The 72,089-nt window shown below is 42.4% G+C and overlaps 1 protein-coding gene and 1 long non-coding RNA gene across 3 annotated transcripts; one reads left to right on the top strand and one right to left on the bottom strand.

Annotated features, from left to right (window-relative positions):
- Positions 1-26,586: 26,586 nt before the first annotated feature.
- Positions 26,587-42,520, bottom strand: arhgef37 (Rho guanine nucleotide exchange factor (GEF) 37). Of its 2 annotated transcripts, XM_031789879.1 has the most exons (15): positions 42,434-42,520; positions 41,862-41,939; positions 40,942-41,013; positions 39,978-40,327; positions 39,487-39,616; positions 38,707-38,854; positions 38,329-38,528; positions 38,046-38,176; positions 37,273-37,377; positions 36,710-36,823; positions 36,198-36,515; positions 35,842-35,970; positions 34,430-34,625; positions 33,858-34,072; positions 26,587-31,167 (listed from the first exon to the last, which is right to left on the bottom strand). In XM_031789879.1, the coding sequence occupies exons 4-15, from the start codon at positions 40,314-40,316 to the stop codon at positions 30,961-30,963; spliced, it is 2,232 nt and encodes a 743-aa protein (XP_031645739.1). In that variant the 5' UTR covers positions 40,317-40,327; positions 40,942-41,013; positions 41,862-41,939; positions 42,434-42,520; the 3' UTR covers positions 26,587-30,960. The 2 variants fall into 2 exon arrangements, with proteins under 2 accessions (XP_031645739.1, XP_020359180.2); XM_020503591.2 differs by lacking the exons at positions 41,862-41,939; positions 42,434-42,520 and having other exon boundaries at positions 40,942-41,803.
- Positions 31,203-69,096, top strand: LOC116353580 (uncharacterized). The gene is made up of 3 exons (XR_004202998.1): positions 31,203-31,926; positions 55,057-55,221; positions 69,045-69,096. It is a non-coding gene; the product is annotated as an uncharacterized LOC116353580 (long non-coding RNA).
- The last annotated feature ends 2,993 nt before the right edge of the window (positions 69,097-72,089 follow it).

Raw genomic sequence — 72,089 nt, 5'->3', positions numbered from 1 at the left:
CTCCCCAACAACACAAACACGGCCTGTGGCTCTCTCTACAAGATGGATGACACCACCGAGTTTAACAAGGGCCACCTTTATTATATAACATCATGAATGTGGTTTGCATTTATTTTGCATAGTGGGTTCTCATGGAAGGCCCCAAAAGTGTAACCCTTTACATACATTCTGAGTATGAATTGGACAAACTTGTCAAAGTTAGGCAGTGCTACCACTATATTGTTATGGCCATGAGAGGTTGGGAGGAAATGGACAGCTGAGGAAGTAGGAGAGACAAACCCCCTGCAGCTAGTTGGCCTTGATTGCTTGCGATCATGATGTAATCAAATCAGGCTTAAGGCTCTTAATGGACGCTTTATCAGGTGTGTGGGAGTCTCCTCCATTCCCTCTTCTGACTGAAAGGAGACTGGGCAGCAAACCTGACTGACAGGAGACAGAACAGCCTACCTAACTGACAGCAGACTGGGCAGCCTACCTGACTGACAGGAGACTGGGCAGCCTACCTGACTGACAGGAGACTGGGCAGCCTACCTGACTGACAGGAGACTGGGCAGCCTACCTGACTGACAGGAGACTGGGCAGCCTACCTGACTAACAGGAGACAGGACAGCCTACCTAACTGACAGCAGACTGGGCAGCCTACCTGACTGACAGGAGACAGGGCAGCCTACCTGACTAACAGGAGACAGGACAGCCAACCTGACTGACAGGAGACTGAACAGCCTACCTGACTGACAGGAGACAGGACAGCCTACCTGACTGACAGGAGACAGGACAGCCTACCAGACTAACAGGAGACAGGACAGCCTACCAGACAAACAGGAGACAGGGCAGCCTACCAGACTGACAGGAGACAAGACAGCCTACCTGACTGACAGGAGACAGGACAGCCTACCTGACTGACAGGAGACTCAACAGCCTACCTAACTAACAGGAGACAGGACAGCCTACCTGACTGACAGGAGACTGGTCAGCTTACCAGACTAACAGGAGACAGGGCAGCCAACCTGACTGACAGGAGACAGGGCAGCCTACCTGACTAACAGGAGACAGCGCAGCCTACCTGACTGACAGGAGACAGGACAGCCAACCTGACTGACAGGAGACAGGACAGCCTACCTGAATGACAGGAGACAGGACAGTCTACCTGACTAACAGGAGACAGGACAGCCTACGTGACTGACAGGAGACTGGACAGCCAACCTGACTGACAGGAGACAGGGCTGCCTACCTGACTGACAGGAGACAGGGCAGCCTACCTGACTGACAGGAGACAGGACAGCCTACCTGACTGACAGGAGACAGGACAGCCTACCAGACTAACAGGAGATAGGACAGCCTACCTAACTGACAGCAGACTGGGCAGCCTACCTGACTGACAGGAGACTGGGCAGTCTACCTGACTGACAGGAGACTGGGCAGCCTACCTGACTAACAGGAGACTGGACAGCCTATCTAACTGACAGCAGACTGGGCAGCCTACCTGACTGACAGGAGACTGGGCAGCCTACCTGACTAACAGGAGACAGGACAGCCAACCTGACTGACAGGAGACAGGACAGCCTACCTGACTGACAGGAGACAGGACAGCCTACCAGACTAACAGGAGACAGGACAGCCTACCAGACTAACAGGAGACAGGGCAGCCTACCAGACTGACAGGAGACAGGACAGCCTACCTGACTGACAGGAGACAGGACAGCCTAACTGACTGACAGGAGACTGAACAGCCTACCTGACTAACAGGAGACAGGACAGCCTACCTGACTGACAGGAGACTGGTCAGCCTACCAGGCTAACAGGAGACAGGGCAGCCAACCTGACTGACAGGAGACAGGGCAGCCTACCAGACTAACAGGAGACAGGGCAGTCTACCTGACTGACAGGAGACAGGACAGCCTACCAGACTAACAGGAGACAGGACAGCCAACATGACTGACAGGAAACAGGACAGGCTACCTGACTGACAGGAGACAGGACAGCCTACCTGACTGACAGGAGACAGGGCAGCCTACCTGACTGACATGAGACAGGACAGCCAACCTGACTGACAGGAGACAGGACAGCCTACCTGACTGACAGGAGACAGGACAGCCTACCTGACTGACAGGAGACAGGACAGTCTACCTGACTGACAGGAGACAGGACAGCCTACCTGACTAACAGGAGACAGGACAGCCTACCTGACTGACAGGAGACAGGGCAGCCTACCTGACTGACAGGAGACAGGACAGCCTACCAGACTGACAGGAGACAGGACAGCCTACCTGACTGACAGGAGACAGGACAGCCTACCAGACTAACATGAGACAGGGCAGCCTACCTGACTGACAGGAGACAGGACAGCCTACCTGACTGACAGGAGACAGGACAGTCTACCAGACTAACAGGAGACTGGACAGCTTACCAGACTAACAGGAGACAGGACAGCCAACATGACTGACAGGAGACAGGACAGGCTACCTGACTGACAGGAGACAGGCCAGCCTACCTGACTGACAGGAGACAGGACAGCCTACCAGACTGACAGGAGACAGGACAGCCTACCTGACTGACAGGAGACAGGACAGCCTACCTGACTGACAGGAGACAGGACAGCCTACCAGACTAACAGGAGACAGCCAGCCTACCAGACTGACAGGAGACAGGACAGCCTACCTGACTGACAGGAGACAGGACAGCCTACCTGACTAACAGGAGACAGGACAGCCTACCTGACTAACAGGAGACAGGACAGCCTACCTGACTGACAGGAGACTGGTCAGCCTACCAGACTAACAGGAGACAGGGCAGCCAACCTGACTGACAGGAAACAGGGCAGCCTACCTGACTAACAGGAGACAGGGCAGTCTACCTGACTGACAGGAGACAGGACAGCCTACCAGACTAACAGGAGACTGGACAGCCTACCTGACTAACAGGAGACAGGACAGCCAACATGACTGACAGGAGACAGGACAGTCTACCTGACTGACAGGAGACAGGACAGCCTACCTGACTGACAGGAGACAGGGCAGCCTACCTGACTGACAGGAGACAGGACAGCCTACCAGACTGACAGGAGACAGGACAGCCTACCTGACTGACAGGAGACAGGGCAGCCTACCTGACTGACAGGAGACAGGACAGCCTACCTGACTGACAGGAGACTGGACAGCCTACCAGACTAACAGGAGATAGGACAGCCTACCAGACTAACAGGAGACAGGGCAGCCTACCAGACTGACAGGAGACTGGACAGCCTACCTGACTGACAGGAGACTGGGCAGCCTACCAGACTGGCAGGAGACAGGGCAGCCTACCTGACTGACAGGAGACTGGACAGCCTACCAGACTGACAGGAGACTGGACAGCCTACCTGACTAACAAGAGACTGGGCAGCCTACCTGACTGACAGGAGACTGGACAGCCTCCATACCTGACTGACAGAAGACAGGACAGCCTACCAGACTAACAGGGGACAGGGCAGCCTACCTGACTGACAGGAGACAGGACAGCCTACCTGACTGACAGGAGACAGGACAGCCTACCAGACTAACAGGAAATAGGACAGCCTACCAGACTAACAGGAGACAGGGCAGCCTACCTGACTGACAGGAGACTGGACAGCCTCCATACCTGACTGACAGGAGACAGGAGAGCCTTCCTACCTGACTGACAGGAGACAGGAGAGCCTTCCTACCTGACTGACAGGAGACAGGAGAGCCTTCCTACATGACTGACAGGAGACTACAATCTGGCCAGTGTTTTGGGAGGGGGGGAGTGACCAAAGTGCACACACAAGGCGGTAATCCACACAAACCACCGGTCCAGTTGGTCCACAGGGAAGACAACCAGGTCAACTTTAAAATGTCATTGAGATTACACAGACAGCCCATAGTCCATCAGAATGGGATTGTGCTGCTGCTTCACACCTGCTTGATATCTTGTTTCTCTCCATCCTTTTGAAATGACAGAAGTAATAAAAGTGGTGAGATATGGGGGTGTCGTCTGTTGGAGAAAACACAATGAAGTGACAGTGGAGGAGCTTGGGGACAAACTATCCTGTTTGGTTTTTACATTTCAAAACTGCTCTCTAATATTCTGAGACCATTTGTTAATAGAATGGAACCAGACAGAGGTTGTAGTGTAAATCAAGTTGTATTGGTCACATACACGTGACCAGCAGATGTTATTGCGAGTGTAGCGAAGTGCTTGTGCTTCTAGTTCTGAAAGTGCACCAATATCTAACAAGTAATATCTAACAAACTCACAACAAATACCTAATACACACAAATCTAAGTAAAGGAATAGAATAAGAATATACAGTTGAAGTCAGATATTTATATACACCTTAGCTAAATACATTCCTGACCATTAATCCAAGTAAAAATTCCCTGTCTTAGGTCAGTTAGGATCACCACTTTATTTTAAGAATGTGAAATGTCAGAATAATAGTAAAGATAATGATTTATTTCAGCTTTTATTTCTTTCATCACATTCCCAGTGGGTCATAAATTTACATACACTCAATTAGTATATGGTAGCAATGCTTTTAAATTGTTTAACTTGGGTCAAACATTTTGGGTAGCCTTCCACAAGCTTCCCACAATAAGATGGGTGAATTTTGGCCCATTCCTCGCACACGCTTTTTTAGTTCTTCAATTTTCTACACGTTTGAGGTCAGGGCTTTGTGATGGCCACTCCAATACCTTGACTTCGTTGTCCTTAAGCAATTTTGCCACAACTTTGGAAGTATGCTTGGGGTCATTGTCCATTTGGAAGACACACTTGCGACCAAGCTTTAACTTCCTGACTGATGTCTTGAGATGTTGCTTCAATATATCCACATCATTTTCTTCCCTCATGATGCCATCTTTTTTGTGAAATTCACCAGTCCCTCCTGCAGCAAAGCACCCCCACAACATGATGCTGCCACCCCGTGCTTCACGGTTGGGATGGTGTTCTTTGGCTTGCAAGCCTCCCCCTTTTTCCTCCAAACATAACGATGGTCATTATGGCTAAACAGTTCTATTTTTGTTTCATCAGACCAGATGGCATTTCTCCAAAAAGTACGATCTTTGTCCCCATGTGCAGTGGCAAAACGTAGTCTGGCTTTTTTAATGGCGGTTTTGGAGCAGTGGCTTCTTCCTTGCTGAGCGGCCTTTATGTTAATATAGGACTCATTTTACTGTGGCTATAGATACATTGTACCTGTTTCCTCCAGCATCTTCACAAGGATCTTTGCTGTTGTTCTGGGATTGATTTGCACTTTTCGCACCAAAGTACGTTCATCTCTAGGAGACAGAACGCATCTCCTTCCTGAGTGGTATGATGGCTGCATGGTCCCATGGTGTTTATACTTGTGTACTATTGTTTGTACAGATGAACGTGGTACCTTCAGGCATTTGGAAATTGCTCCCAAGGATGAACCAGTGGAGGTCTACAATTTTTTTCTGAGGTCTTGTCTGATTTCTTTTGAATTTCCCATGATGTCAAGAAAAGAGGCACTGAGTTTGAAGGTAGGCCTTGAAATACATCCACAGGTACACCTCCAATTGACTCAAATTATGTAAATTAGCCTATCAGAAGCTTCTAAAGCCATGACATTTTCTGGAATTTTCCAAGCTGTTTAAAGGCACAGTCAACTTAGTGTATGTAAACGTCTGACCCACTGGAATTGTGATACAGTGAATTATAAGTGAAATTATCTGTCTGTAAACAATTGTTGGAAAAACGATTTGTCATGCACAAAGTATATGTCCTAACTGACTTGCCAAAACTATAGTTTGTTACAAGAAATTTGTGGAGTGGTTGAAAAACGAGTTTTAAAGACTCCAACCTAAGTCTATGTAAACTTCCCACTTCAACTGTATAAATATGTGGTCCTTGGGTTGTAGCTGTGTGCTGTTACTATTATAGTAAGGCATGTATTGATGCAATCCTAAGGACCAGAAATGTCTTTCCATATGAAGACTGATGGACTGCTTAACACAAAATAGTTTTTTGACGTTCCTGTCTCTCTCCAGGAGGCAATTGGAATTCATTTTAAAGGTTGTCAGACAGTAACACTAACCTTAATTGACAGCAGGCTCCCGGGCCAGGGAGTGTTGTTTCCTCAGTCAACTCTGTACATCGTCCTTGGTTGGCCACTAACTTTTGACTCGTCACATACGCTGCTGCTACTGTTTATTATCTATCCTGTTGCCTAGTCATTTTACCCCTACCTATATGTACATAGCTACCTCCATGACCTTGTACCCCTGCACATGGACTCGGTACTGGCACCCTGTGTATATACACACGTTATTTCCTCATTGTGGTTGTATTCCTTGTGTTTGACATGATTTCTATCTTTCTCTGTCTACGTTGTATATAAGCATTTAAACCTTATTCTACACCTGTTATTTACAAAGCATGTGACAAATAACATTTTAATGTGAGAAGCATGAGCACACACACACACACACACACACACACACACACACTTTACAACTAAGGCTGAGCTCACAAGCCAAGCAAGGAAATGTTTTCGGTTCCACCAAATCATGAAGAGGTATTTGGACTTGAATGGTCTTGTTTACATGCTATTTCACAACGGTGGGTGTTAAAAAGGTATTGTTTACATGCTATTTCACAACAGTGATTGTTAAAAAGGTATTGTTTAGGTGCTATTTCACAACAGTGATTGTTAAAAAGGGATTGTTTGCATGCTATTTCACAACAGTGATTGTTAAAAAGGTATTGTTTACATGCTATTTCACAATAGTGATTGTTAAAAAGGTATTGTTTACATGCTATTTCACAACAGTGATTGTTAAAAAGGTATTGTTTAGGTGCTATTTCACAACAGTGATTGTTAAAAAGGTATTGTTTACATGCTATTTCACAACAGTGATTGTTAAAAGGGTATTGTTTACATGCTATTTCACAACAGTGGGTGTTAAAAAGGTATTGTTTACATGCTATTTGACAACAGTGATTGTTAAAAAGGTATTGTTTACATGCTATTTCACAACAGTGATTGTTAAAAAGGTATTGTTTAGGTGCTATTTCACAACAGTGATTGTTAAAAAGGTATTGTTTACATGCTATTTCACAACAGTGATTGTTAAAAAGGTATTGTTTACATGCTATTTCACAACAGTGATTGTTAAAAAGGTATTGTTTACATGCTATTTCACAACAGTGATTGTTAAAAAGGTATTGTTTACATGCTATTTCACAACAGTGATTGTTAAAAGGGTATTGTTTAGGTGCTATTTCACAACAGTGATTGTTAAAAGGGTATTGTTTAGGTGCTATTTCACAACAGTGATTGTTAAAAGGGTATTGTTTAGGTGCTATTTCACAACAGTGATTGTTAAAAGGGTATTGTTTAGGTGCTATTTCACAACAGTGATTGTTAAAAGGGTATTGTTTAGGTGCTATTTCACAACAGTGGTTGTTAAAAGGGTATTGTTTAGGTGCTATTTCACAACAGTGATTGTTAAAAGGGTATTGTTTAGGTGCTATTTCACAACAGTGGTTGTTAAAAAGGCATTGTTTAGGTGCTATTTCACAACAGTGGTTGTTAAAAAGGTATTGTTTACATGCTATTTCACAACAGTGATTGTTAAAAGGGTATTGTTTAGGTGCTATTTCACAACAGTGATTGTTAAAAGGGTATTGTTTAGGTGCTATTTCACAACAGTGATTGTTAAAAAGGTATTGTTTACATGCTATTTCACAACAGTGATTGTTAAAAGGGTATTGTTTACATGCTATTTCACAACAGTGATTGTTAAAAAGGTATTGTTTACATGCTATTTCACAACGGTGATTGTTAAAAAGGTATTGTTTACATGCTATTTCACAACAGTGATTGTTAAAAGGGTATTGTTTACATGCTATTTCACAACAGTGGGTGTTAAAAAGGTATTGTTTACATGCTATTTGACAACAGTGATTGTTAAAAAGGTATTGTTTACATGCTATTTCACAACAGTGATTGTTAAAGGGTATTGTTTACATGCTATTTCACAACAGTGATTGTTAAAAAGGTATTGTTTACATGCTATTTCACAACAGTGATTGTTAAAAAGGTATTGTTTACATGCTATTTCACAACAGTGATTGTTAAAAAGGTATTGTTTACATGCTATTTCACAACAGTGATTGTTAAAAAGGTATTGTTTACATGCTATTTCACAACAGTGATTGTTAAAAAGGTATTGTTTACATGCTATTTCACAACAGTGATTGTTAAAAAGGTATTGTTTAGGTGCTATTTCACAACAGTGATTGTTAAAAAGGTATTGTTTACATGCTATTTCACAACAGTGATTGTTAAAAGGGTATTGTTTACATGCTATTTCACAACAGTGGGTGTTAAAAAGGTATTGTTTACATGCTATTTGACAACAGTGATTGTTAAAAAGGTATTGTTTACATGCTATTTCACAACAGTGATTGTTAAAAAGGTATTGTTTAGGTGCTATTTCACAACAGTGATTGTTAAAAAGGTATTGTTTACATGCTATTTCACAACAGTGATTGTTAAAAAGGTATTGTTTACATGCTATTTCACAACAGTGATTGTTAAAAAGGTATTGTTTACATGCTATTTCACAACAGTGATTGTTAAAAAGGTATTGTTTACATGCTATTTCACAACAGTGATTGTTAAAAGGGTATTGTTTAGGTGCTATTTCACAACAGTGATTGTTAAAAGGGTATTGTTTAGGTGCTATTTCACAACAGTGATTGTTAAAAGGGTATTGTTTAGGTGCTATTTCACAACAGTGATTGTTAAAAGGGTATTGTTTAGGTGCTATTTCACAACAGTGATTGTTAAAAGGGTATTGTTTAGGTGCTATTTCACAACAGTGGTTGTTAAAAGGGTATTGTTTAGGTGCTATTTCACAACAGTGATTGTTAAAAGGGTATTGTTTAGGTGCTATTTCACAACAGTGGTTGTTAAAAAGGCATTGTTTAGGTGCTATTTCACAACAGTGGTTGTTAAAAAGGTATTGTTTACATGCTATTTCACAACAGTGATTGTTAAAAGGGTATTGTTTAGGTGCTATTTCACAACAGTGATTGTTAAAAGGGTATTGTTTAGGTGCTATTTCACAACAGTGATTGTTAAAAAGGTATTGTTTACATGCTATTTCACAACAGTGATTGTTAAAAGGGTATTGTTTACATGCTATTTCACAACAGTGATTGTTAAAAAGGTATTGTTTACATGCTATTTCACAACGGTGATTGTTAAAAAGGTATTGTTTACATGCTATTTCACAACAGTGATTGTTAAAAGGGTATTGTTTACATGCTATTTCACAACAGTGGGTGTTAAAAAGGTATTGTTTACATGCTATTTGACAACAGTGATTGTTAAAAGGTATTGTTTACATGCTATTTCACAACAGTGATTGTTAAAAGGGTATTGTTTACATGCTATTTCACAACAGTGATTGTTAAAAAGGTATTGTTTACATGCTATTTCACAACAGTGATTGTTAAAAAGGTATTGTTTACATGCTATTTCACAACAGTGATTGTTAAAAGGTATTGTTTACATGCTATTTCACAACAGTGATTGTTAAAAAGGTATTGTTTACATGCTATTTCACAACAGTGATTGTTAAAAAGGTATTGTTTACATGCTATTTCACAACAGTGATTGTTAAAAGGGTATTGTTTACATGCTATTTCACAACAGTGATTGTTAAAAAGGTATTGTTTACATGCTATTTCACAACAGTGATTGTTAAAAGGGTATTGTTTAGGTGCTATTTCACAACAGTGATTGTTAAAAGGGTATTGTTTAGGTGCTATTTCACAACAGTGATTGTTAAAAGGGTATTGTTTAGGTGCTATTTCACAACAGTGATTGTTAAAAGGGTATTGTTTAGGTGCTATTTCACAACAGTGATTGTTAAAAGGGTATTGTTTAGGTGCTATTTCACAACAGTGGTTGTTAAAAGGGTATTGTTTAGGTGCTATTTCACAACAGTGATTGTTAAAAGGGTATTGTTTAGGTGCTATTTCACAACAGTGGTTGTTAAAAAGGCATTGTTTAGGTGCTATTTCACAACAGTGGTTGTTAAAAAGGTATTGTTTACATGCTATTTCACAACAGTGATTGTTAAAAGGGTATTGTTTAGGTGCTATTTCACAACAGTGATTGTTAAAAGGGTATTGTTTAGGTGCTATTTCACAACAGTGATTGTTAAAAAGGTATTGTTTACATGCTATTTCACAACAGTGATTGTTAAAAGGGTATTGTTTACATGCTATTTCACAACAGTGATTGTTAAAAAGGTATTGTTTACATGCTATTTCACAACGGTGATTGTTAAAAAGGTATTGTTTACATGCTATTTCACAACAGTGATTGTTAAAAGGGTATTGTTTACATGCTATTTCACAACAGTGGGTGTTAAAAAGGTATTGTTTACATGCTATTTGACAACAGTGATTGTTAAAAAGGTATTGTTTACATGCTATTTCACAACAGTGATTGTTAAAAGGGTATTGTTTACATGCTATTTCACAACAGTGATTGTTAAAAAGGTATTGTTTACATGCTATTTCACAACAGTGATTGTTAAAAAGGTATTGTTTACATGCTATTTCACAACAGTGATTGTTAAAAGGGTATTGTTTACATGCTATTTCACAACAGTGGTTGTTAAAAAGGTATTGTTTACATGCTATTTCACAACAGTGATTGTTAAAAAGGTATTGTTTACATGCTATTTCACAACAGTGATTGTTAAAAAGGTATTGTTTACATGCTATTTCACAACAGTGATTGTTAAAAATGTATTGTTTACATGCTATTTCACAACAGTGATTGTTAAAAGGGTATTGTTTACATGCTATTTCACAACAGTGATTGTTAAAAAGGTATTGTTTACATGCTATTTCACAACAGTGATTGTTAAAAGGGTATTGTTTAGGTGCTATTTCACAACAGTGATTGTTAAAAGGGTATTGTTTAGGTGCTATTTCACAACAGTGATTGTTAAAAGGGTATTATTTAGGTGCTATTTCACAACAGTGGTTGTTAAAAGGGTATTGTTTAGGTGCTATTTCACAACAGTGATTGTTAAAAGGGTATTGTTTAGGTGCTATTTCACAACAGTGGTTGTTAAAAAGGCATTGTTTAGGTGCTATTTCACAACAGTGGTTGTTAAAAAGGTATTGTTTACATGCTATTTCACAACAGTGATTGTTAAAAGGGTATTGTTTAGGTGCTATTTCACAACAGTGATTGTTAAAAGGGTATTGTTTAGGTGCTATTTCACAACAGTGATTGTTAAAAAGGTATTGTTTACATGCTATTTCACAACAGTGATTGTTAAAAGGGTATTGTTTACATGCTATTTCACAACAGTGATTGTTAAAAAGGTATTGTTTACATGCTATTTCACAACAGTGATTGTTAAAAAGGTATTGTTTACATGCTATTTCACAACAGTGATTGTTAAAAAGGTATTGTTTACATGCTATTTCACAACAGTGGTTGTTAAAAAGGTATTGTTTACATGCTATTTCACAACAGTGATTGTTAAAAAGGTATTGTTTACATGCTATTTCACAACAGTGATTGTTAAAAGGGTATTGTTTAGGTGCTATTTCACAACAGTGATTGTTAAAAGGGTATTGTTTAGGTGCTATTTCACAACAGTGATTGTTAAAAGGGTATTATTTAGGTGCTATTTCACAACAGTGGTTGTTAAAAGGGTATTGTTTAGGTGCTATTTCACAACAGTGATTGTTAAAAGGGTATTGTTTAGGTGCTATTTCACAACAGTGGTTGTTAAAAAGGCATTGTTTAGGTGCTATTTCACAACAGTGGTTGTTAAAAAGGTATTGTTTACATGCTATTTCACAACAGTGATTGTTAAAAGGGTATTGTTTAGGTGCTATTTCACAACAGTGATTGTTAAAAGGGTATTGTTTAGGTGCTATTTCACAACAGTGATTGTTAAAAAGGTATTGTTTACATGCTATTTCACAACAGTGATTGTTAAAAGGGTATTGTTTACATGCTATTTCACAACAGTGATTGTTAAAAAGGTATTGTTTACATGCTATTTCACAACAGTGATTGTTAAAAAGGTATTGTTTACATGCTATTTCACAACAGTGATTGTTAAAAAGGTATTGTTTACATGCTATTTCACAACAGTGGTTGTTAAAAAGGTATTGTTTACATGCTATTTCACAACAGTGATTGTTAAAAAGGTATTGTTTACATGCTATTTCACAACAGTGATTGTTAAAAAGGTATTGTTTACATGCTATTTCACAACAGTGATTGTTAAAAAGGTATTGTTTACATGCTATTTCACAACAGTTATTGTTAAAAAGGTATTGTTTACATGCTATTTCACAACTGTGATTGTTAAAAAGGTATTGTTTCAATGCTATTTCACAACAGTGATTGTTAAAAGGGTATTGTTTACATGCTATTTCACAACAGTGATTGTTAAAAAGGTATTGTTTACATGCTATTTCACCATGGTGGTTGTTAAAAAGGTATTGTTTACATGCTATTTCACAACAGTGATTGTTAAAAGGGTATTGTTTAGGTGCTATTTCACAACAGTGATTGTTAAAAGGGTATTGTTTAGGTGCAATTTCACAACGGTGATTGTTAAAAAGGTATTGTTTACATGCTATTTCACATCAGTGATTGTTAAAAAGGTATTGTTTACATGCTATTTCACAACAGTGATTGTTAAAAAGGTATTGTTTACATGCTATTTCACAACAGTGGTTGTTAAAAAGGTATTGTTTACATGCTATTTCACAACAGTGATTGTTAAAAAGGTATTGTTTACATGCTATTTCACAACAGTGATTGTTAAAAAGGTATTGTTTACATGCTATTTCACAACAGTGATTGTTAAAAAGGTATTGTTTACATGCTATTTCACAACAGTGATTGTTAAAAGGGTATTGTTTACATGCTATTTCACAACAGTGATTGTTAAAAAGGTATTGTTTACATGCTATTTCACCATGGTGGTTGTTAAAAAGGTATTGTTTACATGCTATTTCACAACAGTGATTGTTAAAAGGGTATTGTTTACATGCTATTTCACAACAGTGGTTGTTAAAAAGGTATTGTTTACATGCTATTTCACAACAGTGATTGTTAAAAGGGTATTGTTTACCTGTTTTATTTTTTTATTTTTATTTCACCTTTATTTAACCAGGTAGGCTAGTTGAGAACAAGTTCTCATTTGCAACTGCGACCTGGCCAAGATAAAGCATAGCAGTGTGAGCATACAACAAAGAGTTACACATGGAGTAAACAATTAACAAGTCAATAACACAGTAGAAAACAAAGGGGGGGTCTATATACAATGTGTGCAAAAGGCATGAGGAGGTAGGCAAATAATTACAATTTTGCAGATTAACACTGGAGTGATAAATGATCAGATGGTCATGTACAGGTAGAGATATTGGTGTGCAGAAGAGCAGAAAAGTAAATAAATAAAAACAGTATGGGGATGGGGTAGGTGAAAAGGGTGGGCTATTTACCAATAGACTATGTACAGCTGCAGCGATCGGTTAGCTGCTCAGATAGCTGATGTTTGAAGTTGGTGAGGGAGATAAAAGTCTCCAACTTCAGCGATTTTTGAAATTCGTTCCAGTCACAGGCAGCAGAGTACTGGAACGAAAGGCGGCCAAATGAGGTGTTGGCTTTAGGGATGATCAGTGAGATACACCTGCTGGAGCGCGTGCTACGGATGGGTGTTGCCATCGTGACCAGTGAGCTGAGATAAGGCGGAGCTTTACCTAGCATAGACTTGTAGATGACCTGGAGCCAGTGGGTCTGGCGACGAATATGTAGCGAGGGCCAGCCGACTAGAGCATACAAGTCGCAGTGGTGGGTGGTATAAGGTGCTTTAGTGACAAAACGGATGGCACTGTGATAGACTGCATCCAGTTTGCTGAGTAGAGTGTTGGAAGCCATTTTGTAGATGACATCGCCGAAGTCGAGGATCGGTAGGATAGTCAGTTTTACTAGGGTAAGCTTGGCGGCGTGAGTGAAGGAGGCTTTGTTGCGGAATAGAAAGCCGACTCTTGATTTGATTTTCGATTGGAGATGTTTGATATGAGTCTGGAAGGAGAGTTTGCAGTCTAGCCAGACACCTAGGTACTTGTAGACGTCCACATATTCTAGGTCGGAACCATCCAGGGTGGTGATGCTAGTCGGGCATGCAGGTGCAGGCAGCGACCGGTTGAAAAGCATGCATTTGGTTTTACTAGCGTTTAAGAGCAGTTGGAGGCCACGGAAGGAGTGTTGTATGGCATTGAAGCTTGTTTGGAGGTTAGATAGCACAGTGTCCAGAGACGGGCCGAAAGTATATAGAATGGTGTCGTCTGCGTAGAGGTGGATCAGGGAATCGCCCGCAGCAAGAGCAACATCATTGATATACACAGAGAAAAGAGTCGGCCCGAGAATTGAACCCTGTGGCACCCCCATAGAGACTGCCAGAGGACCGGACAGCATGCCCTCCGATTTGACACACTGAACTCTGTCTGCAAAGTAATTGGTGAACCAGGCAAGGCAGTCATCCGAAAAACCGAGGCTACTGAGTCTGCCGATAAGAATATGGTGATTGACAGAGTCGAAAGCCTTGGCAAGGTCGATGAAGACGGCTGCACAGTACTGTCTTTTATCGATGGCGGTTATGATATCGTTTAGTACCTTGAGTGTGGCTGAGGTGCACCCATGACCGGCTCGGAAACCAGATTGCACAGCGGAGAAGGTACGGTGGGATTCGAGATGGTCAGTGACCTGTTTGTTGACTTGGCTTTCGAAGACCTTAGATAGGCAGGGCAGAATGGATATAGGTCTGTAACAGTTTGGGTCCAGGGTGTCTCACCCTTTGAAGAGGGGGAGATGACTGCGGCAGCTTTCCAATCCTTGGGGATCTCAGACGAGATGAAAGAGAGGTTGAACAGGCTGGTAATAGGGGTTGCGACAATGGTGGCAGATAGTTTCAGAAATAGAGGGTCCAGATTGTCAAGCCCAGCTGATTTGTACGGGTCCAGGTTTTGCAGCTCTTTCAGAACATCTGCTATCTGGATTTGGGTAAAGGAGAACCTGGAGAGGCTTGGGCGAGGAGCTGCGGGGGGGGCGGAGCTGTTGGCCGAGGTTGAAGTAGCCAGGCGGAAGGCATGGCCAGCCGTTGAGAAATGCTTATTGAAGTTTTCGATAATCATGGATTTATCAGTGGTGACCGTGTTACCTAGCCTCAGTGCAGTGGGCAGCTGGGAGGAGGTGCTCTTGTTCTCCATGGACTTCACAGTGTCCCAGAACTTTTTGGAGTTGGAGCTACAGGATGCAAACTTCTGCCTGAAGAAGCTGGCCTTAGCTTTCCTGACTGACTGCGTGTATTGGTTCCGGACTTCCCTGAACAGTTGCATATCACGGGGACTATTCGATGCTATTGCAGTCCGCCACAGGATGTTTTTGTGCTGGTCGAGGGCAGTCAGGTCTGGGGTGAACCAAGGGCTGTATCTGTTCTTAGTTCTGCATTTTTTGAACGGAGCATGCTTATCTAAAATGGTGAGGAAGTTACTTTTAAAGAATGACCAGGCATCCTCAACTGACGGGATGAGGTCAATGTCCTTCCAGGATACCCGGGCCAGGTCGATTAGAAAGGCCTGCTCACAGAAGTGTCTTAGGGAGCGTTTGACAGTGATGAGGGGTGGTCGTTTGACTGCGGCTCCGTAGCGGATACAGGCAATGAGGCAGTGATCGCTGAGATCCTGGTTGAAGACAGCGGAGGTGTATTTGGAGGGCCAGTTGGTCAGGATGACGTCTATGAGGGTGCCCTTGTTTACAGAGTTAGGGTTGTACCTGGTGGGTTCCTTGATGATTTGTGTGAGATTGAGGGCATCTAGCTTAGATTGTAGGACTGGCGGGGTGTTAAGCATATCCCAGTTTAGGTCACCTAACAGAACAAACTCTGAAGCTAGATGGGGGGCGATCAATTCACAAATGGTGTCCAGGGCACAGCTGGGAGCTGAGGGGGGTCGGTAGCAGGCGGCAACCGTGAGAGACTTATTTCTGGAGAGAGTAATTTTCAAAATTAGTAGTTCGAACTGTTTGGGTATGGACCTGGAAAGTATGACATTACTTTGCAGGCTATCTCTGCAGTAAACTGCAACTCCTCCCCCTTTGGCAGTTCTATCTTGACGGAAGATGTTATAGTTGGGTATGGAAATCTCTGAATTTTTGGTGGCCTTCCTGAGCCAGGATTCAGACACAGCAAGGACATCAGGGTTAGCAGAGTGTGCTAAAGCAGTGAGTAAGACAAACTTAGGGAGGAGGCTTCTGATGTTGACATGCATGAAACCAAGGCTTTTTCGATCACAGAAGTCAACAAATGAGGGTGCCTGGGGACATGCAGGGCCTGGGTTTACCTCCACATCACCCGCGGAACAGAGAAGGAGTAGTATGAGGGTGCGGCTAAAGGCTATCAAAACTGGTCGCCTAGAGCGTTGGGGACAGAGAATAAGAGGAGCAGGTTTCTGGGCATGGTAGAATATATTCAGGGCATAATGCGCAGACAGGGGTATGGTGGGGTGCGGGTACAGCGGAGGTAAGCCCAGGCACTGGGTGATGATGAGAGAGGTTGTATCTCTGGACATGCTGGTAGTAATGGGTGAGGTCACCGCATGTGTGGGAGGTGGGACAAAGGAGTTATCAGGGGTATGAAGAGTGGAACTAGGGGCTCCATTGTGAACTAAAACAATGATAACTAACCTGAACAACAGTACAAGGCATATTGACATTTGAGAGAGACATACAGCGAGGCATACAGTAATCACAGGTGTTGAATTGGGAAAGCTAGCTAAAACAGTAGGTGAGACAACAGCTAATCAGCTAGCACAACAACAGCAGGTAAAATGGCGTAGACTAGGCAACGGGGCCAACAGATAAAACAAACAAGCAGAATGGAGTACCGTGATTAATGGACAGTCCAGCGTGCATCAGCTATGTAGCCAAGAGATCAGTGTCCAGGGGGCAGCGGTGGATGGGGCAGGGAAGCTGGACTGGCGAGTGTTATCCAGGTAAAAAAAAACTAACAATGACTAAATAGCTTGTAGCTAGTTAGCTGGTTAGCTTCTGGAGGTTCTTGGGAGTGTGTTCTAAAAATAAATAAAAAATAATAGCGATTCCGTATCACATTGGATGAGGCAGGTTTCCGGAAGGTATAAACAAATTAAAAGTCAAAAGAGATAGAAGCGCAGGCCGGGCTAGCTTCAAGCTAAGTGGGTGGAAACGCTAGCCAGGGGTAATCATCCGGGGTTGCGGTTTAGCTAGATAGCTAGTTGTGAAGATCCAGCGTATTTAGAAGCTTAGGTTTAGCAAAATGTTTTTAAAGGGATAGCTATGTAAAAAAAAAATGAAAAAAAAAAGAAAAATAAACGAAAGATACAGGGACACGACACGACAGGACGACAGGACGACTTACTGCTACGCCATCTTGGATCACCATGCTATTTCACAACAGTGGTTGTTAAAAAGGTATTGTTTACATGCTATTTCACAACAGTGATTGTTAAAAAGGTATTGTTTACATGCTATTTCACCATGGTGGTTGTTAAAAAGGTATTGTTTACATGCTATTTCACAACAGTGATTGTTAAAAGGGTATTGTTTACATGCTATTTCACAACAGTGATTGTTAAAAAGGTATTGTTTACATGCTATTTCACAACAGTGATTGTTAAAAAGGTATTGTTTACATGCTATTTCACAACAGTGATTGTTAAAAAGGTATTGTTTACATGCTATTCCACAACAGTGATTGTTGAAAAGGTATTGTTTCAATGCTATTTCACAACAGTGATTGTTAAAAGGGTATTGTTTACATGCTATTTCACAACAGTGATTGTTAAAAAGGTATTGTTTACATGCTATTTCACCATGGTGGTTGTTAAAAAGGTATTGTTTACATGCTATTTCACAACAGTGATTGTTAAAAGGGTACTGTTTAGGTGCTATTTCACAACAGTGATTGTTAAAAGGGTATTGTTTAGGTGCTATTTCACAACAGTGATTGTTAAAAGGGTATTGTTTAGGTGCTATTTCACAACAGTGGTTGTTAAAAGGGTATTGTTTAGGTGCTATTTCACAACAGTGATTGTTAAAAGGGTATTGTTTAGGTGCTATTTCACAACAGTGGTTGTTAAAAAGGTATTGTTTAGGTGCTATTTCACAACAGTGGTTGTTAAAAAGGTATTGTTTACATGCTATTTCACAACAGTGATTGTTAAAAGGGTATTGTTTAGGTGCTATTTCACAACAGTGATTGTTAAAAGGGTATTGTTTAGATGCTATTTCACAACAGTGATTGTTAAAAGGGTATTGTTTAGGTGCTATTTCACAACAGTGGTTGTTAAAAAGGTATTGTTTACATGCTATTTCACAACAGTGATTGTTAAAAGGGTATTGTTTAGGTGCTATTTCACAACAGTGATTGTTAAAAGGGTATTGTTTAGGTGCTATTTCACAACAGTGATTGTTAAAAGGGTATTGTTTAGGTGCTATTTCACAACAGTGGTTGTTAAAAAGGTATTGTTTACATGCTATTTCACAACAGTGATTGTTAAAAGGGTATTGTTTACATGCTATTTCACAACAGTGATTGTTAAAAGGGTATTGTTTACATGCTATTTCACAACAGTGATTGTTAAAAGGGTATTGTTTAGGTGCTATTTCACAACAGTGATTGTTAAAAGGGTATTGTTTAGGTGCTATTTCACAACAGTGATTGTTAAAAGGGTATTGTTTAGGTGCTATTTCACAACAGTGGTTGTTAAAAAGGTATTGTTTACATGCTATTTCACAACAGTGATTGTTAAAAGGGTATTGTTTACATGCTATTTCACAACAGTGATTGTTAAAAGGGTATTGTTTACATGCTATTTCACAACAGTGATTGTTAAAAGGGTATTGTTTAGGTGCTATTTCACAACAGTGATTGTTAAAAGGGTATTGTTTAGGTGCTATTTCACAACAGTGGTTGTTAAAAAGGGTATTGTTTACATGCTATTTCACAACAGTGGTTGTTAAAAAGGTATTGTTTAGGTGCTATTTCACAACAGTGGTTGTTAAAAAGGGTATTGTTTAGGTGCTATTTCACAACAGTGGGTGTTAAAAAGGTATTGTTTACATGCTATTTCACAACAGTGGTTGTTAAAAGGGTATTGTTTACATGCTATTTCACAACAGTGGTTGTTAAAATGGGTATTGTTTAGGTGCTATTTCACAACAGTGGGTGTTAAAAAGGTATTGTTTACATGCTATTTCACAACAGTGGTTGTTAAAAAGGTATTGTTTACATGCTATTTCACAACAGTGGTTGTTAAAAGGGTATTGTTTACATGCTATTTCACAACAGTGATTGTTAAAAGGGTATTGTTTAGGTGCTATTTCACAACAGTGATTGTTAAAAGGGTATTGTTTAGGTGCTATTTCACAACAGTGATTGTTAAAAGGGTATTGTTTAGGTGCTATTTCACAACAGTGATTGTTAAAAGGGTATTGTTTACATGCTATTTCACAACAGTGATTGTTAAAAGGGTATTGTTTAGGTGCTATTTCACAACAGTGATTGTTAAAAGGGTATTGTTTAGGTGCTATTTCACAACAGTGGTTGTTAAAAAGGGTATTGTTTACATGCTATTTCACAACAGTGGTTGTTAAAAAGGTATTGTTTAGGTGCTATTTCACAACAGTGGTTGTTAAAAAGGGTATTGTTTAGGTGCTATTTCACAACAGCGGGTGTTAAAAAGGTATTGTTTACATGCTATTTCACAACAGTGGTTGTTAAAAGGGTATTGTTTACATGCTATTTCACAACAGTGGTTGTTAAAAAGGGTATTGTTTAGGTGCTATTTCACAACAGTGGGTGTTAAAAAGGTATTGTTTACATTCTATTTCACAACAGTGGTTGTTAAAAAGGTATTGTTTACATGCTATTTCACAACAGTGGTTGTTAAAAGGGTATTGTTTACATGCTATTTCACAACAGTGATTGTTAAAAGGGTATTGTTTAGGTGCTATTTCACAACAGTGATTGTTAAAAGGGTATTGTTTAGGTGCTATTTCACAACAGTGGGTGTTAAAAAGGTATTGTTTACATGCTATTTCACAACAGTGGTTGTTAAAAGGGTATTGTTTACATGCTATTTCACAACAGTGATTGTTAAAAGGGTATTGTTTAGGTGCTATTTCACAACAGTGATTGTTAAAATGGGTATTGTTTAGGTGCTATTTCACAACAGTGGGTGTTAAAAGGTATTGTTTACATGCTATTTCACAACAGTGGTTGTTAAAAAGGTATTGTTTACATGCTATTTCACAACAGTGGTTGTTAAAAGGGTATTGTTTACATGCTATTTCACAACAGTGATTGTTAAAAGGGTATTGTTTAGGTGCTATTTCACAACAGTGATTGTTAAAAGGGTATTGTTTAGGTGCTATTTCACAACAGTGATTGTTAAAAGGGTATTGTTTAGGTGCTATTTCACAACAGTGGTTGTTAAAAGGGTATTGTTTACATGCTATTTCACAACAGTGATTGTTAAAAGGGTATTGTTTAGGTGCTATTTCACAACAGTGATTGTTAAAATGGGTATTGTTTAGGTGCTATTTCACAACAGTGGGTGTTAAAAAGGTATTGTTTACATGCTATTTCACAACAGTGGTTGTTAAAAAGGTATTGTTTACATGCTATTTCACAACAGTGGTTGTTAAAAGGGTATTGTTTACATGCTATTTCACAACAGTGATTGTTAAAAGGGTATTGTTTAGGTGCTATTTCACAACAGTGATTGTTAAAAGGGTATTGTTTAGGTGCTATTTCACAACAGTGATTGTTAAAAGGGTATTGTTTAGGTGCTATTTCACAACAGTGATTGTTAAAAGGGTATTGTTTACATGCTATTTCACAACAGTGATTGTTAAAAGGGTATTGTTTAGGTGCTATTTCACAACAGTGATTGTTAAAAGGGTATTGTTTAGGTGCTATTTCACAACAGTGGTTGTTAAAAAGGGTATTGTTTACATGCTATTTCACAACAGTGGTTGTTAAAAAGGTATTGTTTAGGTGCTATTTCACAACAGTGGTTGTTAAAAAGGGTATTGTTTAGGTGCTATTTCACAACAGTGGGTGTTAAAAAGGTATTGTTTACATGCTATTTCACAACAGTGGTTGTTAAAAGGGTATTGTTTACATGCTATTTCACAACAGTGGTTGTTAAAAAGGGTATTGTTTAGGTGCTATTTCACAACAGTGGGTGTTAAAAAGGTATTGTTTACATTCTATTTCACAACAGTGGTTGTTAAAAAGGTATTGTTTACATGCTATTTCACAACAGTGGTTGTTAAAAGGGTATTGTTTACATGCTATTTCACAACAGTGATTGTTAAAAGGGTATTGTTTAGGTGCTATTTCACAACAGTGATTGTTAAAAGGGTATTGTTTAGGTGCTATTTCACAACAGTGGTTGTTAAAAAGGTATTGTTTACATGCTATTTAACAACAGTGATTGTTAAAAGGGTATTGTTTAGGTGCTATTTCACAACAGTGATTGTTAAAAGGGTATTGTTTAGGTGCTATTTCACAACAGTGATTGTTAAAAGGGTATTGTTTAGGTGCTATTTCACAACAGTGGTTGTTAAAAAGGTATTGTTTACATGCTATTTCACAACAGTGATTGTTAAAAGAGTATTGTTTACATGCTATTTCACAACAGTGATTGTTAAAAGGGTATTGTTTAGGTGCTATTTCACAACAGTGATTGTTAAAAGGGTATTGTTTAGGTGCTATTTCACAACAGTGATTGTTAAAAGGGTATTGTTTAGGTGCTATTTCACAACAGTGATTGTTAAAAGGGTATTGTTTAGGTGCTATTTCACAACAGTGGTTGTTAAAAAGGGTATTGTTTACATGCTATTTCACAACAGTGGTTGTTAAAAAGGTATTGTTTACATGCTATTTCACAACAGTGATTGTTAAAAAGGTATTGTTCACATGCTATTTCACAACAGTGATTGTTAAAAGGGTATTGTTTAGGTGCTATTTCACAACAGTGGTTGTTAAAAAGGGTATTGTTTACATGCTATTTCACAACAGTGGTTGTTAAAAAGGTATTGTTTACATGCTATTTCACAACAGTGATTGTTAAAAAGATATTGTTTACATGCTATTTCACAACAGTGATTGTTAAAAGGGTATTGTTTACATGCTATTTCACAACAGTGGTTGTTAAAAAGGTATTGTTTACATGCTATTTCACAACAGTGATTGTTAAAAAGGTATTGTTTACATGCTATTTCACCATGGTGGTTGTTAAAAAGGTATTGTTTACATGCTATTTCACAACAGTGATTGTTAAAAAGGTATTGTTTACATGCTATTTCACAACAGTGATTGTTAAAAAGGTATTGTTTCAATGCTATTTCACAACAGTGATTGTTAAAAGGGTATTGTTTACATGCTATTTCACCATGGTGGTTCTTAAAAATGTATTGTTTACATGCTATTTCACAACAGTGATTGTTAAAAGGGTATTGTTTAGGTGCTATTTCACAACAGTGATTGTTAAAAGGGTATTGTTTAGGTGCTATTTCACAACAGTGATTGTTAAAAGGGTATTGTTTAGGTGCTATTTCACAACAGTGGTTGTTAAAAGGGTATTGTTTAGGTGCTAATTCACAACAGTGATTGTTAAAAGGGTATTGTTTAGGTGCTATTTCACAACAGTGGTTGTTAAAAAGGTATTGTTTAGGTGCTATTTCACAACAGTGGTTGTTAAAAAGGTATTGTTTACATGCTATTTCACAACAGTGATTGTTAAAAGGGTATTGTTTACATGCTATTTCACAACAGTGGTTGTTAAAAAGGTATTGTTTAGGTGCTATTTCACAACAGTGGTTGTTAAAAAGGGTATTGTTTAGGTGCTATTTCACAACAGTGGGTGTTAAAAAGGTATTGTTTACATGCTATTTCACAACAGTGATTGTTAAAAGGGTATTGTTTAGGTGCTATTTCACAACAGTGATTGTTAAAAGGGTATTGTTTAGGTGCTATTTCACAACAGTGATTGTTAAAAGGGTATTGTTTAGGTGCTATTTCACAACAGTGATTGTTAAAAGGGTATTGTTTAGGTGCTATTTCACAACAGTGGTTGTTAAAAAGGGTATTGTTTACATGCTATTTCACAACAGTGGTTGTTAAAAAGGTATTGTTTAGGTGCTATTTCACAACAGTGGTTGTTAAAAAGGGTATTGTTTAGGTGCTATTTCACAACAGTGGGTGTTAAAAAGGTATTGTTTACATGCTATTTCACAACAGTGGTTGTTAAAAAGGTATTGTTTACATGCTATTTCACAACAGTGGTTGTTAAAAGGGTATTGTTTACATGCTATTTCACAACAGTGATTGTTAAAAGGGTATTGTTTACATGCTATTTCACAACGGTGATTGTTAAAAAGGTATTGTTTATGTCAAGGATTTCCTCCTCTTCTTCCGAAGAGGAGAGGCGAAAAGGATCAGAGGACCAATATGCGGCGTGGTAAGTGTCCATGGTTCTTTTAATATGTAAATGTACACATGAACAACTGATAACAAGAAACGTGTGAAACCCTAAACAGCCCTATCTGGTGCAACACACAGAGACAAGAACAATCACCCACAAACACACAGTGAAACCCAGGCTACCTAAGTATGATTCTCAATCAGAGACAACTAATGACACCTGCCTCTGATTGAGAACCATACTAGGCCGAAACATAGAAATACCCAAATTATAGAAAAACAAACATAGACTGCCCTCCCAACTCACGCCCTGACAATACTAAATAAATACAAAACAAAGGAAATAAAGGTCAGAATGTGACAGTTTAGGTGCTATTTCACAACAGTGGTTGTTAAAAAGGGATTGTTTAGGTGCTATTTCACAACAGTGGTTGTTAAAAGATGATGAATGTAGGTTTTACAGCATACAGCTAATACTTGTGTAAATGCAGTCATGGTCATTATGAAAATCCTTACTTTATAGAAAAGATTCACAAGGCATCTGTTATCAGGATTGACAATCAGAACTGTGTTGTTTTGGGTGCTCATGAGCCACCATGTTGACTATCAGAACTGTGTTGTTTTGGGGCCTCATGATTCAACATGTTGACTGTTTACAGTGACAACACTGTTTATACCAGGCAGGCAGCATGGCGCACTGAGGGTGGTGTTAAAGCCAGGATTAGAGCCTGAAATTCCTTCATCTGCAAAGGGATTACAGTGCAAGTGGAACAGGTGTTTGTGACATATTCTGCAAGTCAAATAAACATACCTTCAAAAGAGAACACAGATTCCTCAAAGACCTCAATCGGTTTGAGATGAACGTACTGAACTCTCCAATGTGTCACTTGTAGTGATAGCTGGGCTAGAGCTAGGACGAATGGGTGCTGGCTGGGACATGACTGGGACGTGAGTGGCTGCAAGAAAGGAAATCCTAAAAAGTCAGTTAGGGCCTTGTGCATTCCTGACCCTCTTGACCTCTGGTGTGACCCCATCCCTTGGCTCCTGAATGCTCTGGGTCCTGCCCTAGCTGCTCTGACTTATGATGGTTTTATCACAGTAGAATCAAACATGTTTTATTGTTCTGTGGTAGTATTCCCTGGATGTCAGCACTATTATGGACAACCTTGTGCTCCAAGGTAACCTTGACTGAGTGGCTGGCTGGGGCTGGGAGGCAGAGAGGGGCAGCTACAGCTCTCAAATGATCTACAGCATGTTGTTTGTATCGTGTGTTTTCCTAATAGCCGTCGCCATAGCAGGCTGAGGCAGCAAGGCAGACTTTGGTCTCCATGGTTCTGTTGTGTGTGTTGTCTGCTCTGCTCTCTGTTAATCTCAACCCACGGTCTCCAATCCACTCCAGTCTCTGCTCTGGGCTTCCTCACAGGCAGTTTCACAAACAAGACAGGGAGTCCATCAACTCCAAGCAGCCAAATCACTCCGTTCCCTCTCCCATAGCTAACCACACATACTTACCCTTCCATGATGAAACCATGCTTATTCATGTAAGCCAGCAGACTTTCAGAGCACCCTGGAGGGTCATATAACAGATTATGGAGAGGGGGGGGGGGTAGCTGTGTGAAGGTGGATGAGGTGTTCACTGAACTGCAGGGAAGGATCCTGGGGGGGGGGGGGTGAAGACATTATGTTGCAAAATCAGCTTCTCCTTGGCCAGGCCTGAAGCAACTCCATTCCAGAGGGTGCTGGTTTCCATCATTCTGGAGAGAGAATCTGGATTATTGTCCAGTCGTATGGTCCAGTGCTGCAAGGAAAGACCTAGTTAAGATGCAGCTGACCCAGCTGTAAGAACCATTAATGTGTTGGAAATCCCAAATTGTTTGCATAGTTAACTTACACACAGCTGACACACACACACTTACCCCACCAGACATGCCACCAGGTGTCTTTTCACAGTTCAAAAAAGTGAAAAGTATTATATAAAGTTCTTATTGCAACTTCCTTCCATCTCATATTGCTCAAATAAACAACAACCCTGGTTTCAAAACACAGATAAAGCCACACCTCACCTCAACACCTCACCTCACCTCAACACCTCACCTCACCTCAACACCTCATACGTAGGCTTGGTATGACTTTAAAAAATGTATGTAGTTCTGTCCTTCAGCTGTTCTTGTCTAATGATGTCCTGTATTATGTCATTCTGTATTATGTTTCATGTTCTGTGTGGACCCCAGGAAGAGTCGCTGCTGCTTTTGCAACAGCTAATGAGGATCCTAATAAAATAGCAAATGACTCCATTCCAGAGAGGTATGGTCTTCATAACTGTGCCCTCTCCCCAAAGACAAATGACCAATTATTCATTTTACGGCCACAGAGTTGGGGAGAGGATCCATAAAAGATGGCAGCTTTAAGGAATTGGTGGATTGGGATGAATTGAGCAGAGGAAGGTCAAAAGATTTAGCCGCCGCGTGAAGTGTCTTCTGTAGCATGAGCCAGCTTCACCTGGCATCGATCACAGGTGGCAAATACAGAGGGGTGTGAACATGCTATATAGCTGGGTCATTCAACTCTTACCCTACGAGGTAAGGAGCATACTGGTTCTATTCTACCTCAATTAAATACACCCACCTGGCGTCCGAGGTCTAAATCAGGCCCTGCTTATAGGGGAACAATGAATCAAATCAATGGAACTGGCTTCGAAGTCCAGAGTGTAGTTGTAAGGCTTCCAGGCCCAGAGTGTAGTTGTAAAGGCTTCCAGGCCCAGAGTGTAGTTGCAAAGCACAGGATGTATCCTGATAGAGGTAGCACATTTGTTTTCAGGACACACACTATTGGCTGAGACGAGGCTTGACTGCTGGCTGTGTCTCGAAGGATCCAATGTGTCATACAAGAAGATCCCTGTGTCTTATCTTCCCTGTATGTTCCCTTCAATGCCCAAGTTTCTCATCATTGATCATTCCAACTTCATGAAAAATGAAACAGTACATGGGAAGAATAATATGAGAAACAGGACATAAGCACATACATCGCCCAGTAGTACTGTATATATGTTTAATGTAAACATGTACAACTGCAAAAACAAAGTTATTTCCTACTATAGCAATATAGCATTTCATTTGGCTGTAAGCTATAGTCCATACTGTACACTACAGCAACAAGAGAACATGAGATGATTGACATTTTAAAGAGCGAGATTAAAATAGTACCAAATCTAATCAAAACAAATATTTCTCTAGCCCACAGCATCAGCTAAACTTTCACTGCAGCGATTACGAATTTGAACTCCAAGAGTTTGAATAAATGAAACGCTATAGAGCTTAGTGTCATGTAATATAATATATTATAAAGTGCCTTATCGGGTTGCCAGAGGGGGACATGCCATATAGTTTGTGCCAGGTTGGATGACTGGGATGGGCTCCTTTATAACGTTGAACATAAACATCCCCCTCTTCCTTCCCCCCTCTGCGTGTCTCTGAGTGCCCTACTGTCGCAAGCGCTAAGTCCTGCACCCATGTGATGACTGTTTACATCCCTGACATCCTAGGCCAGTACTGTTTACATCCCTGACATCCTAGGCCAGTACTGTTTACAAGAGAGTGTAGGGAGAGAGAGCTCTAGAGAGAAGTACAGGGGGAGAAGAAGGGGAGAGCGCTCTAGAGAGGGGAAGAGAGCTCTAGAGATGGGAAGAGGAGGAGAGCAGGGAGAGGAGGAGAGAGCTCTAGAGAGCAGGAAAGGACCTTGAGCGGCTGCCTGTCCACCATGCGGGACAAATGCTGGCCAGTAGCCATGACAGTCCATGCCTGCATATCGAAGGGTTTAAATAAAGAAAGAGTGGCATCTCAGTGCCACTATTCGCAGATAGTGAGAGAGAAAGAGAGGAGGCCATGGAGTCAGAGTTAGCCATCATTTTAGTAAAAGTCAGGAGGGAGGGGGTGTTGCCTGCCCCTTTAGCCACATATCCCCCTGGCCCTCAAATCTCCACTCTTGCCTGGGCCCCTCCTTCAGTCTGATTAGGCCCCAGACCATTCTGTCTCACTGTCACCACACACAGGGGTCAATGTGATTTCCACTAAGGGAAAGGGCACTGCCCTATAGAGCACAGGGCAGATCAACATGTAAACAATCCTTGACTACTCTTTGGTTACAAAATATGTTTGGCCAATTGAAAGCATGGAGTTATAGAACATCAAAGCAATGACTTTATAAATGTCACGTAAGTGTCCCTGTTGAAGACAGGCTTCTGCCCTATGGGCCGTTGTATCTCCTCTTTCAGTAGCGTGCAGCAGCTTGATGTACAAGTACACTCTCTGGACAGGACTCTAGTCTATTGCAGGCCAAATAACTTCCTTCAAATGCAAAAGGCATAACGAATTAAGTTTCAAGTCAATGTGTAGCAAACTTATGGATTAAATTATATCAAGTTGAAGGGAACCTGGTGAACTGCATCTCTTACAGAATGTCAGTGTGTGTGTGTCCATGTTCCATCTCTATTCATGTCTTATTCAGAGGGTCTGGAAACTGAAGGAGAAAGCAATAAACTCCTGATGTTGTGGATTTTTGTGAATTTTTTGCCTAGTCAATCCCCCTGACTAGGAGATCTGCTCCGCTTGACTGCCGTGGCCCACTCCCGCTCTGTCCCTCGACTGACTGACACACAGTTAGCCAGTGGACGGTGAGGTGATTGCACCATGTCAGTGGCTCTCTCCCCAGGTCCCCGAGGGGAACATCAGGAGAAAGGGGCTTCCTGGCTGCATGGGGGCAGAGTGCCTCCCTAACCTGTCTCACCACTACCTTCTAAACCCCAGACATTTGCTACAAGCCAGGGGAGACTTTCACATTCTAGTCCAGCAGTACAGGGGACGAGCTATTGTTAAAACTAAATTGGTTGTTCCAGAGAGATCAGCTGACAGGGCCTTAAAGAAGCAACGGCATCAGGAGCGTTGCCAAATGGTTACCAAATACAGCCCTGGTTTAAAGCGCCCAGGACAGGCCTACTGCTGCCATTTCTGTGGCCAGCCTAGTGCGGCTTGGATGGATCAGCCCCCATCACATTCAATGTGATTCAACTCTTCCTCCCAAATTGGGAGGGAACTCTTCCAGGAAAAATGCCCCCCGGCACACAGATGCTCTCTCCCTTGACTGCCGTAATATAGCCCCCCGTGATTGGACAATAAATTCTGCCCAGCACAAATATGAGGCTGCAGCCAGATAGACATTGTTATTGTGCAGCCGCTGATCTACATTCTGACAGAAACAACATGGACGCCTTGATTCAGCCCTGCCTGATTAAAGCACTGGATTTCCCTCACAATCAGGAGCCCAATTATCTAAGACAGAGAGTAAAACCAATATAATTGCTTTCTGTATACTCCCTTGTAGCATTACGCCAGGAGCAGCCCAGAAACACTGTAGAGGTAGTATTGCAGTAGCTGTTTTGCGATGTACCACCCAGAAAATGAGTAAAACTGCTGTTCCAACAGTGACCAGCAGGGGGAGGCCAAGGGTCCAACAGAAGATCCTATACAGACAGTGGGCTATTTATAGAACCATTGAATGAGAGAACGTTTATTTTTAGAGCTGTGTAGGGTTCTGTCATACTAGGGTTAGCAGTAGCTGCAGGGAGTTACTGCATCACATCCCTGGTGACAACCCGTCCTTAGCTGAGGCAGTGACGACCACAAACACAGAATACGCCACACGTTTAAATGTCATATGGAGGACAACACGTGTCACTCAGTAGCATCGTTTGGTTAGTACAACATTAAAAGCCCTGACATCCATTTTACACGTGATTACTCTCCATTTTGTTGCTAACATAGTGAAAGCTCTGTTATCATAACTCTCATATAGACCACCACTATCTACAGGTATGTGGCCTTTCCTTAAATGATATCTCAAATTCAGAAACTGCACCATCTTAGAGCCTAATACAAATCCTGTTCTGAGTCAACATGGTAAAATAGAGGTGACTATCTGAAGAGCTGCATACCCAGCTTGAGCGCTGTATTACCCAGGGCACAGTGACTACTCTGCACCAATCTGCATAACAATGACTATGCTGCACTGACAGAGCCGTGCTCCCTTTCAAACAGCGATTTCTTCCTTCATATCATCCGAGATTATTATAAAAAGCCTGACGCACGGTCCTGCTGTGTTAAATCAATGAAATAAAAACAATTTAAAAAACATGACATCTATACCTTGACAGTGGGCTTACAGAGAGAACATTCTCTTTAGATCATATTATGTAGCAGATATTGACAGCAAAAGGAATGACATGACCACACCGGTAAGATATGAACATGTTTAGGTTGTGTGACATCCACCAGAAGATTAATGTCACTGTCGACTGAGCTAATATTGAAGAGGCTAAAGGTAAAGCCAACAGACATCTGTTGGGTGAGCGCTGGTGTGGTACGCCCCCTTGTGGCCAGCTGAGAGAAGACAGTTATGTCTGTCAGCCCAGATGCAGCACCAGGTAATGTCTGGTCTTCTCACTCTGCCCTGATATTTGGACCAATGAGAAAGCTCCGCTAGCTGCAGTACAACAACTGTCTTATTAAAGCCATATCAACCTAATGATGTCATTGCTTTAGTAACACACCTTTGCTGCCATTTCATGTCTGGAATCAAACTAGATCCGCTTCATCCATTTGAACAAGTTATCTTAACCACTTTCCTTATTTGACCATGCAATCTAGCATTACGGTTTGCCGACCTCATTCTTCCTAGAAATCAGAAAACTATTTAGCCTGAGCATAAACTGCATTACTGTCAACGTCAGTGGCCAAGTCACCTGACAGTGCTAGTGGTACATCAAAATGGAGTTTGTACATATTTCCATCAGTTTAACTGCCAGCGCCCAGACCTACGTAGTGTGTGTGTGTGTGTGTGTGTGTAAGAGTGAGTCACTTTGTATGTTGTCTACCTCACTTGCTTTGGCAATGTTAACACATGTTTCCCATGCCAATAACGCCCTTGAATTGAATTGAATTGAATTGAGTGAGTGAGTGAGAACTCCAGACAGACAGATAAGCTTGATGGACTGCCTGCTCTTCTCTATCATCATGCTGTGCTGAGGCATTCCTACCTGCCTGTCAGTCAGTCTCTCCAGGGAAAAAACAGGATTGCACCCCTGGTTCCTGGTGATGGAAGCGGCCTCCCACTTACATGCTAATAAGAGCTGCAGTTGAGGGCTTGGAGCACTCTACCTGCAAATGCCAGCCTCGCCACTTCACACACAAATCTGTGATTCAATCAACAGCACACAAACTCTCCTTCTCTCTCTCTCTCTCTCTCTCTCTCTCCAGTGGATGTAGGCTTCCCCTGCTAAGATGAGCTGTATGGCAGTGAAGGGTTGAGTGGCAGTGTCTAGCTCAGACCGGCTGGTGGCTGGTTACCCAGGGCAACCCTAACGGTAAGGGGCGGTGGGCGTTGTGGATGTGGGCATCACTGTCAGGTAGTTGGAGGGCACGTATCCCCTCTGCCCCCGCACCTCCACCAGGCTCCAGTCACAGCTACCCTTCTTGTCATGGGGTTCCAGGACTCTGATTGTTTCCCCCGCCCTCAGAGAGACCTCGTGACTGCTCCTTGCCATGAAGTCATAGCCTGCGAGCACCTGCAAAGACACCGCAGAGGTCAGAATAGACAGAGCAAATAAGGCTTTAGTAATGAGCATGATGCCCTAGAGATTGATTGTATTTAGCCTGGTGGCCATTAGAAAACAGCTCACCTCTGGACAACATAACTAGAGAAACATCAGCAGGGCATGTAAGTGCAGGTTAATGGCTCCACCATGTGGCATGTGATGGTATTGGACTACTAATTACCATCTGTCTCCTCCAGGGTTGGGCTCACTTCAGAATTAGTCACATGACACAGGGCGTGGGATTTTTTTTTAAACAGAGAGGAAGAGGTGAAGTGAGAGGTTTCACGAAAATAAGCACCTGAGGAATTTTTGTATGGAGGTGTTGAATGTTATTGCTAATTTGCTACATGTAAGGCTTACTTGATCAACAATATGTTTCATAATGGTTAGGTTGTTACGAATGCACTGATATAAGTGGACGCACATGGCATTTTGGCAACAACAACAAAAAATAGACTACATCGGAGTTGTGCCTGTTGTCACAGAGACAGAGGACTCATCACGGCTATAATCTGTTTTAGCATGGACATGGCCGTTGAAAGAAGTCAACTGGGTGAAGAAGTACACTAGGTGAAGAAGTACACTGGTTGAAGAAGTACACTGGGTGAAGAAGTACACTGGGTGGGGATTCATATTGTTGGGAGCAAATCAGCCAATGAAGAAGAATAAAATGAACTACTTTAAAATTGCCCATGCTGTCACATACGCCAAAATGACACTGATACAAAGGTAAGTCATCCATCTCTATGGCCTGTTGTTCACGCACCCATCTCACCTTTATTGGCTAGAATGGTCTTGCCTCATCTTGCTTCTTCCCGCCTGCCTTTCATCTTTGAAGACGTGTATTTCCATTGTTAGAGTGGTCAGTTGACTATTTTGTCAATTTAATAGACAATCTTTGATTTGAGTTTCAGTGACAGGAAGTATAATTTTATTAATTGCAATTCAAAGAAATTCTTCTCAGTCATAGAACATGAGTTTCACTGAATCCGACATGTCACATTACCAGATAGAAAAGTTCTATATTCTTTGATATCTGAAAAAATAAAGTAAAGGCTTTTTCCACTTGGAACCTGTAGGTTTGCTCAACCTTATTCATGGATTCCTCACACGTGAAGGTGGTGGAATTACGGTGTTTAGTCAAGGTCAGAATACAGCGTATCTCTAGACACTCCTCTGCCACACCTTCATTTCGTACATCTCCACCCCAAATGAATAGCGGTGAATAGCATGCTATTGTCACGCTCAGGATCAAGGTTAGAATATGAGTAGAAAAGGGCATTAAAAAAAAGGTAATTACGTTCCATTTACGCATGCTTAACTCAGGTCAGAATTACTCTTTTAACCTTAGTGCTTAGAATAGCTCATTATATTTCTCAACAAACAATGCAGTTATATTAGACCCTACCTTATACACTGACTATACCAAACATTAAGAACAACTTACTAATATTGAATTGCACCCCCTTTTGCCTTCACAATAGCCTCAATTCGTTGGAACATGGACTCCACAAGGTGTCGAAAGCATTCCACAGGGATGCTGGCCCATGTGGACTCCAATGCTTCCCACAGTTGTGTCAAGTTGGCTGGATGTCCTTTGGTTGTTGGACCATTCTTGATACACATGGGAAACTGTTGAGCGTGAAAAACCCCAGCAGCGTTGCAGTTCTTGACACACAAACCGGTGCACCTGGCATCTACTACCATACCCTGTTCAAAAGGTACTTAAATAATTTGTCTTCCCCATTCACCCTCTGAATTGCACACATACCCAATCCATGTCTCAATTGTCTCAAGGCTTAAAAATCCTTCGTCTCCTCCCCTTCAGCTAGGCCGTCATTGTAAATAAGAATTTTTTCTTAACTGACTTGGCTCGTTAAATAAAATAATAAACATAAAATCTACACTGATTGAAGTGGATTTATCAAGTGACATCAGTAAGGGATCATAGCTTCAACGTGATTCCCCTGGTCAGTCTGTCACGGAAGAGCAGGTTTCCTAATGTTTTGTACACTCAGTGTATATTTGTGTAGACTACACCTGTTTATAGAATTTTACTGAATTCAATTATATTCCTTTAATTCAAATTGTAATTCTATATCCTGTTTACTACTTAAATTCAAATTCAGTAAAAATGTAAGCATTCAATTGGAATTCTGAATTGAGCCCAACCACGGTCTCCTCTGCTCTGACAGACACACACTTTGCTATGGCAAGGATGTTGGACAGAAAGAACAGACTAAAACGGACCACCCATGTTGAAGAATCAAAGCCTTAGCAGGATCGCATGTCGCCTGCCTATGATTAGTGATCATACTGTCAGTGGTGCATGAAGAGGGCTGGCTATAAGAGTATGAAAGATGCCTCCCAAAGGTCACGAGGAGAATCACTCACTTTAACAACCAGGAGAGCTGCATTTCAACAGCTCAGCCACACAGACAGACCGAACCCAGATACAATTCTTCTACGTGTGTGTGTGTGTGTGTGTGTGTGTGTGTGTGTGTGTGTGTGTGTGTGTGTGTGTGAAAGACACCCTAACAATGTATGATGATGTTTGAAGAACTAAAACAAATAGATGAATAAAGCACTCAGGAGAAGGTTTGGGGCACTCCGCATTTCAATCTGGCTGCCAAGGGCAAGCAGCTCAGAGAGTCACTGACCTGGAGGCAGGGAACTGTCATCGACATAGACCTCAGGAGCCGGGGCTGGGGTGTATCAGGGGTGTAGGAGGGTCGCCTGACGCCAGGCGTGCAGGAGTGTCGTCTGACCCCCCCAGCGTGATCCATGGTAGTGATCAGATGAGGGGATGGGGGAGGATCCATAGTTACCTGGTGGTAACGTACCAGCTTGGAGGAGGGGACGTATCCTCTTGGACCTGGGCACAGGGCGATCGGTGTAGATGATTGGAAGACGTGAATTCATAAGTAATTATAATCTGATGAGATGTACGGTGTATATAAACCACGTTGTCCTATAATTAATCAAATCTATTTGGCTTGATAGATCTCACTGGCATAGATGAATGGTTCCCATGCAGCAGTAACTGTAAACAACCATTAGGTGTCTCCACCTTAACTGGTGGTGAATGAAGCTGCATTATAAGCATTATGGTTTGGTATTCACTGCTACATTGACAGAATTTAAGGACCGACTTTCCTTTTAGAAATGAAAGCTGTTTGTTATTTTAAAGATCAGCCTCTAGTGAAAAGGCTAAATGTCTTGGGGGTCTTACCCCCAGCGTCGACCAGCCAGCGTCGTTTGTCGCCCCGTGTGTCCATCTCACTGATGATGGCCACCAGCTCTCCTCTGTTCAGGCTCAGGTCCAGGTCTCTGGTCCCCACCACATGACCCATCAGCTGGTAGATCTTCCCTGAGCCGTGCTTGTCTGTGAGGACCTTCAGACGCTTCTGAGAGCCAGGGCTGAGAGGCTGGGAGGACAGCGTTGTGGTCATTGCACACCAAATGGAAGAGAAGACAAATAGGAAGGGAGGACCAGAATTTGTTCAATAAGAAATGTCAATTCTTTATTTCCATTGCAAAAATGTGTTAAACGTTTTGCTAAGGTGTGCCCTAATGAACATGACTCTGGTAGAGATATTGGAACTGGTAAGGACCCAGCTAGTCATTCACCATGTTCATTATCACTGGTGTTCACCTGCTCAGCTACCAGCCAGGGTGACTTCTAGAGTTTAAATGGCTTCACTATGTCATCTAAGAGTAGCTAATGAAGCGATCCGGTTTCTTTCTAGTACTGTAGAACTGGTACCTACGTAGGAGTCATCTCTAGCCACAGATGAGCAGCCCTTCCTCCCTAGCGCTGTCATGTATTCCTCTAGACCTGACAGGCTGAGTCTCATTGCTATCTCTGGCTATGTCCCAAATCGCACCCTATTCCCTATATAGTGCACTACTTTTGAGCAGGGCTGGTGAACTATATAGGGAATAGGTTGCTGTGGTTCTGTGAGGCCTACAGCCAGGAGAGCTGCTCCTTAACACCGCAGACAGACAAAGTGCAGCTTATAACATGGGCTGTGAGATGTCTAGATTAGTCTGGAAGATGAATCTACACCATTTCTCTCTCCCCTCTCTCTCCCCACTCGGCAGTTTCACATTCTCATCAGTTAAAGTAATGAGCAGTGGTGTGGTGATGATAGGAGCCATGAGCTAGCCAGAGTAACGTTATTGCTGTATTATGACCAAGCTAAATGAATGGTGGTTTCTGTTTCTGACTGGGGGGAAAATGTCATGTAATTTCCAGTATATTTTTGCTAGGGGTTTATCACAGGAAATACAGGTTAATGTTGTGAGTTGTGACATGATGTGTTCTAGTGTGTTGGTTTTGACAAATGGGCTTGTGTTTAGTGTTGTCCCTTCAGGTGACTCACCTTCCTCAGAACCATCAACAGTTAACCCCAAGGCTAGTAGAAATAGCAATCATGACCCAATTCAGGTTATTCCAAACACATAATGCGGCATCAGAACATTGACAGTGAATACAGTAGGTGTAGAATGAATCATCCTGCTGCTATTTGACAAGTACTGCGGGGCTGTGGATGTGTACACACACTGTCCCTGGCGATGTTACCCAACAACAAGTCCCATCGCCACCAAACAGATTATACTGGAGCTTCTGTTGAGACTGACCTGGACAATGGGAGCATTGAGTTGGTCCTTCACATTCCAACACAGACTCTCCAGCCTCCTTGCACCCTCCAGCACCGAACACTCCGCCCACTCCCAGAATGCATTCGGCTCCAGGGAACCGTGAGGGAGCTGCAAAGAGACATGTTAAACAAAATGAGATGAGACAAATAGTCAAGTTTAACTTCAGAAACATCTCTGCTTTTGGTATAGCTCCCACTGAAATCTGATTCTAAAAGTAGTAACAAATACATGAGCAAACTGCTACTTAGGATCATAGAGAAAATAGGCATCTGTCTGTACCCCCACAAGAAACATGCTAGTCATCCCCTCTACTCCAGTACTGTATTATTGTGTACCTGTTGGGTGAAGCCCTGGAAGAGCTGCTCCATGTCTTTAGCCAGGTCCTTGTGCAGGCAACTGAAAGCCCCCAGCATGCCCCAGAGCAGGGTGAGGGCCAGGCCGTTGAACTGGGGCAGCTCGTTGAGGAGCAGGGTGTTGATGGTCTTATAGGTGTTAGCCACCGCCTGCTCATCGTAGCTCAGACTGGGCTTCTCTTCGATCAGCTCGTAGTCCAGCAGCTTATCCAGACGCTTACTGATCAGGTTACGAGGCCCCGCCAGGAGCTCTCTCAGCGCACAGATGGGCTTGTGGACCAAAGTCCTCATCCTCTTCTCCTGGAGAGAGAGAGGGGGATGGGATAGAGGGATGAGCGGGGGAGGGGAGTTACAAGTGTGAGGTCCAGACAGCGTAGTCTGAAGCCTGAAGGACAGGCCTGACAAGAGGGAAAGTGAAACTCGTCCATAGGCATAAGTATTTTTCTGATGCCTATTTTTGTAACATAACAACATGGTACTGCAGTTTAACTTACAAATGTAGGAAGTATCCATTGCCTCAGTGCTGTTATGATTTCTTTGTAGCATATAGCAGGCTTCTCACCATCCATGTCAAGATCAAACTCCTCTGGTCGACAGCTCAGAAACCTCTGGAATATAACAATGGAAGGAAAGTTACAACATGAACTAGAATTAGACATGGGGGGAAACGTAAACACAAATCTGTGTGGCAGTGTCAGTAATGCATGGTTTATGAGCGGCAGTGGTGGCTGTGGTTGTTGACAGTAGGGAGGGACTGCATTCACGTATTAGGTGGGGCAGTGAGTACCAGGCTGAATACTTTAAACTGATTTTCTTACAGTTACATTGTCTCTAAATTGTCAACTGCTCACCACTGAAGAATAAAAAAAGTATTTCAGATCAGAGCTGTAGCCATTCTTTAGTGGAAGAGGATGCCAAGACAGAAGTGAATGCTAAGGGATTGTGCACTAATTATACGTTGAGTGGAAAGCCACACATAAACAAAGTGATTCCAGTGTTGTCATGGTGATCTTACTCTGGTCTCCATGACAAAGGGCTAGGGTCAACAAAAGCTCACCTGTAGATGGTCTAGATATGTCTCCACATTTTCATGTAGCACGGTGATACCATTTTCAAGGAGATAGAAAAAACCCTCCAAGGCATCAAACTCCTCATCTACCAGCTGGAATTAAACAGAGGGAAGTTATTAAAGGGACACTTTGGGATTTTAGCAATGAGTTTTTTTTATTTACTTCCCCAGAGTCAGATGACCTCACGAATACCATTTTTACATCTCTGTGTCCAGTATGAAGGAAGTTTGAGTCTATTGGTATCTGCTAGCATGCTAGTTAGCATTGGCTCTAGAAACTACCTCTAACTTCCTTCATACTGGACACTGAGATGTAAATAGTGTCTACATGTGCATTTGACTCTGAGGAAGTAGATCAAGGGCCTCATTGCCAAACTCCCAAAGTAGCCTTTTAACAGTAAACTATATAAATCGTACCAGATATTAAAAGAGGAACATTCTAGTAGTTCTACCATCCATAGCTAAAAAGAGAACCAGAGCTTCAGTTTGTGACTTGATGAATAATATGTATAAAAATGTCCGCAAAGGAATACTCATAACCATGTGAGAATCCTCCAGCATAGCATGAGTCATTGTGGTCAACGACTCTCTACATACTTTATGTAACAAATGCTCCTCAATGGCATCAAGGTTTGAATACAGCAGGTAAACACTAGTCATATCATTTGTTCTCTTACCACGGTTTCTCTTACTTGTAGAAAGTGTAGCTTCATTTTATGGCTGAGTGATCTCAACAAGGACCGGCACAGACAGTACCTTACCTTTGGTGCAATCCCCGTCTCATGCTTGATGAACTGACTCAGTCTGGCCGTCTTCTTAGCGATGCTGTGGCTGTTCAGACGATTCATCTTATCCCTTATAGTCAGGGTTTCCGTCTTCTTGTATTTGTCGGCTGTGATGACAAGACAACAAATTCTAATATTGGTGTTCAGGAATAAGTGAAGGCAAGGGCCACAATCTATAAATTCCTCATCCCTGTCTGAATAGTAGAACCAACCACAGGGAATGATTACTAGATGGGGATTAGCTAGCTCATGTTCTCACCTACTTCTCTGAAGCGTTTGTACTCATTGATCCTGCAGTTCAGGGCTATGGCGGTGCGGGCAGTTTGCTCCAGAAGAGAGTAGGCCGGGTGCCCAGGCTCTGTGTGTTTCATGATGGTCTGGAGGAGAAGAGGGTAGCGGGCGATCCTCTGGACTGGCATCACCAGGAAGAAGCTCAGAGAGGTGGCATTCACCTCTGGCCTGTACACAACAGTCTCACTTGGTCATACTTCCTGGACTTATAGTGAGAAAACATGGAGGTTCATAACACAGTAGAGATGGGGTGTGATATCAAGGCCAGTTTCAGTCGTGGATTTTAATGGGACTTTAGAGACAAAGAATGTCAGGAACAGGAATGCAGAGGGAGATATGAACATACTCTGAGGACTTGATGACTTTCACTATCTCAGTCCACAGGGCATCTTTCTGCTTGTAGCTGTTCTCTAACGCTGTGACGGTGTTGTAGTTGGCCAGGTACTCCTTGTATGCTGACTCCATGTCTGTTGATAGACTGAGGAAGGCATCACCTGAAGGGGATATGAATCAAGTATTCATGAAGTGATATAAATGTACTTGTATGCCTCCCTTGTTGTCCTTTATCCATCCCATGGAACGTTGCTAAGGTGATACAAATGAATATATAAAGGCGTTTAATTTTGTTGCTGTTGTGTAGTCGTCCTTGCAGGTTTGATCTCTGCAGAAAATATCAACGTTTGAACACCTAGCAGTCCAGGTGCTGAACAAGGTCAACAAATAATGGAAAAAGGGAACTTGGCACTGTTGTTTGCTCCACATTGAAATATAACCGAGGCTAACAAGGTCCCCACAGAGAGAGACTTCTTGTTTTTCGCTATCTAGCTGACCCATCCAAGCAGCTTGACTGCAAGGGGGACTGTATGTGTAAGTGTTGCTAATAACCATGGTGGAAAATGTACTAATAGGACTTTAATACACACAGCCATGTAGAACACATCATGACAAGCAGCTGGTATCAACAGAGGGGGTGGACATGAGCCTCTTCATGATAGCCTCATAGAATTAGTAGGTGTGGTAGTGCAGGTGCAAATATATTAGTAACTACCCGGGAGTGAAAATCACTAGGTGTATTCCAGCCAAGGAAACTGTACTGATACAGCACTGCACTATTCTTACTACTTACATAGAGTCTCCAGGAAGAGAGGATCATGGGGTGTCAACTGCTTCTGGTCCAGGAGGCTAAGGAGGCGTCCTGACACGTCGATCACCTCCTCTATGTACAGGAACATGCTGTCCAGGTTAGGCAGCTGTGGCTGTGGTAGGGGAGAAGGTACAGACTGACTTTACTGCTCACCCACCACTACATTATCCCCTCCTCCTCTCCATCCTCCTCCCTCTATCCTCTCTCCCATATACAATTACATTATCCCCTCCTCTCCATCCTCCTCCCTCTATCCTCTATCCCATATACAAAGTGTGGCCTTGTAATCAAAGACATTCGATTATATGGTCATTGAAAAACTTTCTGAGACGTGAAAGGAAATAAAGCATGGCGCTTCAAGATAACCATATCTTAGAGAGCGGTAATTTGACTGTAGTCCCAGTAGGGCCCAGAGCTTTCACTGGTCAGGTTACATGTTCAGGAAACCCTCTTAGCCCTATGCAGCACAGTACCTGGAGTTTCTGCAGGTTGCTCCTGATGGTGCTGGTGCAAACCTGGAGGAGTCTCAGGTAGTTCCTCTCTGTGTAGACCAGCTCCTCTGTGGCCAGGAGCTGCCTCTGAGCCTCTCTCTCAGCTCTCTCCTCAGCCTTCTCTGATGCATCCTCTGCTGGCTCATCCACAACCACTTCTGATAACAGAGACATATATATAGGGTCCTCCTCTGTGTCCACTGTTCTCTCTTTCTCCTCCATTCTCAACTCTTGTGCCTCAGCTCTTGGACTTGGAGAAGGAGTATGGTTTCTGGGAGCTGGGGTTGGGGGAGCTGATTCTGCACTCAAGGGGCTCTCCATGCTGGGGCTGTCTGTCGGAGAAAAGGACGTTAGCTCCATGTGAGCCTGAGGTCTGTATCCCACCCAGCAGTAGCAGCCCGTGGCAGTGTTATTATAGCGGGGCTGAATGGCTTATAGGAGACATAAGGAAACTACTTTGCATTGTTGCCTGTCCTCTGAGCTGGAATACGATGTGTTGAAACGAGATGGTCCTGCTCTTAAAAAGCTGTTGCCGCTGAAGCAATTTCATTTGTTAGCAGATTTCAATCAATGTAATACTGCTTAGCTGTTTAAAAGGCAGCCCCTGTGTTTGACTGATTGTGTCAAAGGAATAGTGAGTAAAAACATGTGGAGGGATAGTCACCGGCAGTGACTTCAACATTAATTGTACTTTCAAGTGTGGTTTGGCTTTGATTTACAACCGAACAAAAGTTACCAAAACAAAGTTGTATCTGTATCTGATGAGTCATAATTAACATATACATTAAAACACAGACAGAACCATAACAACCCAGGTCTCTGGGTTTCTAGTTTAAACATCCAATTAAATAGAATAGTCGCACTGAGCAACAACCTCACCTCAGGCTGAAAATAGAAGTTTCTCAGTGAATGACAGCAGAATAAAGCCATTAAAGCGCATCAATACCTTGAGTAGAGGACTGGGATCAGACGCAGCTCAGCTTGTGGGACAGTGGCGTGTGCTGCTGCATTCGATTGCCTGGCCAACACACAGAAAGACTGGTGTAACTTTTTCCACTCACTCACTAAGAGCTGGGCTTCATGTGGCATGGGTGTGTGAGGGGAGGCTTGTGGGGGGATGGGAGGGTCAGCTGGGCTGTTTGTTAGGGGGATAGGGTGGAGGCAGGGAGGAGGTGAAAGGCTATAGCAGTGTGGAGGCCAGAGAAGACACAGCACACAGCCTCTCTGTGCTGAATCAGCTGATTGAATGCAGCAGCCTGTAGAAAGGAAGTGACACCTGCTCAGGCAAAAGCTCATTGACTGGCCCCCATTTAAGAAGACAGGCTGGCCCGCCAAGTGGAGACACAGTGCCACGCCGACTGATGTTTTCTCACAGGAAGTAAAAGCTCCAAGTGAATTCAATGGCAATTGCCGCCCAAGTAATTGTAATGATTTTCCGTCTGTAAGAATTTAGACGTGTCCTTTGTGTGGATGTCTCAGCACAAGACAATACAATCATTTGGAGTTTACAGTAAGTATTTATCATCAGGGTAATGACATTTTCTCAGATATTTACAGAGGAACAATTCAACTAACTAACACAACTATTTCAGAGGCAACAAGGAACACACAAGTATTGAGGAAACTACGTGTTTAACTGGTTGATTCCGTAGGAATGTGAAACATTCAGGCATGTCTGAGTTGATAACATTGGAATTGGGCCAAGGAATGCTGCAGAGCTGGATTAATTACCTGCGGAGTCATCATTATGCTGACTTGTAGTTTTATATAAACTAATGACGAAAACTCATTTTTCATTTGAGTATTTCATTTCACAAAATTGTCTTCTGTTCACAAAAGATTTGTACAACATGTAACATAACTTACTCTTCCCATACACAGGGGTGGACACTTGGGTTCTAGGGATAGCAGGAAACTGCATGGCCGATGGGTGGGTCCTAATGACTGGGGGATAAAAATGTATTTCAGATGAGTAAACATCCTCCGCTCTTCACGTCATAATTATCTTCCTTTCTTACTGCAGGTCATGGCCCAGTTCAATGTACAGTAGCAGATTGTTGTAGTACATTAGGCCTACTACCTCTACAGATTGTACTAGACGTAGTACAGTACTGGACTGTAGAAGGATTACAACAGTAGATTGGCTCTAATAAATTCCCATTTCCTTTTACATAAGTGTATATACAGTAGATCAGTGATAGATCGGAAACATGGTATGATGTTATATTACAACACAGTGCAATAAGATATATAGCCAATCAGATACTTAGTTAGTCACATGAAATATAGATAATAAAAAGAGAAACAGACCTTTGGCTTTAAAGCAACAGCAGCTTCTCCTCACATAAGATGTGTTGCTCCAACTACAAGGTCAGTGCACACATAGAGAACTCTTATCCAAGGGGATAACATTATAATATTTAATAGAGAGAACATACCTTTAGAAATTGTAGCTGTTAGTCTACGGAGGCAGCACTGTCACGAAACACACGCGCACCTTTAAGTCTTGTGTGTCTTCCAACCCTCAATCACATGTCCCTTTTCTAAGAACAGGTTCGCCAGGCAAGTCTGACGTCACGGCAGTGCAATGCATTGTAGCCTATTGTTATTTGTGTGTGTGTGTGTGTGTGGATGTCTCAGCACAAGACAATAACATCATATGGAGTTTACAGTAAATGTTTATCATGAGGGAAATGGAATTTGTCAGATATTTACAGAGGAACAATTCAACTAACTGAACTATTTCAGGGGCAACAAGGAACACACAAGTATTGAGGAAACTACATATTATCTGCTTGATTCTGTAGGAATGTGAAACATTCAGGCATGACGTCTGAGTTTAGAACATTGGCATTGGGCCAAGGAATTCTGCAGAGCTGGATTAATGACTATATATATCTGTGACAATAACTATTTTTAATTTGAGAATTTAATTACAGTAAGTAGTCTACTGCTGACAAAAAATTGTACAACAGTCTCTCAGTCCCAGTCTCTCGGCCCACAGGGGTGGACACTTGGATTCCAGGGATAGCAGGAAACTGCATGGCCGTAGTGTGGGTCCTAATGACTGGGGGATAAAAATATATTTCAGACTAGTAAACATCCTCCGCTCTTCACATCATAATTATCTTCTTGTTGAACGTCTTTGAACCCTCAATCATGTCCCTTTTCTAAGAACAGGTTTGCCAGTCCAAGCTGACATCACCTCAGTGTTTATTTTTTTCTTGAGATGTCGGGTCACTAACTTTTCCTTTCTATTGATTAGTAATGTTGAATTTGACCTAACCTATATGTGCCCCAATTTCAGTAGGTTGATGGCAGTAGCCTGTACTATGGGGACCTCTAGTGGTACTTTGTTCCCTGCCCAAAAAATGTAACTGGTCTAAAAAACAAGATTACAAAATTATCTGAACCCTAAGGGTGGAGCCCCTTTACTAACCTACGACCTGTATACTAGGAAGTGGCATCGCTTGCTAAAACATCGGGAGCCATTGGGTGTGTTCGATATCACAGCCAAAGGTGCAGGTGACTTCCAACTGACTGATATACAAAAAAACATGCATCATAAACAACTACTCATTAGTTGTAGATCAGTCGGTTACAATTGACCCTTTACGGTTTTGATCATCACGAACACAGCCATACACTATGGAGCCAGATAGCTGCCAAAAGGTTGAATGTACGTATTGTATAATGACTCTATGGCTGCATGCCTCCAGAAGGGCATCTTCTGAGACAGAGGGGTGCTTTTCCAAAGGCGCAAGGTGCTATGGTGCTGAATGGCGATCACAGCAGTGTAACTATGGAGTGAATAGCCTAATCGGAGACTACCTAAGACCAAAAGAGTTATTGTAAAGTATGGGATAAAGCGTATGCCAGACTTAGCCTACGTTTAAATACTCCCTTGTTTATTTCAATGTTCATGACCCTATTCATATAAATCATGTCAAATTATTTTAAATTCATATTAACCCTTCCGACAGAATATACTTTTGGAAAGATTCTATACAAAAATGTTTTGAGTTGTGAAATCTCCAGCTGTCATCAGTACTTAAGTAAAAATACTTTAAAGCACTACTTAAGTAGTTTTTTTAGGTATCTGTACTTTAATATTTATATTTTTGACTACTTTTACTTCACTAGATTCCTAAAGAAAATAATGTACTTTTTACTCCATCAATTTTCCCTCACACCCAAAAAGTTTCAATGTTTAGCAGGACAGGAAAGTGGTCAAATTCACTCACTTATTAAGAGAACATCCCTGGTCATCCCTACAGCCTCTGATCTGGAGGAGTCATTAAACACAAAGTCTTATTTTCATACTATAAGCAATTTGAAATGATTTCTACTTTTGATATTTAAGTATATTTAAAAACAAATACTTTTACTCAATTAGTATTTTTGGGGTTAATTTTACTTTAGCCATTTTCTAGCATGACAATTGGATACTTTTTCCACCGTGGTGGTCGTACATACACTGGTCAAATGTTTTTGAACACCTACTTATTCAAGGGTTATTCTTTATTTTGACAATTTTCTACAAAGCTGTCATCAATGCAAAGGGTGGCTATTTGAAGAATCTTAAATAAAACATATTTTGATTTGTTTAACACATTTTTGGTTACTACATGATTCCATATGTGTTATTTCATAGTTTTGATGTCTTCACTATTATTCTACAATGTAGAAAATAGTACAAATAAAGAACAACCCTTGAATGTGTAGGTGTTCTAAAACTTTTGACCGGTAGTGTAATTCATAGATTCGCCAAACATCTATTATTCTGTGTCACACCCTGATCTGTTTCACCTGTCTTTGTGCTTGTCTCCACCCCCCTCCAGGTGTCGCCAATGTTCCCCATTATCCGCAGTGTATTTATGCCTGTGTTCTGTGAGGAGTGCTATATGAACGAGTGCCACTTGTAAAGTATAATCAAAGACAGACAGTACAGTATGAATATAGGCAGAGACTGCTTCTCCAATAGAAATCCCCGAAAATCCCTTCATTTTTCCTATATGGGATTTTAGAAACACAAGGTCTGTGTTTCATGTAGGCTTACCCTGGTGTGATGTCTTGATAACCATGTAAATCTCTCTCGGACAAGGTGACTTTTATCAGTATAGTCGGCTCCATTTACTCTCAGATTTGAAAATGTCAACTTGTCCTAGAGAGTAATGACTTTTTCCACATTTTGTTACGTTCCAGCCTTATTCTAAAATGTATTACATTTTTTAAAAATGTGCATCAATCAACACACAATACCCCATAATCACAATGCAAAAACAGGTTTTCAGAAATTGTTGGTGATTTATTAAATTTAAAAAATGAAATATCACAATTATACAAATATTCAGACCCTTTACTCAGTGCTTTGAATCTACTTGGGCATGATGCTACAAGCTTGGTAGACCTGTATTTGGGGAGTTTGTCCCATTCTTCTCTGCAGATCCTCTCAAACTCTGTCAGGTTGGATGGGGAGCGTCGCTGCACAGCTATTTTAGGTCTCTCCAGAGATGTTCGATCGGGTTCAAGTCTGGGCTCTGGCTGGGCAACTCACGGACATTTAGAGACTTGTCCTGAAGCCACTCCTGCGGTGTCTTGGCTGTGTGCTTAGGGTTGTTGACCTGTTGGAAGGTGTACCCTCGCCCCAGTCTGAGGTCCTGAGCTCTCTCTGGAGCAGGTTTACATTAAGGATCTCTCTGTACTTTGCTCCACTCATCTTTCCCTCAATCCTGACTAGTCTCCCTGTATGCACTCTAAACCACAGCTGTATCCACTCTAAACCGCAGCCGTATCCACTCTAAACCGCAGCCGTATCCACTCTAAACCGCAGCTGTATCCACTCTAAACCGCAGCTGTATCCACTCTAAACCGCAGCTGTATCCACTCTAAACCGCAGCTGTATCCACTCTAAACCGCAGCTGTATCCACTCTAAACCGCAGCTGTATCCACTCTAAACCGCAGCTGTAACCACTCTAAACCCCAGCTGTATCCACTCTAAACCCCAGCTGTATCCACTCTAAACCCCAGCTGTATCCACTCTAAACCCCAGCTGTAGCCACTCTAAACCGCAGTTGTATCCACTCTAAACCGCAGCTGTATCCACTCTAAACCGCAGCTGTATCCACTCTAAACCACAACTGTATCCACTCTAAACCCCAGCTATATCCACTCTAAACCCCAGCTGTATCCACTCTAAACCCCAGCTGTATCCACTCTAAACCCCAGCTGTATCCACTCTAAACCCCAGCTGTATCCACTCTAAACCCCAGCTGTATCCACTCTAAACCCCAGCTGTAGCCACTCTAAACCGCAGCTGTAGCCACTCTAAACCGCAGCTGTATCCACTCTAAACCGCAGCTGTATCCACTCTAAACCACAACTGTATCCACTCTAAACCCCAGCTATATCCACTCTAAACCCCAGCTGTATCCACTCTAAACCCCAGCTGTATCCACTCTAAACCCCAGCTGTATCCACTCTAAACCCCAGCTGTATCAACTCTAAACCGCAGCTGTAGCCACTCTAAACCCCAGCTGTATCCACTCTAAACCCCAGCTGTATCCACTCTAAACCCCAGCTGTATCCACTCTAAACCCCAGCTGTATCCACTCTAAACCGCAGCTGTATCCACTCTAAACCGCAGCTGTATCCACTCTAAACCCCAGCTGTATCCACTCTAAACCACAGCTGTAGCCACTCTAAACCACAGCTGTAGCCACTCCAAAACACAGCTGTATCCACTCTAAACCCCAGCTGTAGCCACTCTTTCAGGCCTATCGACACCACAGCTGTAGCCACTCTTTCAGGCCTATCGACACCACAGCTGTAGCCACTCTTTCAGGCCATCGACACCACAGCTGTATCCACTCTTTCAGGCCATTGACACCACAGCTGTAGCCACTCTTTCAGGCCATTGACACCACAGCTGTAGCCACTCTTTCAGGCCATTGACACCACAGCTGTAGCCACTCTTTCAGGCCATTGACACCACAGCTGTAGCCACTCTTTCAGGCCATTGACACCACAGCTGTAGCCACTCTTTCAGGCCATTGACACCACAGCTGTAGCCACTCTTTCAGGCCTATCGACACCACAGCTGTAGCCACTCTTTCAGGCCTATCGACACCACAGCTGTATCCACTCTTTCAGGCCTATCGACACCACAGTTGTAGCCACTCTTTCAGGCCTATCGACACCACAGTTGTAGCCACTCTTTCAGGCCATCGACACCACAGCTGTAGCCACTCTTTCAGGCCTATCGACACCACAGTTGTAGCCACTCTTTCAGGCCTATCGACAACACAGCTGTAGCCACTCTTTCAGGCCTATCGACACCACAGCTGTAGCCACTCTTTCAGGCCTATCGACACCACAGTTGTAGCCACTCTTTCAGGCCTATCGACACCACAGCTGTAGCCACTCTTTCAGGCCTATCGACACCACAGTTGTAGCCACTCTTTCAGGCCTATCGACACCACAGTTGTAGCCACTCTTTCAGGCCTATCGACACCACAGCTGTAGCCACTCTTTCAGGCCTATCGACACCACAGCTGTAGCCACTCTTTCAGGCCATTGACACCACAGCTGTAGCCACTCTTTCAGGCCATTGACACCACAGCTGTAGCCACTCTTTCAGGCCATTGACACCACAGCTGTAGCCACTCTTTCAGGCCATTGACACCACAGCTGTAGCCACTCTTTCAGGCCTATCGACACCACAGCTGTAGCCACTCTTTCAGGCCTATCGACACCACAGCTGTATCCACTCTTTCAGGCCTATCGACACCACAGTTGTAGCCACTCTTTCAGGCCTATCGACACCACAGTTGTAGCCACTCTTTCAGGCCATCGACACCACAGCTGTATCCACTCTTTCAGGCCTATCGACACCACAGTTGTAGCCACTCTTTCAGGCCTATCGACAACACAGCTGTAGCCACTCTTTCAGGCCTATCGACACCACAGCTGTAGCCACTCTTTCAGGCCTATCGACACCACAGTTGTAGCCACTCTTTCAGGCCTATCGACACCACAGCTGTAGCCACTCTTTCAGGCCTATCGACACCACAGTTGTAGCCACTCTTTCAGGCCTATCGACACCACAGTTGTAGCCACTCTTTCAGGCCTATCGACACCACAGCTGTAGCCACTCTTTCAGGCCTATCGACAACACAGCTGTAGCCACTCTTTCAGGCCTATCGACAACACAGCTGTAGCCACTCTTTCAGGCCTATCGACAACACAGCTGTAGCCACTCTTTCAGGCCTATCGACAACACAGCTGTAGCCACTCTTTCAGGCCTATCGACACCACAGCTGTAGCCACTCTTTCAGGCCTATCGACACCACAGCTGTAGCCACTCTTTCAGGCCTATCGACACCACAGCTGTAGCCACTCTTTCAGGCCTATCGACACCACAGCTGTAGCCACTCTTTCAGGCCTATCGACACCACAGCTGTAGCCACTCTTTCAGGCCTATCGACACCACAGTTGTAGCCACTCTTTCAGGCCTATCGACAACACAGCTGTAGCCACTCTTTCAGGCCTATCGACAACACAGCTGTAGCCACTCTTTCAGGCCATTGACACCACAGCTGTAGCCACTCTTTCAGGCCTATCGACAACACAGCTGTAGCCACTCTTTCAGGCCTATCGACACCACAGCTGTAGCCACTCTTTCAGGCCTATCGACAACACAGCTGTAGCCACTCTTTCAGGCCATTGACACCACAGCTGTAGCCACTCTTTCAGGCCTATCGACAACACAGCTGTAGCCACTCTTTCAGGCCTATCGACAACACAGCTGTAGCCACTCTTTCAGGCCTATCGACACCACAGCTGTAGCCACTCTTCCAGGCCTATCGACAACACAGCTGTAGCCACTCTTTCAGGCCTATCGACACCACAGCTGTAGCCACTCTTTCAGGCCTATCGACAACACAGCTGTAGCCACTCTTTCAGGCCATTGACACCACAGCTGTAGCCACTCTTTCAGGCCTATCGACAACACAGCTGTAGCCACTCTTTCAGGCCTATCGACAACACAGCTGTAGCCACTCTTTCAGGCCTATCGACACCACAGCTGTAGCCACTCTTCCAGGCCTATCGACAACACAGCTGTAGCCACTCTTTCAGGCCTATCGACACCACAGCTGTAGCCACTCTTTCAGGCCATTGACACCACAGCTGTAGCCACTCTTTCAGGCCATTGACACCACAGCTGTAGCCACTCTTTCAGGCCATTGACACCACAGCTGTAGCCACTCTTTCAGGCCATTGACACCACAGCTGTAGCCACTCTTTCAGGCCTATCGACACCACAGCTGTAGCCACTCTTTCAGGCCTATCGACACCACAGCTGTATCCACTCTTTCAGGCCTATCGACACCACAGTTGTAGCCACTCTTTCAGGCCTATCGACACCACAGTTGTAGCCACTCTTTCAGGCCATCGACACCACAGCTGTAGCCACTCTTTCAGGCCTATCGACACCACAGTTGTAGCCACTCTTTCAGGCCTATCGACAACACAGCTGTAGCCACTCTTTCAGGCCTATCGACACCACAGCTGTAGCCACTCTTTCAGGCCTATCGACACCACAGTTGTAGCCACTCTTTCAGGCCTATCGACACCACAGCTGTAGCCACTCTTTCAGGCCTATCGACACCACAGCTGTAGCCACTCTTTCAGGCCTATCGACACCACAGTTGTAGCCACTCTTTCAGGCCTATCGACACCACAGCTGTAGCCACTCTTTCAGGCCTATCGACAACACAGCTGTAGCCACTCTTTCAGGCCTATCGACAACACAGCTGTAGCCACTCTTTCAGGCCTATCGACAACACAGCTGTAGCCACTCTTTCAGGCCTATCGACAACACAGCTGTAGCCACTCTTTCAGGCCTATCGACACCACAGCTGTAGCCACTCTTTCAGGCCTATCGACACCACAGCTGTAGCCACTCTTTCAGGCCTATCGACACCACAGCTGTAGCCACTCTTTCAGGCCTATCGACACCACAGCTGTAGCCACTCTTTCAGGCCTATCGACACCACAGCTGTAGCCACTCTTTCAGGCCTATCGACACCACAGTTGTAGCCACTCTTTCAGGCCTATCGACAACACAGCTGTAGCCACTCTTTCAGGCCTATCGACAACACAGCTGTAGCCACTCTTTCAGGCCATTGACACCACAGCTGTAGCCACTCTTTCAGGCCTATCGACAACACAGCTGTAGCCACTCTTTCAGGCCTATCGACACCACAGCTGTAGCCACTCTTTCAGGCCTATCGACAACACAGCTGTAGCCACTCTTTCAGGCCATTGACACCACAGCTGTAGCCACTCTTTCAGGCCTATCGACAACACAGCTGTAGCCACTCTTTCAGGCCTATCGACAACACAGCTGTAGCCACTCTTTCAGGCCTATCGACACCACAGCTGTAGCCACTCTTCCAGGCCTATCGACAACACAGCTGTAGCCACTCTTTCAGGCCTATCGACAACACAGCTGTAGCCACTCTTTTGCGAGGCTGGATTATTTTACTGTAGTTGTTTCAAAATCGACATGGTTTTTCATTTTTAATAAAAAATTGAACACTAGTCAAATATACTATGGTATATAATCATAATAATCCATTCCAGATCAGTTAATAGTCCTAGTGGAGGTCTTTGAAATAAACATATTGTTATAATTTATCCAAATCTAGTTTTTCTTCTTCTACCTAATCATTTCTTTAATGTTTGCAGGAGTGAAAACAGATGTTGTCTGTCTCTGAACATGCATGGCTCATATTCATGGAACATTTTAAGACAAATAGGCCAACCCTTTCTGAGTGTTTCCTCATGGAGCATCACTCTGTTCCATTGCAGGGGAGTTCAGCATGTGGTCAAGAGAGAGCGACAGGGGAATGGTGTACTTTGTGTTTCAACCCCCCTTCCCTACCACTAAACTCCATCCATCTGTTAGATGCAAAAAACAGCACGCTTTTTGACAAACTGTACTCCTCGCAAGTCAGGACTTAGGGGTATGTAAATTAAAATGTAGTACGTGAAAACTGACATACATAACAGTACATGGAACTGATGTATTCTTCCTATAGGATAGTATTACTTCAGTACTGTACAATGCTCAGCGAAGACCCCAATGTATTTACACTCAATGCATTGCAATACAATTAGGCCTACACATGAATTCCTATGAGTTGTATATACTCATACTCATTAGCTTTGAAGGCAATAAGCAACAGCATGGAAATATACATTTGTCCATGTCTTTGGTCCATATCAGGTGAAATCCTTGTGTAATGTATAATACCAAATTGTAGAGTGCACATTCAATAATATTCCAGAAGGGGGCAGTAGAGGATTGCAACAGAGCCATCCATCTTGATTTGTGGCTCATAGATTTACCTGGAGTGACTTTAGACACTGTTTCTTTCATGAACTAGTGGCAGTTTATAAGGGATTATAGGAATATGGTTATAGGAACAATGCTCCATTGATTTTCATATTCTGTGAAAGGTAATAGCCTGGAACATATTCTTCTCGTTGTGCAGGAATATTACGTCCAAGCCCCAGTCAGTCAGTGTGAGAACATGCCAAGTTGTGCAAGGCTGAGGGGCCTGTTGAAGTAGTATGGCTAAGGACCAGAGGGACCAGAAGGTCCATCACCTACATATGTTCAAACATGCTCACACATGCAAATGCCCTTCAATTCAACACAGAGCTCAAACAGCCGGAGGGTGGCCGTGCTGATTGACGGGCACCGGTATATCACAGCATATCTCTGCATGGCTTTGAATTCTGCCTCACACTCCAACAATGGTATGTTCCACATTGGGTGCCTGTCTGCAAGGGAGGCTCAGAACCTTTAGGCTTTTCTAGAAGTGCTTGAAATAAAAGATACTCAGATTATTCAGACTGAGGAGGGCTACTTGTGTGATCTCTGTGGATAAAACTGTCCCAGAATAAGAAACAGGACAGTTTGTGTGATCTCTGTGGATAAAACTGTCCCAGAATAAGAAACAGGAGGACAACTTGTGTGATCTCTGTGGATAAAACTGTCCCAGAATAAGAAACAGGAGGACAACTTGTGTGATCTCTGTGGATAAAACTGTCCCAGAATAAGAAACAGGAGGACAACTTGTGTGATCTCTGTGGATAAAACTGTCCCAGAATAAGAAACAGGAGGACAACTTGTGTGATCTCTGTGGATAAAACTGTCCCAGAATAATGAACACTAGGGTAGTATAGTGTGATATCAGAGAGATTGGGAACCTGGGGCTCTATTGTAGTACCCTGTGGCTGTATTTTAGTCACCCGGGGCTGTATTTTAGTCACCTGGGACTGTATTTTAGTCACCTGGGGCTGTATTTTAGTCACCTGGGACTGTATTTTAGTCACCTGGGGCTGTATTTTAGTCACCCGGGGCTGTATTTTAGTCACCTGGGACTGTATTTTAGTCACCCGGGGCTGTATTTTAGTCACCCGGGGCTGTATTTTAGTCACCCGGGGCTGTATTTTAGTCACCCGGGGCTGTATTTTAGTCACCTGGGGCTGTATTTTAGTCACCTGGGGCTGTATTTTAGTCACCTGGGGCTGTATTTTAGTCACCCGGGGCTGTATTTTAGTCACCCGGGGCTGTATTTTAGTCACCTGTGGCTTTATTTTAGAAACCTGGGGCTGTACTTCAGTACCCTGGGGCTGTATTTTAGTCACCTGGGGCTGTATTTTAGTCACCCGGGGCTTTATTTTAGAAACCTGGGGCTGTACTTCAGTACCCTGGGGCTGTATTTTAGCAAGTGTTGGTCAATTTCTTCAACAAATGATCAGATATATATCATTATCAAACATACATTAGTAATGGAAAGGAAACGCAGACTCTTTGTTTAAGTATTTAAATGATATTTTAGTACTACAATTGTAGGCAGAAGTTGGTACAGAGTACAGTATATGATAGCTCTCCCCAGGTTCTGCAAAATATCTAAGACATCCTGTAACTCATGTAGCCTCTCCCAGTCCTCCTTGCGTGAGTTTCCAATGCAACAACCTTTTAATAAATCTAACCTCCCCCTGATAGCAGCAACCATCTTATCAGCTATTAAAAGCTCAGAAGTGGGTTTGACCGAAACTTGAGCTTTCATCACAAGTATAGGGTCATAACAAGGTGAACGAGTCCAAGCATCTTCTGACAGGTGGCTGTTTTCATCAGGCCTGCGGCAGCCTTGTGTTCTCAGAAAACCAGCCGTCTTCTCAGAACCTCAGATAGCCATGTGGGGCCCAGACAGGAGGAGTATGTATGAATGTAGGCGGTTTCTGCCTTCTGATAATGTCTGAAGGGCACAACACTCAAAACAGGTGTTAATACACACACAGAGGTTTCCTAGAAGAGGAGACCTTACAGTTTATCATAACACAATTGATTAACCCTTTAAAAGGTAAGAGGCCTTGGTTTAACCCTCTTCACAACTTGGGTTTGTATTTTAGTAACCAGGGGCAGTATTTTAGTACCCTGGGGCTGTATGTTAGTACCCTGGAGCAGTATTTTAGGTCCCTGGGGCTGTATTTTAGTACCCTGGGGCTGTATTTTAGTACCCCGGGGCTGTATTTTAGGTCCCTGGGGATGTATTTTAGTACCCTAGGGATGTATTTTAGTACCCTGGGGATATATTTTAGTACCCAGGTGCTGTATTTTAGTACCCCGGGGCTGTATTTTAGTACCCGGGGGCTGTATTTTAGTACCCGGGGGCTGTATTTTAGAACCCAGGTGCTGTATTTTAGAACCCAGGTGCTGTATTTTAGTACCCTGGAGCAGTATTTTAGGTCCCTGGGGATGTATTTTAGTACCCAGGTGCTGTACTTTAGTACCCTGGAGCTGTATTTTAGAACCCAGGTGCTGTATTTTAGTACCCTGGAGCAGTATTTTAGGTCCCTGGGGATGTATTTTAATACCCTGGGGCTGTATTTTAGTACCCTGGAGCAGTATTTTAGGTCCCTGGAGCAGTATTTTAGTACCCTGGGGCTGTATTTTAGTACCCAGGTGCTGTATTTTAGTACACGGGTGCTGTATTTTAGTACCCTGGGGCTGTATTTTAGTACCCGGGTGCTGTACTAAAAGCTCTGTTACACTATTGACTTCTAGAAGCATTTTTACTCAGGATTGGTTTAAAATGACCTCCCGGAAATCTCATCTTGAATTAACAATGTTACTAATTAGTAGTTTTGAAACAATTATGGGAGAATTGCGGTAACTTCTGCTTTGGCTAGATAAAATGCAATTGTGGTCTGTTTGCAGGGAAATGGAATCAAGTTCATATAAAATATTTAGTGCCTCCGGCCAACGGTTTGTAGTTATGTAAGTCACACATTTACTGTCTTAGCTAAGTGCATGAAAGAGATTCCAAGGAACATATAAAGTAGCATTCACTTTTATCCCACACCAGAAGGACATAGAAGTTGGTCATGCAGTGTTCCATTGACAGGAGTGTTAACAAGGCTTTGTTTTTAAATTAAAATAAGTATATTAGAATAACAGAACAAAACAGAATGGCTCTATGACTCGATGAACGACTGTCTGAAAGCAAAAGAGAGAGAGAAAACAAAATTACTCAATAATACAACTTTTCCAGCCAAGCCCTTACATTTATTTCTCTATCATAAACCGTTCAAATGAGCTATTATGTTGGTGTGTTTAAGAAAATCCCGCCAGTTGCTACGCAGTATATTCATTTGGCTGAGGAAATGGATCTGGTCTGATGTCGGGAAGGAAGGGGAGAGGGAAATGTGGCCAAGTAACTTTTACTAGATGGGGCTTACCTCAGAATAGTCACAACGTTGGGGGTCAGAGGTTGGGCATTTCTGAAAGAATTTTGTCATTTCAACTGTGGTTTGACTTTCACTCATTTCTTACAGGATTATTGGGCATGAATAACCAAAAGCGGCTGCAGAGTTGGGAGCCAAGAAGTTGTGAACATTTGAGATATTTTGCAGCTTTAGAGTTTGACCCCAGTCACTCTGACAACTTTGTTCAGAAAGTATACTGTTCTGTTCTAACAGGCTGAGCTTGTGGGGCAATGCTTCCTCCAATGTAGTGCAGTGTGGGTCCTGACTGTGCTGAGCTGTGCTGTGACTGGTTGGTCCACATCTGGAGCAAAGCCCACCAGGCCAGGTACGAGGTGTGCTCTGAGGCCCTGCAACTCTGGACCACGGGGCTTCGTTAAGGTAACGGGAGAAATTTAGCATGGCCTTGGGAAATAAACCTGCATCCAAATGTATGGGTCTGGCAGTAAACTGATTAAATTGTACACAACTTAGCTGTAGGGGGACCTTGGCCAACCAGGAAGGACTACATGTGAACATGCAGAGATTATGTATCTACATGAGGAGTCATGCACACCATAATCAAAGCTGTGTGGGTGTATGAGTCAGTGTTGAAACACCTTGAAACACTCACTCACTCACTCACTCACTCACTCAGAGCCTTGTCTTTCTCAGAGCCTTGTCTTTAGCTGTTTCAGTGACCATGTTATTGACATCAAGAGAAAGACTACAATATGGCTGCGTTCTCTATGGCCCCCTATTCCCTATATGAGGAGCTGTACATAGTCCATCGGTAAATAGCCCACCCAATTTGCCTACCTCATCCCCATATTGTTTTTATTTATTTACTTTTCTGCTCTTTTGCACACCAGTATCTCTACCTGCACATGACCATCTGATCATTTATCACTCCAGTGTTAATCTGCTAAATTGTAATTATTCGCCTACCTCCTCATGCCTTTTGCACACAATGTATATATTTTTTCTACTGTGTTATTGACTTGTTTATTGTTTACTCCATGTGTAACTCTGTGTTGTTGTCTGTTCACACTGCTATGCTCTATATTGGCCAGGTCGCAGTTGTAAATGAGAACTTGTTCTCAACTAGCCTACCTGGTTAAATAAAGGTAAAATAAATAAATAAATATAGTGCATTACTTTTGACCAGAGCCCTATGGACAAAACATTTGAGATATTGAAGTACACTTGTCTAACTGCTTTGATTTTAGAATCAACATGAACCTTTCCCCCAAACATTTTATGCTCTATATTAGTATAACTACACAACTATGATGACCCAAACTGACCAAAGATCTGAAGTCTCCTGCAGAGAGAGCAGTGATAATTATTGACCGGGCTCTGTGAGTGTCGATAGAGTCGTGAAGTCATTTAAGTCCTGCAATTGTTTGCTTCACTTGACATTATTAGTGGTATAATTAAGCAATAAGGGATGAGGGGGTGTGGTATATGGCCAATATACCACAAACCCCAGAGGTGCCTTATTGCTAATATAAACTGGTTAACAACTTATTTAGAGCAGTAAAAAGTAACTTAATGTCATACCTGTGGTAAACGGTCTGATATACCACGATTTTCAGCCAATCAGCATTCAGGGTTCAAACCACCCGGTTTATAAAGAAATATACAGAACAACCACATCAGGGTACCAATAAATTAAGTCAACTTAGATTTGTTTTTCACTTGCAGTGTTATGCCAGTGCCTTATGTAGGACAATCGGAGAATACTAAATGAGTATATACGATGCATTGAAGATTTACGGCAATACCACAATACAGCAACTTAGTCCCACTCATTTTTAGGCAAGTGCGTGTTGTTAGCAGATGTATAATACAACATTCAAAGACATAGAAGAACAATTAGACTTTTTCAGAATCTCTCCTTGACGGACATCATCTTAATGAAATGGTCCATAATGTTTTTTTTATCCAGTATTTTCTGAGGTCATACATCATGCATTATCATAATAGTATCCCGTACTGATGAAAACGTCAGGAGTTGAATTCTGTTTGCCTACCTGTAAAATACTATACTTTCTGGCAACGGTGTCAAACATGCAATATTTATTGGCTATACGCACCGCCCAACTCCACATTAATTCTGAAGTGACGCTGTAGCCCATGTCCAGCATGAGTTAAAACCTATTACTGTGAACGTTGTTTATGATTGTATATTGCCTAATCAGTTAATTTAGAGAACTTTCATTTGGCATGGATAACTGAATTGAGTTCATGTGAGATTGGTTCCCATTCGTTTCAGCCTCTTTATGGGGAAATTTAGGCAAAGAGTTCTGGAGTACCTCATCCACTTTCTTACCTGGAATCCAAACTAATAAACCTCTGGCAACTAAACCTAAGCTTTTTCCACTCTGAGTTTGCGCCAATTGCTTCCAAATTTGCATTTAAATGCTAAACTCACCTTAGGCATCTCTGCTTTATGTACAATAAACAGAACTAAACTCACCAAGACAGTGGAGTTTATACTTATCATTGAGGGGTTAGACAGTGGATACCCTACCCATCATTGAGGGGTTAGACAGTGGAGACCCTGCCCCACATTGTGGGAAGGCAGTGGAGACCCTACCCATCATTGTGGGAAGGCAGTGGAGACCCTACCCATCATTGTGGGAAGGCAGTGGAGACCCTACCCATCATTGTGGGAAGACAGTGGAGACCCTACCCCACATTGTGGGAAGGCAGTGGAGACCCTACCCCACATTGTGGGAAGGCAGTGGAGACCCTACCCATCATTGTGGGAAGACAGTGGAGACCCTACCCATCATTGTGGGAAGACAGTGGAGACCCTACCCCACATTGTGGGAAGGCAGTGGAGATCCTACCCATCATTGTGGGAAGACAGTGGAGACTCTACCCCACATTGTGGGAAGACAGTAGAGACCCTACCCATCATTGTGGGAAGACAGTGGAGACCCTACCCATCATTGTGGGAAGACAGTGGAGACCCTACCCATCATTGTGGGAAGACAGTGGAGATCCTACCCCACATTGTGGGAAGACAGTGGAGACCCTACCCCACATTGTGGGAAGACAGTGGAGACCCTACCCCACATTGTGGGAAGACAGTGGAGACCCTACCCATCATTGAGGGGAAGACAGTGGAGACCCTACCCATCATTGAGGGGTTAGACAGTGGAGACCCTACCACTCATTGAGGGGAAGACAGTGGAGACCCTACCCATCATTGAGGGGAAGACAGTGGAGACCCTACCACTCATTGAGGGGAAGACAGTGGAGACCCTACCACTCATTGAGGGGAAGACAGTGGAGACCCTACCACTCATTGAGGCACCTGCATGTGCTGATCTGTGTGATTTCCAGGTCCTCTATCAGGCCCAATAATCAGACAGCTGCCTATCATCTCCACGGTACACAGGACTTTCTTCATTTCCTTTCCCTCTCAGGATGTAAGGGAGGTTCCCCTTGGCTAGAGCTCCACAGGGCCCAGCACAGCAGAGATCCCAGGGCGGGATAACATACCCTCAGGCCTTGCTTTGTTTGTGGTCGGATCAGATCCCCACGGTTGACAGGTCTGTACTCTGGAAACGGCAGTTTCTTAACAGGACACCTCAGATAAAAGTGCCTTTCCTCTTCAGATGATAGTTGCTAAGTGACGGGCAGAGAAAACATCCTCCCCTGTCTGACCTGATCTGATGATGCTGCTGCTGTGAAACAAGGTTATGACTGAATGTCTCCCGCCTATCTCCCTGTACATTACCTGCTGATGGGGGATATTCACAGCTGAGAGTAGATAAGGACCAGGGAGAGACCCTCGGCCCTATGATAAGGCTCCAGTGCAGGGCTCTGTTTGGGGCTGTTGCCATGTTACAACCCTTTGATCCTCTCCCACAGCTGATTCTTCTCTCCCAGGCCATTCATCTGCCCTGTCACTAATTCCCCACTGTTTAGCCTGTTGCTATTGTTGTTGTTGTGCCACTGCATTTTAAGAGCTTTATAATGAGAAAGGGGTGTATATTTTATACGATTTTTGTTTACCAAGTCAAGGCTTGCATAATAAAAGTGTTGAGACATGGGATGACGAGCTCTCTATGCATTTCACATTACAGAAGGAGGGAGAGATGAGGGCGGGATGATTTTATTTCTATGGTGTCACTATGGCAGTGTAACTGAAGAGATGGGCATTGCACTTTAAACCATTCTCGTCTTTGTATTATATTTAGTACATAATCAAAATGTTCCACAGAACAAAATCTGTTTGGTGTAAATGGATGTGTCATCATAGTAAGTACAAGTGTCTAGACAGGCCATATTCATATTTCATACTGTCATTATCTATCATACTTCCAGTGTCAATCAAATTTGGGATTTGGAGAAGATTTGAAGAAAATCATTCAAATGACTTCAGCATATGTATTTTGAAATACATTTCAGAATTAAATAGCTTATAGGAATATAGTTGTCATGGATATCGTCATGGAAATGACCGGACCAAGGTGCAGCGTGGTTGGCGTACATTTTCCTTTATTTCTATATATGTCGCCAACAAAACAAAGAAACGACCGTGAAGCTTACTTGGGCTATAGTGCCACTAACAAAGTCAGCTACCCACAAAATACATAGGAAAAAAGGCTGCCTGGGTGTCATACTTAATCAGAGACAACGATAGACAACTGTCCCTGATTGAGAACCATACCCGGCCAAAACATAGAAACAGAAAACATAGAAATTAAGAAACTAGAATGCCCACCCTAGTCACACACTGGCCTACCCAAAATAGAGAATAAAAGCCTCTCTATGGCTAGGGCGTGACAATAGTTTTGTTATTTGACCTGTTCTACGCCCAACTATGCCAAATATGTTTCAATTCATTGTCGTTTTGTGACCTACGTTACTCATTTTCATGACCAATTTTGCACCCCCCACCCGACCATGAGACATCCATGCACACCCACGTGTGTATTTCTGTGGTATGTATGTGCACTGCATTTGCTTCTACTGATTTCTTTAGATATTATAGAAATATGCCATGGTATAAATATATAAATCTAACATGACATTGTTGAATACTCAATTCTGATTGGCTTGAAGGGCATTCTAAAGCGTGCATTATTTCCCTATAACGCACAGTAGAGTGCTTTCGGAAAGTATTCAGACCCCTTGACCTTTTCCAAATGTTGTTACGTTACAGCCTTATTCTAAAATGTATTAAATTAATGTTTTTCCTCATCAAAATACATCAAAGTATTTTGAGTTTTTCATTTTGTAATAAATTACCAAAAATGTCAAAAAAACTGAAACTCTAGGAGACTCTAAAATGTTTCCACTGATCATCCTTGAGATGTTTCTACAACTTGATTGGAGTCCACCTGTGGTAAATTCAATTGATTGAACATGATTTGGAAAGGCACACACCTGTCTGTATAAGGTCCCACAGTTGACAGAGCATGTCAGGACAAAAACCAAGCCATGAGGTTGAAGGAATCTTCCGTAGAGCTCCGAGACAAGATCGTGTCGAGGCACAAATCTGGGGAAGGGTACCAAAAAATGTCTGTAGCATTGAAGGTCCCCAAGAACACAGTGGCCTCCATCATTCTTAAATGTAAGATGTTTGGAACCAACAAGACTCTTCCTAGTGCTGGCTGCCAGGCCAAACTGAGCAAAACGATGGAGAAGGGCCTTGATCAGGGAGGTGACCGAGAACTCGATGGTCAATCTGACAGAGCTCCAGAGTACCTCTGTTGAGATGAGAGAACCTTCTAGAAGGACAACCATCTCTGCAGCACTCTACCAATTAGGACTTTATGGTAGAGTGGCCAGACAGAAGCCGCTCCTCAGTAAAAGGCACATGACAGCCTGTTGGAGTTTTCCAAAAGGCACCTAAAGGACTCACAAACCATGAGAAACAATATTCTCTGGTCTGATGAAACCAAGATTGAACTCTTTGGCCTGAATGCCAAGTGTCACATCTGGAGGAATCCGGGCACCATTCCTATTGTGAAGCATGGTGGTGGCAGCATCCAAGATCGAGGGAAAGATGAGCAGAGCAAAGTACAGTGAGATCCTTGATAAAAAACCTGCTCCAGAGCGCTCAGGACCTCAGGCTGGGGCGAAGTTTCACCTTCCAACAGGACAATGACCCTAAGCACACAGCCAAGACAATGCAGGAGTGACTTCGGGACAAGTCTCTGATTGTCCTTTGGTGGCCCAGACAGAGACCGGACTTGAACTCAAACATCTCTGTAGAGACCTGAAAATAGCTGTGCAGCAACGCTCCCCATCCAACCTGACAGAGCTTGAGAGGATCTCCAGAGAAGAATGAGAGAAACTCCCCAAATACAGGTGTGCCAAGCTTGTAGCGTCTTGAGACTCGAGACTGTAATCGCTGCCAAAGGTGCTTCAACAAAGTACTGAGTAAAGGGTCTGAATACTTATGTAACTGTGATAGTTCAGTTTTTTATACATTTGCAAAATGTCAGCACCTGTTCTTGCTTTGTCATTATGGGGTATTGTGTGTAGATTGATGAGGGAAAAAAAACAATTTAATACATTTTAGAATAAGGCTGTAGGTAACGAAATGTGGAAAAAGTCAAGGGGTCTGAATAATTTCCGAATGCACTGTATTGTAATGAAACAGCAGGGAGCGACCCAGGGTTGTTACAGTATATTTGCAGTGTCGAATTCAATGGCTATAGTTCATTCTGACATGTTCGATGTTTGAGCTGCTTTAGAAAAAAGGTGAATTGAAAACATTATTTGCATTGTTGAATTACATTTTCATAATCGCATGGTAAGACTGATGGTTTAGTTAGCTAAACTAGCAAGTCTGTTTGTTTGGTTACCAAGGCAACTACTGTCGCTGAATAGGAAAGACAAAAGATTGAAGTGCCGTATGGTAGTAGGTGCCAGGCGCACCGCTTGGAGTGTGTCAAGAACTGCAACGCTGCAGAATTTTTCATGCTCAACCGTTTCCTGTGTGTATCAAGAATGGTCCACCACCGAAAGGACATCCAGCCAACTTGACACAACTGTGAGTCAACATGGGCCAGCATCCCTGTGGAACGCTTTCGACACCTTATAGAGTCCATGCCCCGACAAATTGAGTCTGTCAACTGGCAAAATGGGGTGCAACTCAGTATTAGGAAGGTGTTCCTAATTTTTTTTACTCAGTGCTGCTCTTTTCTCCTAAGTGAGACTGGAGAAACTTACAGCTCTGCAACACTCATTTCATTTTTATTTAATAGAATGTTTTTAAAGTGTCCTGGTTTGATGATGCGGAAGACGCCTCTGATGACTTCATCTTCATTGTGTTTTTCTTTTAATGCCTTTAATGCTGTTTGTCTACAAATGCTGTTATAACTAATGTCAGATGTGTTGTCCCCTATTTGACCCCCATGTGTTTTAAACTCCCTGCGCTGCAGATATGGTAGGTCTCTGATGGCAGATTAAAAAAACAGATTAAAAAACATGAGCTGGCGCACACCCATAATAATAGTTTGCGTGGAGGTGCTGACTAACGGCGAATAAACCATCAAAATAAAGAAAGTCGCATACTCCATGTATAAATTCCCAGCAATTTGATGGGTACTTACCAACGTTTCGGCATCACTGTGCCTTCTTCAGGGTAATGTCATGAATACTTGAATCGGGTTATGTAGACAAACAGTGCAATTAGTGTAACCAATGACGATAGTGAGAGGTGTGTCATAATGATTAAGTTATTTTAAATTAATTAGTGAAACTGTTAAATTATATATGGCATAGTAAATATATTATGCTATTATCATATAGAAACACAATGGAATATCATATTAGCATCAACATACATTATTGTTTCATTCAATTTCACATGATAATTTCATATTTCATTTCATTTTTGTTACATGTAATCTTTTGGTCCAACCTTAATGTATAATGAGCATCATCAACTGGGGGAACATATTAGGTGTACGCTAATAAGCTGTAAAAAATAATTTTTCAATTTATAAGACTTGTTCATAAAGGAAACATTTGTTCATAAGAAGGGCCTGAGATCAAAGTCAATATTCCGACCACTAGGGGTCAATGATTTTGGACAGGATATCCAGTAAGACTCTCTTTGTAGTAGTAGGATCTCAATGTTACCTCCTCTCCTTGGTAGAGCAACATGCTCAATGTCTGTGTATTTGAGGGAGGAGATGGGATGGTTAGCTTCAACAAAGTGAGCTGCTACTGGATAGTTTGTGTTCTTACACCTGATTGAGCAGCGGTGTTGAGCTATGCGTTTTAATTGTCTTTTCGTTTGTCCTACGTAGGCTTGAGATAGATTACATCCCTTGGTCTTGCATGAGATGATACCCCTAACAGGGATCTTTCGACCTGTATGTGTGTGTCTGAAGAAAGAGGTTTTTATAGTGCTATTGCACTGTGCGCATGAGCCACATTTGTAGTTCCCATTTGAGATAGGTGTCAAGAGTGTCTGAGTGGGCTGAGGGGCAGGTCAGATCTCACCAAATTATCTCCAATATTGCGACCACGCTTATAGACCACCAGTGGAGGTTCCTTGAAGAGGTCTGTGATTGTTTTTCTTCTTAGGTTGAGTTCCTCTCTCTCTCATTCCTCTCTTGGTTTTTGAGATATTTTCATCATTGCAACATCAAAAGTTTTGTCCTTGTAGCCTCTCATTTTGAATTTATCTGTCATTGCTGTCAAAATCTGACTGGTGGCCACAGATTTGTTTAACCCTGCATAACTGGCTATATGGTAGACCATTCTTGAGGGGAAGGGAATGCATACTATCCGCACAGAGCAAGGTATTGCGATCTGTGGGCTTTGTGTATAATAAGTCTGTGTGTAATGCATCATTCTCTTTGATAATCCATAAGTCCAGGTACTTTATGTTTTTCTCACCAGTCTGCATGGTGAATTTGAGGTTTTCAGAGCTCTCGTTTAGTAGAGTTTGGCATTCATTTAGTTCCTGCTGACTTCCTTCCCAGAGCACAAAGACATAATCTATGTATCTCTTCCATAGAAGTATTTTAAGGGGTGTGTCTCTGTTTTATAAAGGAATGCTTTGTCACCACATACGGGTTTGCATAGGCATAGTTGGTGGGAAAAGGGGAGCCCATGGCTACACCCCGAATTTGAAGGAAAAAGTCTGACTCAAAGACAAAGTAGTTATGGGATAATACCAGTTCAGTAAGTTGTAAGATGCAGTCATTGGATGGAGCAAGTGGAGTCTCTCTGCTGTAGGCCGTGCTGCAGCGCCTGCAAGCCTCCAGTGTCTCTGATGGCGACCATGCTATCAGCTGTGAGGTGTGCTACATGGTCAACGCTCAAGGTTATAGATAAGCTGCTATATTCCTTTACTTGAGGTGATTTGTCTGGTGTGGCGGGTGTTACTGCAGGTGTTACTGCAGGTGTTACTGCAGGTGTTACTGCAGGTGTTACTGCAGGTGTTACTGCAGGTGTTACTGCAGGTGTTACTGCAGGTGTTACTGCAGGTGTTACTGCAGGTGTTACTGCAGGTGTTACTGCAGGTGTTACTGCAGGTGTTACTTTACACTGAAGGAGTTTTCTGCCTAGCTCCTCTTAACTTGTCAAAATACTCAGACTTTCAGCAAACTGGAACTTCATCAGATGTCAGTGTAGGCAACTTCTTCTTAACAGAGCAGACCAGTCCCTTTCGGATATGATACACCCTTCCAAACACTTCAGGTACGTAGTGCTGCACTCTCTCAGCCAGAATCTGTTACACGCCTCAGACTGGGACGTGGTCATCAGATAACAAACATGAATTAACAGGGTGAAATGATGAGATGGAGAAACGTTGGTAGTGTTCAGTAGTAGGCATTCACCAAGATTGAAGAAGAAACCTCCAAGATCTCACAATCCCACTAACGCTCCCCATTGGCGTCACAACTCCCACTAGCGTCAGTAATCATACACATTACTTTCAATGCAAATTCCTGGGAGACCTAAAACCGTACACAAGGTTTGGCTCCATAAAATAACAAAAGCAAACATAACAAATATTACCATACATATTTGTGTGCGTCACACATAAATACCAACAATCATTACGTTCTGATCACTTGAACATGTATACACATTTGATTCATAATATGTGCGTCCAAAGACAAAATGTAGTACAATATCAAAAACACTCAATGTAGAAAAAACAAATGCTTCGGACGATAAAAACAAACTATATATAAAAATAATCCGTTATGGACATGAATCGGTTAACATCAAAGAAATTCCAGTCAAAGTATGTACACTGTCTGGAAACAGTCTGTCGTTTGCTGCACCTGTGAAACATTATAAATGTATCTAACTCTTCGTGAGACATGAGTTGGTGCCTTAGTAATGCTCTTATGGCATATCATCAACACAACTGTATTTGCGATCTAGTGCCCTGTCTATCACTTTCATTCGCTGTCAAACATAAACAATGTATAACCAAAAATCACTCCTTTCTTAGACGTTTCCCAGACACCTACCCGGCATCTCCTAGCAACGCTCCCTCCCTCCTTCTCTCCCTCCCACAGTGCACCTTGGCCAGCCATAAAAGAAACTCGGATGTAAACAGACAGAAAGCTTACTGATCCAAAGCCACTCAGGTTCATAGGAAGAATTTTTTTGACCAGAATGTTCTGATGTCCAAAAACAAGAAGGAAGGGCAGGACCAATTTGTGTAAATATCAGCATTTTTATTTCACAGTTGCTAGGATAATGACATTGACTGAGCCCCTTCCTTGTTTGAGCGCAGTATCTAGAAAAAATAGATACATGTCTTCTGTGTTTGATACTAGGTGGTATATGAACTCATTATTTGACAAATATAAACATTCTCCTTTTAGTTTTGACTAACTATGTTCTGTGTGTGGCATGGTTCCTTATATCAAAATGTTAATGATTAAGTACAGTACATTTAATTTTCTCTTCACTCTGTCCACTACGCTATGTCCACTACGCTATGTCCACTACGCTATGTCCACTACGCTATGTCCACTACGCTATGTCCACTACGCTATGTCCACTACGCTATGCCCACTACTCTATGCCCACTACGCTATGTCCACTACGCTATGCCCACTACTCTATGCCCACTACGCTATGCCCACTACTCTATGCCCACTACTCTATGCCCACTACTCTATGCCCACTACGCTATGCCCACTACTCTATGCCCACTACGCTATGTCCACTACGCTATGTCCACTACTCTATGCCCACTACTCTATGTCCACTACTCTATGTCCACTACTCTATGTCCACTACTCTATGCCCACTACTCTATGCCCACTACTCTATGCCCACTACTGTATTTCCACATCCCAGGTGACATGTTCAAAGATTACTAAATAAAAAGACTGGCTTGAATTCAAAGGTTGAGGGGAAATGTATGCTTTCACATTTCCTCCAATCACTCTTCAAATCACTTGATTCTAAAAAGAATTTGTGAAACAGATGATAAGCACTCAGCTTCAGTGTTGAAGTTAACAAGACCCTTAAAGTCATTTGAGTTTCATTAAATGACCTGTAATAACATGCATCTGTAGCCAACATCACTCAACCTGGAACTAGTTAAAAAACACCTTAAATCTTTGCTGGGAATATCGAAATATACAGGCGTTGATACACCATTGAGGCAAAGCCAAAACCTGTTTTTTTTATCAGTTGCAAGGTGTGAATGGTAATTTGTCACCCAGAATTCCCGTTGCAGTAAATCAAAGAAGTGGGGAATGATTTGATGTATTTCAAACATTTTGTAAATATTATGACAAGCATGTAATATTTCACTTTTTATTTTTTTTACACAGTTTGTTTAAGTTGCATATTTGATCGCCTGCCAATAGTTATACTGGTTCCTGCTCAGGGTTCCCTTAGAATAATACTGCAATCATATTTTTTCCTGCAGGCATCTAAGTCATTACTCATTTCTACCCTCAAGCAGCAATCTCAGAGAAATGAAACAGCACTTCTTAATACGTATTGCATACTGTGGAGGCAGGAATATTTCATATTATGTAGCTAACATTTTCAAACATGTAATATTTTCTCCTAAACCAACTTGAGGTGGACTTCCAGGAGAGATTCCCAATATTGGCCCAAACCCAGCTCAGTATGACCAGAAAAACCATTTGATGCTTAGCAGGCCTAGAAATCCCCTCCGAATGTATTTGACTGAGATCACTACTATGATGGGTGAAACACTAGCCTCTGTGACGTCCCTAAACACTTTACGAGGAAATTACAGCCACACTCCAGGTCATTTACACTCCAGGTCATTTACACTCCAGGTCATTTACACTCCAGGTCATTTACACTCCAGGTCATTTACACTCCAGGTCATTTACACTAATTAAATGTTTTAGCAACAAACCACTTATGTGAGTATTGGTGTATTTTAATCAGGCAAGTCATCTGCTCATATTACCATTAGACATATGAGATTGTGTTATTAACATACTTTCAGACATTCACATTCAACTTCACTGACTGGAGCCAAATGGACTCCAACACATGCAGGCTAGAGAATCTCCATTGAAAATGTTTTTTAGTCCAGCATTGGGCTTAATATGTGACTGGGAAACTGCCACATGATATCTAAGTTCGGAGGTCAATATAGGATGACTGACTCATAATCAAAATGAAGTTTTATCTTTATATAAGGCTTGAGTTACATCAAAACCAGTCTCTCCATTTGAGATGTGATGTGCTCCAAAACAACTTTAGCCTCAATAAAAACAGACTCCATTCCAGTGTAGACTAGACTTGAGATAGATTGATGAGCACAGCTCCAGATTAGCTTGAGGAGTATACATTTTCTGGGAGTGTCCTGCTGGGAGTGTCCTGCTGGGAGTGTCCTGCTGGGAGGGTACAGTGGAAGGGTCCTGCTGGGAAGGTGCTAGGGAAACAGATAGTATCATGATGCCAGCCTACAGCCATTAACATAGCTGACAAGGTCACATATTTCCAGGTGTGCCCGACAGGCAGACTGTGTCCGGGGGAGAGAGGTGACATCCAGGGGCCTCATTAATAAACCGTGCCTAAGTACAAAAAAAATTATAATAATTGTGAGTTCGCCAGTTTGAACTTGAAGTGAAAATGTACTTTCTTCCACATAAACTTTAGACCATGCGTACACACATCTTCTAGTGGTTCAAGTATTGTACCCTATTGCAAGCAGGCAAGTAGACCTATACGTTTTTTGTGCAAGTGGGTGTTATGATGACACGCATTCATAAAAACATAATAACAAGATGCAGCCATTTACCGTTAGTGAGAAGAGTGTTTCATTGTTTTCATCTAAAATAATTAGCCATAGGAATATATTTCCTATTTGTTTTATTTTCATAACCATTGCAGAATTAATTCCTCACCTTTTCTGGCTGTGATGGGTTCATATTCCTGAAACAGCCATACAACAAATTACCGTGTGCATTTCTCATTTAATTGGGTCTATGTATTTAAAGTTTTGCTGTATGTGATCCTATAGGCAGTGTGGTTTAATATATAGTAGCATACAGTAGCATACAGTCAATTTTAATAACAGGTGAACTTCGAGACAGTTGATCTATTACTCTGAAGTATGTATGCTACTTTGTAGCCTACTATAATTTTTTATTTATCTTTTAGCCTAGACCAGGGGTTCCCAGACCTTTTCACTCGGGCACCCTTCCAGCATTGAGGAATATCCCGTGCCCCTCCTGCACTGGCCTGCGTGGTCTGGTCTATTTCTATGGGTGCCAGCACTGTTCGTGACGTAAACTGTTCACACCCCTCTTGTTGGAAAGAGAGAACATTTTGCAGGTTTAAAGCTTATTTCCTGCAATTCTACACATTTTGTCATGGAGTGCAAACAACATTTTTCAGTTTTAAAGCACATTTTCTTGCAATTTTATACATTTTGCCATGACTAATGTGTATTCATGTGATATTTGAGTGACTAAAAAAATACAACAATATCTATGGACTAAAACACCTAGATAAAGAAATGTTAGCTCACATGGGCTAGTTGATCTGGACATTTCTGACAAGTTATAAATAACTCCCTATGTCACACCCTGATCTGTTTCACCAGTCTTTGATTGTCTCCACCCTCCAGGTGTCGCCCATCTCCTCATTATCCCCTGTGTATTTATACCTGTGTTTTCTGTTTGTCTGTTACCAGTTTATTTTGTTCATCAAACCTACCAGCGGTTTTTTCCCTTGCTCCTGTCTTGTCTATAGTTCCTGTTTTCCAGGTTTTGACCTTTCTGCCTGCCCTGAGCATGTCTGCCATCCGGTACCTTTGCCCCACTACTGGATTACCGACCTCTGCCTGACCTGACCCTGAGCCTGCCTGCCGTCCTGTACCTTTGCCTGCCTGTGTTCAATTTAATAAACTTTTGTTACTTCGACACTGTCTGTACCTGGGTCTTACGTTTGAACCTGATACCCTATGCTACTGATTCTCAATCCTGGTCCTGGGGACCCAAAGACGTGCACATTTTTGTTTTTGCCCTAGCACTACACAGCTGATTCAAATGATCAACTCATCAAAAGGCTGTGATGATTTGAATCAGCTGTGTAGTGCTGGGGCCCAAAAAAAATTGCACGTCTTTGGGTCTCCAGGACCAGGATTGAGAGTCACTGCCCTAAGGTATGCAATGACTGACATGACGAGAGGAAAACGGAAGTGCTATTGCAACTTTGAGGAGTTTAAAGCCGGAAACCACTGGCCTAGACAATGTTTGTATGATGTCACACCAATGAAGTGATGTGATTTTGTGGATATTAGACTATTTAATCTCAGACCCTATATCAAGGTAGGAGACACTAATAAACACTAATCAAATAAATATTGATCATCAATTCGTCCTTTGCATAGAAGTGTAGCCTACTTTTAAGTTGTTTCCAATATACAATCAGTCTTACAGAATGCGCCATTCAGGGCAGGCACTCGCTATAAGCAACATTCATGTCTAGTTTGAAAAACTCACCACAAAATATCAAAATGTTCTGCCCACACCTCTACAGAAATGTGATCAAATATTCTATCGCTATTTTATTTTACAAACTACAGTGGCCTAATTCCAACAGTGCCAAATTATACAGCATATAAAAGGGCACTATAAAAGGTGAATGGAGTGCGTTTCCGAGCAGAGTTTTAATGCTCGTTCACGAACGCACATTTTTTACAACCGGATTAATAACAGTAAACATGCATATGTATGACATGCACCAAGTTTATAAATCTCAATATCTTAAGACATACGTAATTTTCAAAAATATTGCATGCAGATATTTAGTGTGAAATTTACACAGTGGTCATAAATAAGGCCCCAGGTCCCTCACTGTCCCCTGAGGCATTCCCAGTGCCCTACAGGCAGACTGTGTCTTTGGTAGAGGTTACATCCAGGGGCCTCCCTGTCCCCAGAGGAATGTCCAGTGCCCTAGAGGCAGACAGGCAATCCATAACCACTACTTTTACTACATACAGTAACCACATACCTACTAAATATGGGCAATGATCTGAAAAGACAGGGTACCTGAGATGTCTACTGGTAGTCTAACCCTTTAACTCCACAAGGTGGCAGTATGATTCACCAATGACAACATCAGGAGGAACCACCATGAACTATCAGAGCAGAGGTCATAGAGGAAGTTATGACATAGCCATGTTCAGCATAAACTTTCATGAACAATTGAAGAATCCTGTAAAGCAGTGAGCTGAAATTTGCTATGCTATCTACTTCTCTCTCAAACTCTTTAAACATTCTTAATCTCTTCTTGCCAGGCCCTACAGTGCTTGATCTGGAAGAGTTTAACTCACCCTTACTCTCACAGCATGGTGAGCATGGCATCCTCTCATCATGGTGAGCATGGCATCCTCTCATCATGGTGAGCATGGCATCCTCACAGCATGGTGAAACAATGGGAAGAAAATACATAGAGATATTTCCTTTCTTTGAGCTGGTTTGGCTGGTGGCTCTGGTTGCAATGGGTCATGTAATCTCAGTTTCATGGGCTGGAAATGGAAGGGGTTTACAGTCTTATCCAGGGGCTTTGGAACGGTTAGGGGCTGTTAGGGCCGTTCTACACAGATGTACTCCAGCTTATCATGTGAATTTATCCTGACGAGATCCACTGTGTATCAGACTGCAACATGTAACGCCTTGAAGAATTCAACATAGTGACATGGTTTACGTTGGTCTGCTTCTTGTGGAACTGGAGAAGAAGGGACGCGATAGGGTCAGATAAATCATCAGGAGGGTCGCACACTAAGACAAATTAACACGGTTTACAAATAAAGGTTTGATTCAAAGACATTTGTAGGGGGATCCAAAAATGACAAAATCATGTCAGCTACTCTTTAAGTGAATTTATAGCGATGGCTTTTAGTGTGAATCATGCTGTGACATTATGTGGTTGGTGGTTAAGTTTATGCCCTCGGGTTGCTGCGCCAGCTCCATTCTGTTTAGACAAAGCCTGATTTTCTCAAACTTCAACGGGATACAGAGATCCTTTGACCGTAGTTCATTATAGAAGGGACAGAGGCTGTGTCCCAACTGGCACCCTATTCCATTTATAGTGCACTCGTTTTGACCAATGCCCATGGCCAAAAATAGTGAACTATAATGAGAAAAGAATACCATTTGGGAGGCAGGCACAGAGAGTGGTATCAATGGAGACATGTTAAACAATACAATAGTCTCATTACAATACAAGACTATAAACAAGCCTTCATTGTCCCCGGTGACTTTAATTCCTCGCCATTAAGACACGTGATGCCAACTTCCATCAACACGTCTCCTTCGTCACTTGGGGCGATAGAGTCCTAGACCACTGTTACTCTACCCCACAAGCAAGCATACAAGGCCTTCCTTCATCTGCCATTCTGCAAATTGGATCATGACTCCGTACTCCTGCTTCCTGTTTACAAGCAGAACCTCAAACAGGAAGTACCCTTGACTAGCTCCTTTGGTCATCAGAATCAGAGATTATGCTACCATTTGCTAGTGTTGATTGGAATATGTTCCGAGACTCCGCCGATAACACCTCCATCACCGGCTTCATAAGGAAATGCATCGGAGACATTGTCCACACAATGAAGTTCGCTGCTTGACCAATCAAAATCCCTGGATTAACAAAAGGACAGGGCTACACCACATAGGGCTATCGAAGACAACCCTGAGGCTATGGCTGAGGACACAAAGAAGTCCAGCTACGACCTCCGAAGAGTCATCAAATGAACAAAAGGAATGTACAGTTGAAGACAGAAGTTTACATACACCTTAGCCAAATAC

The sequence above is a fragment of the Oncorhynchus kisutch genome, linkage group LG15, assembly GCF_002021735.2.
Source record: "Oncorhynchus kisutch isolate 150728-3 linkage group LG15, Okis_V2, whole genome shotgun sequence".
Classification (NCBI taxonomy): domain Eukaryota; kingdom Metazoa; phylum Chordata; class Actinopteri; order Salmoniformes; family Salmonidae; genus Oncorhynchus; species Oncorhynchus kisutch.
Note: the sequence above shows the minus strand (reverse complement) of the source record. Positions and strands in the feature narration are given on the sequence as shown.

Coding starts and splice junctions, on each gene's coding strand:
- arhgef37 (XM_031789879.1), bottom strand. CDS start 40,316: ATGGAGAGCCCCTTGAGTGCAGAATCAGCTCCCCCAACCCCAGCTCCC. Junction 39,617..39,977: donor GCAACCTGCAGAAACTCCAG/GTACTGTGCTGC, acceptor CCCCTACCACAG/CCACAGCTGCCTAACCTGGA. Junction 36,824..37,272: donor CATATCTAGACCATCTACAG/GTGAGCTTTTGT, acceptor GTTATATTCCAG/AGGTTTCTGAGCTGTCGACC.